Consider the following 72,089-nt stretch of genomic DNA (forward strand, 5'->3'; position numbering starts at 1 on the left):
CTCCCCTACCCGGCAGTTGCAAGCAACCCCCTACCCCGACAACGGCATGTCGACCATGGCAGCCCCACCGGTGACATTGGGCGAAGATGTCACCGCAACTCTTATGCAGGCATGCAAGATATTGATGACCGAGTTTCCTCGGCTTGTCGCTCGTGTGGAGGCTGGAAGGGCGTTCACAGCCCAGTTTTGCGCCATCCCTCGAGAAGCCGCTGAAGCACCGGACGAGCGAGGCGTCGAGATTTGACGACAGCGACATCATCGGGAAGAAGGTCGTTTCCAAAGGCGGCCACATTCGAAGAGACTTGCGAAAAGGAGAACAATCATCTGCATCTCCACAGCGGTGACGATGAAACAATAGCAACACCATCGGTGGTGATCATTCATTCGGAGTGCATCGCCGTTGATGAGATGGACATGGCGAGTGGAGGACATCGTAATGATGTGGCCGTTACGTGGTATAGGAAGGTCGTTTGACTCTCTTCTCGATGAAATCGTCGACCCGGTGGAGCCAGTTTGCCGAGATGTCGGCGTCAATGATGGACACAATCCACGAAGATCAAGAACAAGTTAAGGGTGTGTCTCCCGAGTGATCTTGTTGTCATGCACGGTTGAGAAGATCGTCCGAATCCGTTGCGTGGCCCATGGCCGTGGCCCTGACGATACCCGACCAAGCCGGACACAATCCGCAACAAGAACAACCATGTAAGGATGTGCGGTTGATCTGTCATCGCCATCGTCCCGCATCGAAGGAAGATCGCTGATGAAGACGACCGAACACGAGAGAGATGATCAAGGCCAATCAAAAATTGGACGGAGCTGACTCGGAAAGCTTTTATTCGAAGAAGGAAATGGGTTGGCTTTGAGTCGTCTTATCATCTGACGGGAGTTGATGAGGATCTTCCTCAGTTGCTCTATGGACGGGTAAGTGTAGACGTTTTTATGTTATTGTTTAAAAGGGTTTCTTATAGTGTTTAACTATTTCCTAATAGTGTTTAATACCTTTTATGTTATCATTTAAGTTTTCTACTTATCGTTTAATTATATATAATATCATGTGACAGTTGATAATATCATTTTAAATATTTACAATATGGTCTTATTATATACTGTTATCGTTTAACCTCGGCAACTTTATCGTGTGGAAGAATGACCTTTGTCGGCACCACCTGTGACAGTTATACTGCTGCCCTGAGGGGAAGGAGATGGTCCATGATGATGTGATGAGGCGGCTTTTACGTATGCATCATACAAAGTCGTTGAGCAAAGAGCGTATCCTTACAAGAGCGCGCCTCCATCCCCGGACACGCTTGCTTGTTTATGTCAAAGCGAGACGGACGCGCATGACACAATTATGGCTATGATCGGGGATGCATGCGCAACCTGCATGAAGTTCAAATTGTCATCCTCCGATAATCGCGAATGGCCACTTCCATGTGCGTAGTCACGGACAGATAAACAAGAATCTGAGGCATTATTCTTCATGTCAGGAGTGCGATAAGAGGGCAGCGTTGGACATGGTAAGTTCTTTAATTATGTCCAGATTAATATACATTTGGTATTTAAATCGGTATTCTAATCTCGACTTGCATATCTCGGCAGTAGGAATCTGTCGACCTTTGTGTAGCCGATATGGAGTTAGGCGAGTCGGCGGCAGCGAAAAGTACCGGCTCGTGCGACGACGAAAACCCCAGCGCCAAAAACAAGGAAGCGTCGATTGCGCCGTCGTCATCCCGGTTTATCGAGCAATTCTTTCGTGGGGTGAGAGTTCACGGCTACCGCAGGACGAGACGTTCCTTACCTCGAGATTATGGTATGTTACGCGATACTTAAGGAGGAGGGCTACCGGCGTCCATGACAAAGGGGTCATCACAGCGGGTTAAATTTTTGTTTTTGAATAACATGTCTGTATATCAGTATCGATTTTGTTTTCAAATGTAAATCGGACAAATTCAATTCATTGTTTTTCGTGTTCGAAGAACATGACTTGTATATCTTAATGTAAAAATTTTTGTTTGTTTGTGAATTGTAAAGCGGTTAAATTCCATTCGGTTTTATTTCATTGTTTAATTTACGTTGTAATTGTGTACATTTCACTTTCATTGTTTAAATATACTATATATCGTTTAAACATCGGGTTTTTAAATATTTCAAAATACTGTGTACTCCGTTTAAAAATAACACTTGTCTACTGTTTAAATACGCACTCATTGTTTAAACATCGATTGAAAATATTTCAAATTACAGATGTATCCGCTTTTAAAATAACAATGTCTACGTGTAAATACATTCAATTCGTTGTAAGAGTAAGAGTTTAAATGTGGAAAGGTTCCCATCAATACACAATGTTTTCACTGTCGACATCGGTTTATTAACTAATGCCCTATCGTCGAGTTTTCGATTACAGAAGATCGTCGATTGTGGCCGGGATCATGGCGGCAGCATGTACTATGTAACTTCGCGGACATCAAACGCTGCGACTCGATCCTCTTTCGTCTGAGGCCGCCGGTGCCGCCTTCTAGTCACGCGGTCGCTAGCGAAGCTCCGCGATTTCGATCCGAAGGCACAGTCATCGTCGGGTATGGGGAATATGAAAGCTTCCTTATGCGCCCGGTTTAGTAATTGTCGACGGTGAGTACCCTGCTAATAAATCGATGTACGTTGGTGCTGCATGCGCATTATTGCTTTGCGTAAGCGTGTTTGCGAAAGGGATACCATAAACTTGCCACCGTCCGACATGAACAAGGTTACGATGGCGAGATCCATGAGTTCTTTGCATTGGTCGATCGCCCTGTGACGATTATCGGCACGATCGACCAACACGAAGATTTCGGTCGTCCTCAACAATGATCTCTAACTTCCGAATGTATGTGCGGGCATAAGTAGCTCTCCCATTTGGTACGCTTGCTCACGCCCGGTTACCTCATGCGCGTCGAGCTTGAGACACAGCAACAAGGTTAAAAACAGAGCGGTGATGGTTAAATAATTCGTCGACATGTTTAAACATTATTGTAATTATTTAAAGCGAAATGATTAATATTTAAAAAGTCGGACAGGAGTGTAATTAAAACGAAAAGATTGAGAATGTTTAAAAGGGTAATACTAAATGTTAAGTGTAAGCCAACATTGTGGAGACCTTATGGAGTCGACCATTTTAGTCACTAGGTAAATGAGCGAACTTCTTTGATCAAGCGTTGAGCGACTCGATGACGTTCGAATCGATCTCACCCCAGCGATCACTCCTCGAGAGCGAATAATGTCGACCAATGTGCCGTATCCGATTTATTAATCAACGATGATGAGCTTGGTGATATGGCTGCGGTTCATTCACGGTATCATCGAAATCTTTGGCCGTGGATGCTACGCGATGCGAGAGCATATAGACTAGCACTCCTCCTCAATGCATGCCTCCCAAGTCGACATTGGCTTTCATAAAATTGGCCTCCAAATGTCGAAGGCGATGCGCATGTGCGAAGAAGGGAAGACTCTACGCGAGTTGCGCTCACAAGGTCCCTTGGACTCGTCAAGACACGAAGGTAATTATCTCATGATAATCTCCTACACATCGTATAAGGCATCGCCCTAACAGATATGAACCAAGTCCAATTGGCATCGGTCTCGTTGTGCGACTATACCGAAAGGCGGCGTGGAAAAACCATTGTTACCATCTTTCCCTGTGGCGCAGTGAGTGTACCCCGATATTTTTCCAAAGGAGGTGGGTACCATCGACAGAAGCTTGAGCATGCCCCTGCAAGCCCTCTTGAATCCCACAATACACACGCTGAAAAGAAAAGAATGCACGTTTAAAAGCGATCACCGTCTCTCTCCACGATCGCAGCGGCTGCGGATTTGTCTCGACCACCTTATCCACATACCAGCAAAGCAAGCAGTCATAGGCGGAGATGTCACTATGCCTACGAAAGCACCAGCCCGGCATGCTCTTTTCCCAACCAAAGCCCTGCTTGTATGGTATGTGAGACACCATGTTCCCGTAACACGTGTCCTTCGTATAGATGCTCACAAGGGGCGGTCCCTCGAGCTCGAATCACTCGTGCGCTAACCCATGGGCGCTTTGGATGTGGCCTTGAACCTATGCCACCCCGCAAGTGTGCGGGTTGATTGTCTTGATTAAAAGTATTTTTAGTTATACTCTTTTGATGCATGGCTAATGACGACCTAACTGCCAGCGCATTCCGCATCCACCCGATGTTTTTCGTTCTTTATGAATTTGAAGTCAAAATTCCTTTTGATTGCATGATTTTTGAAAGTACATCCCTGAAATGTTACACCGTCAAGCATTGTCAATATCCAACGACAACGCGCGGAATGATCGGCGAGGAAGGAAGACATCCCAGCACTCGCGAGTCACCATGGGGATGAATGGGGCACTCGCGAATCCGAATTCCTGCCAACACTTGATCGAAATGAAAAGATCAATATGTTAGCGGAGAGTATAATGTTTAGCGATAATGACAATAGTTAAAGCGTTAAAATTAAATACTTAAGCAATTAACTAATAACGTAAAAGGACTAGTATAATATGTTAACGTCGTTGGACATGATTTAAATAATAATGACCCGACGATACAGCTCGAATAATTAAAAGAAAAAGGAACTTCGAGCAGGTAAACCTCGTTTTTCATTAGGATTTGGCAATGGGCACATTTTACTCTCGACAGACAAAGATCAACTCTGACACGTTTGAAGATGGAATGGACTTTAGACATCCACTGAAGTCGACATCTGCTCGATTGGGCAAACGTTTTTATATCCATCGGTGTGATGAACTTAACGACAAAGAGAAACTTGAGACCCCATCAGCTCACATATCTCAGCTAACACCAACTCCCAAGAAGTCTGAGCCGTGAACATTAGCACTCTTCCTCCCACCCGTTGAATCTAGCAATACCACAAAAACTCTCATAATATACTTACGGAAAACCAAATCAGTACAAAACCAAATGAAATGAAGAACAAAAAGAAGGCGAAGAAGAAGAAGTAGAAGATGTAAAGAACAAAGCAGCGATCGAGAAGGCAAACAAAAAGTGCACGAGTTGTTTTGCATAGAGGTTGACTAGGCGTGATGTGATTGGTGTATTTTTCCCTCCATCGCAAGGGCAAAAAGGGAAATATATGTCACCGTCGCGAGGAAGACATATTGTCATCGTTCGAATGAAAGTTCTCAACTCAACATGAGTCTCGCTTTAAACGTCAAGCTTTTTATGTTTTAAAGCGGATACATATAATGTTTAAAAAGCGGTTAATTGTTTAACTAAAGTCTATATCATTTAAATAATATGTTATCGTTTAAATCGAATACTTTCACCGACATCGCGTTGAAGATGGGTACCTCTGAGTCACCTGCTTTAAACATCTTTACGATATTTTCTTAAACACGGGTGTCATTCGTTTAAAGAGTAACTTGAGTAGTGTTTAACTTTTCTATTGTTTACACCGTTGTCATTGTTTAAAGAGTAACTTTTTCTTAAACACCGTGTCATTGCTTTAAACATATTTCACGTATTTTCTATTGTTTTACAATGGCGTTCTTTTGTTTCCCACATTGTTTGTTTTACTAGGTCTATGTTTAAATTTCGAAGTTCAGCGAAATCAAATAAGCTTGTTTCGTTTTATTTATAAAAGATTTACAACATTTACAGCGTCCCGCTCGGACTTTGGACACTCAATGACTCGACCCTCGATATACTTGAAACAAGTGTCCCTGTACATTCGAACGCTCACGGTTTGCATAACATGCGCATCAACTTGAACCTCGCTACGTACAACATTAAAAAGGTTAAACAACACACATTCATGAAAAGCGACTATTAATCAATGTGTCATGGTGGGACTTAGCGTAAGATCCCGATAGTTAAACATGAGCGTAATAGTTGTACACCGACGTAATGTTCTTAAAATGGTATGTAGAAAGTCTCAAGTGATAAATATCAACCCCGTCTTAAAGGATGTTTCCCGATCTCCCTCCTAGAGAATCCTCCGCAATCACGAAATCACGTGAAAAATTTCTTTTCTTACCCAAGCTCGAAATGCTCAGCTTAATTGCTTCGCCTGTCATCCACATATGAAGAATCCCTCTCGTTCGAGGCAATTGTGAGAGCATTTTCGACTAAGCGAGAAAAGATAGTTTAACTTGTTCCGTGATTGCGCTAAACGATTCTCAAGATAAGGAAGAAAGGTTCACTGAAACATCCTTTCCAGATAGAGTGGTTGTCCATGGGAAGAGGAGGACGAGGAGGAGGAGGAGGAGGATGATGAGGGACGGCGACGGATGGTTGTCCATGGGTGAGTGGTTCTTTCTCGATTGTTATGGTGTGAATTCCACAAGCGGTGCACTCTTCATATCCGAGAGAAAAAGTTAAAGCGCCACGTTGGCCGACATTGATCGATGAGAACGAGCGGGTGTTCGGGAAAATTATGTTACAGTGCATAAATTTTAATGCCGCCACTAATTCTTATGCACGGATACCATAACCTCTGCCACCGCCACGTGCACACCGACGAATTCAGGATCAAGCGGTAAAAAGATCACCGCTTTACTGCAGAGATTCTTTGAGAATTTACATGTTAGCTAGAATAGTTATACATGTAAAGACAACGTTAAACGGAGATGGGAAGTATTACACGGATATGATAATTATTAAACATATTAGTAAAATATTTAAACGTTAAACCAAGCGTAAGAAAGCCCTTCAAAAAGGTCGAACATGATGTGATTTTGGCGCTTTCCTTTCCCACCATTTTCGGGGCCAAAAATGGGATTTCACAACATGGACCCATTTGATGAGTGAGCAGTGAGTAAAAGGGAAGTTAAACACTAACTGAAGTCGGGGTGTGCAAAAAGTAGGAGGGTTTTTGGGAAGTTTTGAAAAATTACGAGGGTGAGTCAGTAATTTTCCCATAAAAATATTGAGTTAAGCCCACCTTGGTGTTGCCCCTCTAAGTTCATCCAGGTAGTGGTGAAACACGGTGTTTTGAGACCAGAGTGGATTTTCACCACTCCCAACTCAAATTCTCTCCGCACCTCCCTCGAAGCTCGGTAGTACCAATCGGACAATCAACCACGCCACCTCTCAGCTATGTTGGACCGTGGAGACCACTATTGCTGACCCGAGATCATAGACTCCACGATCACCAATATTTCAAAATCAACATTTCAATTTACACCACAAACATATGATACAACATCATAATTTGTCCACAACACCACAAAGACTCAATTTATAAGCAAAAATCATTGTGACATGTATGATAAAAACATTAAAAATATATCTTTATGAAAACATCCACTCATAATGTGCTTAGACTAGTAGGTCTAAGAGCTCGGTGTAATCACTCCTCCACAAGCTCTTTCGCCTTGGCCAAACTTTCACCGCCTATAAGGTTTTAAATGAAAAACAATAAAAATTTAAGCGTAATAGTATCTTATTCTTAGGACCACGCCTCTTAGCACACAAAAATTAAGTAAACATTATTAACATAATCATGAGTAGATTATAATGGCGCATCCTAGAAGTACAATACACAAAAATAAATGTTTACAACCCAAGCATATATAAATATATATACATATGTTTAGATATAACCATAGAATGTAAATTAACCAACAATATGATATACATATGTTTAGATATCACCCAACCATGGCTTTAAGAGGGACCACATGGAATCTGGGTAGATCTTAGTACCTTCTAACAGTGCAACTTATACGCCACATCACCAATTCAACTGTAATACTTGAAGGGGTCAAAATACTTCATGTTTTTGTTTTTGGTTCTCTATGAAAGCAACATTGAAGTTCGACGATACAGTGAAGTTTAACAAAGACCCAAGCACCTTCTTAAAAGCGTAACCACGAGTGCGTTTGGCATCTACATAACGTTTCATGGCACTCTGAGCCGGCAAGAGATTACCTTTTAATTGAGACAAAAATTTTTATCTAGATTGAGAAACCATGGGAGGATCATCCATATTCTAATGATACGATAGTAATGCCATAGTAATGACGGAATTTGCTCGGGCCATTGAGAGATGTCATAGTACTTGTTGGCTCGACTCGGATGACAAACCGATGACCCAACAAGTAACGGCATGAATTTGCTAACTGACTCCGTGACTACAAATAATTCTCTGATATAGACTGATTGTCTTTGCATTCTAAGAGACATTTTTTTGGAAAAATATGCAATAGGGTGGTTGCTTTGACTCAGCACAACCCCAATTGCAATCCCGGAAGCATTAGTCTACGTAACAAAATGGCGATAGAAAAATTTGGTAAGGCTAACACTTGGGTCGTAGTCATGGCTTGTTTTAATGTATCAAAGGCCTGTTGTGCGGCTTCCACCCATTTGAAAGGATCCTTCTTCAATAGATTTATTAATGGTCCCGTTATTGTAGCATAATTTTTGATAAATTTCCGATAGTAGCCAGTTAATTCTAGGAAACCCCGAACATGCTTCACAAATTGCAGAGATGACCATTCTAGGATTGCTGATACTTTAGAAGGGTCCATTTCAACACCTTTAGTGGGATACAATGTGGGCAAAAATAATCAATCTATCGTGGTCCAAAGCTAGCGCTTGGACCATTTTTGCATATAATTGATTTGTTTCAAGGTGGAGAGACAATCTCCAAATGTTTTAAGTAAAGAAGCCAGGATATGTTGTAAATAAGTATGTCGTCGAAAAAGACCAAAACAATTTTTCTGAGGGAAAAATTGAAAACCTTGTGCATCAGGGGTTGGAATGTTGCCAGTGCATTTGAGAGGCCAAATGGCATAACCAACTATTGGTAGTGTCCTTGATGTGTGTGAAATGCCGCTTTTGAATTTATCATACGGATGTAAAAGGATATGGTGATAACCCGAACCCAAATCCAATTTGGAAAAATAATTAGCTCCATAAAGCTCATCCAAAAGTTCATCCTCCGTAGGAATAGGATAGGCATCTTTTATTGTAATGGCATTGAGTGCTCGATAGTCGGTGCAAAATCGCCAGGTTACATATTTTTTTTACCAAAATAATTGGAGATGAGAATGGGCTTGTACAATGATCAATGAGGCCTTCACCTAACATGTCTTCCACCATTTGTTCAATTTCAGCCTTTTTGAGTCGTGTGGATACTGAGATATGGTCTTACTCTCACGTACTGTAAGTCCGGAATGAGTGGAATTTTATGGTTGTAGGATCTAGATGGAGGTAATCCCATAGGTTCGGAGAAAATTTTCTGATATTTGAGTAGCACTGCAGATAATTCTGGTGGAGTAGATGCAGCTAGTGCTTTTTGTAATTTCTGTAAAGGAAACACTCACTTGTTGTACCACTAGGTTGGATTGAGATTCATCATGAAGCACTTGAAGTGAATAACACTCCCTCCCCGACTTGAGTAGAATACTGGGTTAAAGCTAATTTTGTTGCACAATAATATCTACAGGATTTTTCAATTGATCGCCTTTTCGGTACCATAAACTAATTATTTTTGATTGAATTTGATTATTTTTCCTCATAATCAGTGACATGGGGGCCTAGTTTGGCTAACCAAGAAGCTCCTAAAAATGGGATCAACTCCCGCAATGCTCGACCACAAAAGCATGCACCAAGGTGTGTAATCATGTCACTGCATAGATAAATCGGGAATCTTGCCCTCTACTTGCAATGTCCGGCAATTTCCACCAAAACTACGCAAGGATGTAGCGAGGAAGGATATCTAGTTGCAAGAATTTCCACTATCTTTGGTTGGATGAAAGTATCATGTTGCCTCCATCAAAGGAATTTTAATTTGCATCCCTTTGAGATATCCATGCTGAACATCAAAAGGCAGTTTAATATTAGTCTCCTAACTCCCCATGTGCTTCATCGGGTAGATGTGGATCAATGAAAAATTCAACATCATATGTTTTGGTATCATTATCTTCCCATTGTAAGAGTAGAAGTCTTTTTGTTAGGGCATTTGATAGTGCAGGTGAATATTTTTCTCCCAATTGAAACCATGCGAACCCTTAGCCTTTCAAATTTGCATCTCTTAGATACTCATTCTTCAGAATGTTGTGGGTGGGGTAATAGAGGGACCCCTTGTGGGTTACTAGCGGACAACAATCCTTGTCCCATAGCAACAAATGCACAATACACGGAAGGCCTTTATCTTAGTATCAAGAATGTAAATATTCTTTGAATGGAAAGTCCTCTTCCCCGATTGCGGCTTTTCCTCAAAATAATTTGGCCAATGTGACTGACCTTATCAAGATCATTAGGGTACCATGGAATTAGCCTCGACACTGTATATCTAACCAGATAAGATAGTCCAAGAGAACATCCCTCGAGGGTATTTCCTGGACCCCTATTGCAGATCATGATAAAATGAGCATAAAACTCGAGCAAATGTGTTCTCCTAAGTTAAATGAAAGAGAGAAACCATGGGCAATCAAAAATGGATGGAGCCATAAGTATATTCCAAAAATTTTTGTTAGTTGCTACCATGGCGTAAGTCCGCCTAATTTCTATATTCTTTAAAAACTAAGGTACAACCTCCCCATCAAAAATGCCTTTGAAGCAATTTACGTAATCGATGGTTATTTGGCACACCATAATACTCAAAAATTGCTCGGTAGAAAAGATCCATACAATGCCTCCTTGTTGGCAAAAGCTGGGGAAATCAATCTTAATGTTTTTGATAGAATAGTTGTCCATGAGATTATGAACAATAGCTTGGGACTGAGTTGTCGATCAATAAAGGTGATGATGGAAGATTATCCCGCTCGTTTAATACATTGATTGGACTCAAGGAATTGTAGAAATCTGAGCTAAGGATTGTTGAATTAATGGCCGGTGGTAAAAAGATTGCTCAATAGTTTTGAATCTATGTTCATTATTGTCCATCAAGTTAAAAAGAATCTCCACTTTAGCCTAGCGTTCCTTCATTGCAGTATTATCAGCCATAGAGGAAGTACAAGCGAAAGCACCAAATGTTATGTATCAACGACTCAAGATTACAATGTCAACAAAAAATTCAAAAGACGGGACACTACTTCACTATTTGGATCAAAGAAATTGCTTCCCTGTTCATTAACACCCGAGTGAAATTGAACTTGGTATTCAATTAAACAATCTCTAGAAGACGAGACTTTTCCTTACAGAGGTCATTCAATTCACAAGTACCTTAGACCCATAGATCTAGATAACACTCATTCATAGGGAAGGAAAACAAAACAGCAAAACATAAGAATAGTCAGAGTTTTGAGATTAAAACACTCTCACTAGAGTAACCCTCAGTTACAAAAATTAAGAGAACTATAATGCTAGAAAACCAGATGAACAGAAAGATATAACAATCCCTGCTCTCAATTCCTTTGAAAGAAACCGAGGGCCTTTTGATAAGTGCTTGTGTATAAAGTAATACTAAGTATTCTTTTCTTACATTGAGCATCACTTTATCAGATTTTATCGCTTATTCATGTGCATTTGTGTTCTTTTGTGCATGTAGGGTTGTGGAGACAAAGTTAGATAAAAGAAAGCAAAAAGAAAAATCATGGGACGTGATTGTGATGAAGTTCTTGAATCGAACAAAGGTGATGACACAAGTTGTGCTCAAAGACATATGGGTGTGTGCCAACCTCCATTGTGCTTAAGAGAATACACAAAGTGAAGGGGCACAAAGGCAGTCACACTCATTTGTTTCGACTCATGCAACATTAGCAAGAGCTCCGTCAATGTGGTTTCATTAAAGACACGACGCGATCTACCGCATGGATGTGTGCACATTCATGTGGCATCAATGAAAAGAGTGGATTCGGGAGCATTTTGGCGAAGTATTGTAGCAGTACTGTAACAAATCATTGTAGTAGTTACTATTCATAGCTCGCAGAAAACTGATTCCTGGAAATCCACATGGCAGTGTGGATGCTCGATTCCAGCCACTATAAATACCGCATTTTGAGGAGTCTTGGAGGATATTTTTCCCATCTTTTGCCCATCTTTGGAGGCGCTCGCAGCTAAGGTTTGGGGAGGCTTTACCTAAGTTTTTGGAGCGGTTCTACGGCCTTCAACATCGCATTCCTTTGAAAGAAAGCTAGTGGGGGAGCTTTCGTCGGCATCAATTCGGCGAGGTGTGCCCTAGGCTTGATAAGGGAACCTTTGGAGAAGACGAGGCGGCTCCACATGACCATCGATACGGACTACAAGGGGGTTTTATCTATGGATAGCATACTTTTGCTTTCGATTATATTGTTGATTATGTATTGCTCCATGGAGAGCTAAACCCCTAGTGGGTGCTTTGACTTGTAAACCTTAGGATGATTTTGTTTCATTGACTCTTAGTTTGCCTCTTAATTGATGTTTTAATTGAGATTCAACCTTGAATGCTTTTTGTATTGATTTTCCCTTAGAGTGACACTAAGGTTGAGAATCTATCTTGGTAATCCTTTGGATGAGTGGCACACCATTAGGATTATACAAAGGTTGGAGAGGGTCGAGAGGATAAGTCGAGAGGTAACGGAATGTCCCATTTTTCTTCCGATGTGATTTATCCTACCTCCACATTCTAAGAGTTCTTTGCGGTCATGATAGAGTGAAGTGCTAGGGAGACAAACTCTACTAGGGCTTAGTTGTGCAAGCAATAAAGTGAAGTGTTGAAGTAATCTTTAGTTCTGGGGCTTAATTGTGATTAGAGGTCTTTCGCCTAGACCAAAGGGTTAGATCTATATTAGGGAATAGGGTTTATCACTTAGAGTCCCTAAAGCTTCATGCAATCCCGCATAGTGTGAGGCGTCGAGAGCATGCCTTTCACTCGGGCATAGTATAAGGGTTAGTCACGGTTGACCTTAGATTTGGGAACGTGTGTCTTTAGATTTCCACGACTCATTAAACTTTAATTAGGAAGCATAATTAGTAGTCTTGCACTTGAAACAATGGTCCTAGGGTGAGCAATGTCCAGATACCCCATTTTCTTATCGATTGCCTCTCCTGATCCCTATTGCGCTTTCCTTTCTCTCTTTACTTTTTATTTGCATTGATATTGTTCACTCACTCACAAATTGATTCACTCTTTAGCTAAATAGCATCACTATTTGCTTCATAACAACTATTCCCTGTGGATAAGACTACCCACTCACCTGGATACTTTATTACTTCGACAACCCGTGCACTTGCGCGGTACACACACGCAAGGGGGTGTCAACCTTCTAATTCCCAGTATCAAGCTGCCCTCTCTTTCCCTATTTCTTCCTTTTTAGGGATCTTGTCTGCATTGGTATGATGAACCCTCGAGCCTCGGATCTTATCATCCTCTCCCCATCGCTTCGCCCAACACATGTCGCTAACTTTTTCCCTCTCCTCTCGTAATCATGTGCTCTTTCTCCTTGTTGACCATATTGACTAGTAATGTAACAAGCACACTTCTCACTTGCCTGTGTAACTCATTGTGCCTTTGGAGTCTTGATTTTCAGCATTATTGGTTGTTAGAAAAAAAAATTCACAAAACTATGATCATTGTGTGCACCATAATATAAGCGATGAACATGCAACAGATTTTCCTAAGTCTATATCAATTTGGGCATGGTATTCCATTTTAACAAGTAACGCACATACAAAAGAACGACCGGACGAGGTAGAAATTGCACAACTTCCAAATTAGGATTATAATTAAAACAATAATCTTCCATTAGTTATCAAGTTTAGAAAACTGGCCTGGAGTATCAAGCTAGGAAAAGGACAAGATCAGAGATTAATGCACATTAGAAGCAAAGTATAATTATTACCTAATTAATTTTTTTAAAAAAAAACCAAAAGACCAGAATATTTCCAACAAATAGAGCATACATTTGACTTCTTTAAAGCATTGCAACACCTAAGAACAAATTGTCCTACAACTAAAACCCAAAACTCAATCTCAACTAACACTATCTAAAATCAAAGCATATGGTACCAAAGAAGTTAATAAAAAAAAAATGAAATTGAGCAACATTGAGAGTTTCTAGCGCCATATCAAAGTCAATATCATATCAAAATCACAATAAGAATTAAGATCAAAACCAAAAACAATTAGCATGCATACCTTGTGTGCTTCTACGGGGATATAGCTTATCCATAAAGGAACAACTAAAAATTAGGGTTTTGAAGATGCTTCATAAGAGTTTATGAGACTAATACATAAATTCAAGGAAGAATAGAGAGACCAATGACAAGAACTGGGATCCGCCGACCAACGATCGCAATAGTGATAGAGGGAATCTTTTGGCTATTATAATTAAACCTATATTTCATGATTCTACAATGTTTTTGAATTACAAGGAAGTTACTCAAATAAAAAAATTTAAATAAAATACTAATTTAATTTAAAAATAGTTAATGCGCGTATATGAACCAAATCATGGCTATAAGTTGGTGCCGAATTTTGAAAAAAAAATCACATGCGATTGCTCTACTTTGAAATAATGCTTCCCATTTAAAATTATTTTAATTTAAAAATAATAATTTTATAGCCAATAAAATGCTTCCCATTTTACAATTTTTTAAATACATGCAAGTTACTCAAATATAAAATTATAAATAAAATAAAAATTATTGAAAATAATAATAAACTAATTTATTTATAATTTATAAATAATAATATTTAATTTAATGAAAAAATAATTTATGTGCACATGAACCAAATCATAGTTATAAGTTGGTACCAAATTTTGAAAAAAAAAATTAAAAAAAAAAGCACATGTGATAGCTCTCGTTTTGAAATAATGCTTCCCATTTTAATAATATTAATTATATATTTTTAAAAAATAAATGGTTTTTAAAAGTTAATAAATTTTAGAAATTCAATAGTTAAAAAAAAATTATAAAAACCACAAATAAATCAATTTAATTTAATAACCATAAAAAGATAAAGGGGTCAAAATGCAAGACCTTTTTTTATTTTAAAATGTCTAATTAGTCACACAATCATCACATATGCTGATTAGGCTATAATTTGATGAATTTAAAATCATGCAGCTAATAAAAACAAAATTTGAGGTTAGCTAGAAAAATAGTCTTATTATATATATACCCTCGATGGTATAACCCAGCAATATTTTAGCTCAAATCATGGAAGAAAGGTTTAAAAATAGGCTTTTTTTTTTAATAATGCGTTTTTTTTATTTAATTATGAAAATATGTATATTTTAAATTATTTAAGAATATAGATAAAATGGTAAGATTAGTATCGGTGATAATATTGGGGATAGAAAACAGTATGAAACATACCGTTTTTAGTGTATGGGTGTAGAAAACAGTATGGTCCGTTTTCACTGTTTTTTTTAAAAAAAAATAAATAGAAAACGGGATGATTCATCCCTGTTTTTCATGCTAATGCACGGAAAACGAGATGGTTGATCCCGTTTTCAGTGCTTTTCACTGAAAAGCACTGAAAACGGGATCAAGCATCCCATTTTCACTGTTTTTTTTATTTTTTTTATTTTTTAAAATTCATCAATTTTAACTCTATTTGTTTGTAAATACATTTTTGTTTTAAATTTCTTAATTTTTTGAACTTTAACCCCACATTTCTTTTATAATTAATCCAATAATTTATAAAATAGTTTTTTAAACCAATTTTTTTCAGAAAAATTATTTAAAATTATTTTATTAATATTTTGATTATTATTAGAGTGATAATCATTGAATTAGGAATTATTGAAAATTATTTTTATTATTATTTTTATTATTGTTGTTATTATTACTATTATAATTGGGAGAATTATTTTCAAGTACTTTGTTGAAGAAGCGAATTATTTCAAATTATTTTTTGTTGATGATTTAATTATTATTGTTAGTGTGAATTATTGAGGTAGGAATTATTTAAAATTATTATTAAAGTGGTAATTATTTTTAAATTATTTTTATTAATATTTTGATTATTATTAGAGTGACAATTATTGAAGTAGGAATTATTGAGAATTATTTTTATTATTATTAGAAAATTATTTTTACTGTTGTTGTTGTTATTATTATTATTATTACTCATTATTATTCGGAGAATTATTCTCAATCATTTTTGTTGAATAAGTGAATTATTTCAAATTATTTTATTAATAATCTGATTATTATTGTTAGTGTGGGAATTATTTAGGTAGGAATTATTTAAAAACCATTATTAAAAGCTCGTAATTATTTTAAAATTATTTTTATTAATATTTTGATTATTATTAGAGTGATAATTATTGAAGTAGGGAATTATTGATAATTATTTTTATTATTAGTTGTAAATTATTTCTATTATAGGAGAATTATTTGCAATTATTTTGTTGATGATTCTCATTATAATTAAGGAAAAAATTATTTCAAATTATTTTGTTAATATTTTAATATTATTTGGGAATTATTATGGCAGGAACTATTTTAAATAATTGTTAGAGTAGAAATTATTTAAATTATTTTTATTATTATTATTATTATTATTTCTCCAACTATAAATATGACTCCTAATCCAATACCCTCATCAAGCCATTTTTCTTTTCATTGTCACCAAATCTCTTTTTTTTTCTCTTATTTTCTCTTTTCTTCTTCGATTTGAGTTTATTTTTCTAAATGGCATTATTACGAAATCAAAATGAACATATATCATCAATTTTATTGGAGAAAGTAAGTTTAATGCTTAGATTTTATGTGGTCGTATTTTATTTGTTGTTTATTATTTATTATTTATTTTAAATTAATTATTTAAAAGTTTTTTTACAGCCTGATCGAGTTCTAAGGTGTAGACATATTTCTATTGCTCGAACCACTCACTCAAATCATGGATATTTTTAAGAGAAGCCGGGTTTTCACTATGCACTCAAGTTCAACATTTTCAAATTGATTCCGGGTCTTATCATGCATTAGTGGAGAGATGTGCCGTAAACACACACATTCCACTTGACTTGTGGTGAAGCAACATTACATTAGAGGATGTGGCATTGTTACTTGGGTTACCTATTAATGGCAATGAAGTTATTGGACCAACATCCGGCATTGGGATTGATCTATGTGAGGAGTTGCTCTGTTATCCCGCCTCCCCGAACAAAGAAAAGGCCAAACAATAACCCTAACTTGGCTTGAAGAAACATTTGTATGTTATCATGCATGATGCAAGTGCACAACAGATTGAGTATTGTGCACGTGCATATATACTAAGGCTCATTGGATGTGTCTTGATGCCAGATATGTCCCAAAATAGGGTTCATTTGAAGTGGTTACCACTTTTTACGGATTTCACTCTAGTTGAAAGATATAGTTGGGGATCAGCATGCCTAGCTACCTTATATAGGTCCTTGTGCCGTGCATGTAACAAAGACATGAAGAACATTAGTGGATCAATGATATTACTCCAATCCTGCATGGTATAGAATTTCAAACATATCTCCACAAACTCAATCGAATGTGTTATTTCCCCTATCCCGCAGTAAGAATGATTTTTTTAATAATTATTCAATTTCAATGAACTACCTAGACTATCATCTAACTCATTATTCTTTCGTGTGGATCGAGCATTCAAGTGGATGATGATGCATCGAGTAACCACCATAATGTTAAGGTGTATAGACAGTTACTCGATCGAATGGAACCACAACAGGTAAATTACACACACATGTATATAAAGTTACAAATAATCATATATCACCAGACATTTACATTGAGAATAATTGCTTATCGCTTGAATATTCTTTTTCCTTTAAAATAGCTCATATGGAGGCCATATGATATGGACGATATAATTGGAAAAGTTCCATTTGAAATTTATGTAGACAGGTTATTATGGACTGTATATACATCATTGATATGTTTTGAAGTTGTTGAGTGGCACCAAACCGATCAAGTAACAAGACAATTTGGATATGCTCAAGGCATTCCACAAGCACCAGTAGACATTAGACTGACTCATGAATATGATCTCCGTGGTAGGGTAGACACAGATTGGGAAATAACACATGCTAGGTGGATTGGATACTGGAGGGATAGAGCATCACATTGTCTTCACCTTAATGTTCCAGCCGGGGGGAACGCAATGTCAAGACCATATTATGATTGGTATATGGCCAATACTATTATCTTTTTATCATCAGATCAAGATCTTTTAGACCCTTGTAGACCATATTATGCTAGGATCATTATATTTTGTAACATGCCAAATCTGCTTCTTCTTGTTAAATGATACACGAACCCTCCAATGACATCCGTCACCATATAGGTTGCATCTTCCTACATAACGAGTTGGATTAGACTCAATCACAATGTAATCCACTCGACTTCGCAAAGCGTAATTCTTAATCGCAATGACATCATCATCTTTTGGTGTTGAATTGCATGCCTACACAATTCCCTCCGTCTCACATCGCCTCCCACATCCGTGGGCGTTAAAGAAAGGATGGCCTGGAATCTGGGCCGACATTGTTTCAAATCTAATGCCCCTCATATGAGTCGGAGGCTCAAATGGTGGCATCGTAAAATTTATGCTTTGTCTGGGGATATCTTCCAAATTGCAATCTTCTAAATGAAGATTTTCAGGACTTGCCTCGCTATTCTCTGTGTAGTTGTCACTATCAAACGCATCCCCACTAGAGCTCCCATAGTCACCAACTTCATTTTCATGGGTATCATGGAAAAGAAGTAGTTCCAATATCTTGATGTATGCCACCCTGATTCCATTTGTGGTTGCATTGCTCGATGGGGGTATGTTGTGCATTCGATGGTTGTAAGGAAGTGAACCCAACATTGCATGTTGGATCATCCCATGCCATCTAACTCAGGATGTCCTTTTCAACAATATTGATGTGTCGCTCGTAGAACCACCCAGTGAAAAAGTAGACAGTGCCAAGCTCTACATACAACTCAAGAACTTGAATTTCGGTGAATCTTTGGTGACAATCGAACATCATCTGAACATCACGATCGTATGCAATTTAAATGATCGATAGCAAATCTTCCCATTGCCACAAGAAATAGGGAACCCAGATTTGATATGCGTAATCATTTCACCTGCTCGAGGCTTTTATGTTTTTCTTGAATGATTCTATTTAAAAATCCTAAAGAGATATCATTTTCAACGTAAAAACAAGATTGATTGTCGACTAAATATATGACACTATCTTCAATTGTTGTAATGGAACCATTGTAGTAGACAAGAATGAGTGATCTTTCTGCCATTTTTGAATAAGAATAATATAATATAGATTGAAGAAAATGAGTTGGATAGACTCTCAAGTTGATGTGGGTATTGGATTAGATGAACATATCTATAGTTGGAGAAATAATAATAATAATTTAAATAATAAATAAAAATAATTTCAATAATTTCCACTTTAACAATTATTTTGAATAATTCATGCCTTAGGGCCTGTTTGGATAGGCCAAAAATCCTACATAATCCGTACATTATGGCAGAAAAAAATATTTTCATGGATTTATGGCATAATAGTCGTTTGGGTGCTTAATTTACACCCCAAAAATATGGCATAATGTGGGGATTCTGCCAGAAAAAAATATTCCAGTGGAACTGGAATATTTTTTTCTTATGAAAGTCGTGACCCCTCTCATCCGCCCTCTCTCCTTCGCACGAGCTCCTTTCTTCTCAAAAACGAAGATCAAAAGCCTCAATTTGTCTGCGTTGACCCGGCGCACGCCTGAAGATTGAAGCCGTTCGCCCGGAGTAGAACACCCAAAAGCACCATCCCACCTCCGGCAGCGCGTGTCACCGGGTCGATGAGCGGCAACGCCCGACGCTGAAAGCCTGAAAACAAGGTTTGATCTGGGGCACCGACTCCCGGCGACGTCCCTCTCCTCCATCCTCATCCCAAACCCCTAACCCTCCATCAAAGATCTCATCATCAAACACCCGGATCCGGGTCTCCATAACCACCACCTCCGCCTCCAAACCACCAAGAACTCACATCCACATCCTCTCCATCCTCCTCCGACGAAACCGCGGCCCGGCGGCAACCCTAACTCATCATCCGACGCCCCAAGAAGAAACCCAAGATCCGGGTGCAGCTTCCTCCATCGCGGGCGCTAGCGCCAGCAACCCGATTTCCTCCTCTAAACTCTTCATCACAGAGGCCAAATCCGCACCTCGGGATCCCTATCGCGGTGTCGACATCATCATCAAAGCATATCAAGAAAGAGGTCATCACACGCACTGCTTTCACTTCCCGGGCGACTCCTGGAGTCCTCGACGCCTCTTGGAACTTGGTATGTCCTCCATCTATCTCAAACGTAGAAGAGTGATAAGAGTTTGGGTAGATTGGGAACGAGTAATATATATATAGTTTTAAAGGTCGGTTAAGTACTTTTATCTTCGAGAACCATACATTCGAAATAGGCGTGATTGTTCATATTTCATACTTCCCCGTCATGCTTTTTCCCTGCTTTATTCCTTATAGTATGTTTGTGGATCTTTTTCAAGAGTCAATTACCTAGTCAGTCTCAAACACATTTAATTAGTTCAACAGAACATTGAATTAAAAAGTGGGAAGCTGAGACCACTCTGTGTGGTTTGTAGGATAGTTTTTAACTAGTCATTGGGTTCATTTAAAATTCAAAACAAAAAAATTTCTATGATTTTTGTTGCAATGAAGCTATGAATATAAGAGATGATTAGTTAGGATAATCGGGGGTAGTCTCTGGACATGATTCTTAGTTATTTATTTTTTTGTGAAGGAGAACTTGCTTTCTACTTTTTAAATTTAGAAAAAAATCTTATGGTCTGTAAAGTTGGTAGTAATGTGGACCAGGGATTTTAATTGTGTAAATGCATTTTGTTATTTTTTGTATGGCCTAAATATTTTTGCTTACATCTAGAACTTCTCAAATCATTTGTGTGTCGTAGGGCAATTTTTACTCTATGCAGACTACCTAGTCTTCACATTTTGTATTCGCTTTTGCTATCTCTTCACCTTCCATTTTTTTAAAATCATTTATTGTGTAAAATGAGAGTATGATCAATGCTACTAAGATGATAATAAACTTGAGGATTTTTGCTTTCCATAACATTCATTATGTATTAGTGTGAGTGTGATCAATGTTATTAAGGTTAAAAACTTTTAGAATAATACTGATTGTGAGAGATATACTTAAAGGTATACATAAGAGTGATGATCTCAACAGGGTAGGGATGAGGTAGAGGATTTGTAGAGAATTTAAATCGATAGAAGTTATGATACACTCGTATCATTGGTGTACTAACGCTTTCTCTGCTTGCTTTGGTTCTTGAGCTTACCTTCATTAGAACTATTTTAATTAAGTTGCATGTGTGATATCTGATGATATATTGCCTTCATTAGAATGATTCAAAGTTATCTGATGATATATTGCCTATCTAGTCAGATAATATGTGTGATATCTGGTAATTAAAAGCCAATATACACACACACATATATCCTGTTACATATATGTTGCTTCCCTTAAATTTTTCTTTTTCTTTTTCGTTTTTTAAATAGCAGTTTTGTAATTTTCAAAATATATTTCATTTCTGCTAACATACATGGACCACCCAAATTCTTCCCAAAATGTAATACAAATTCAATTATATGTGTGACGGTTTCTACCAAAAATCTGAGTATGAACCATTATATTTTACAGTGCTTATGGCAAGTGAAGGTATGGCAAGTGAAGGTGTGGCAAGTGAAGGAAGACATGAAGCTAGGGCAAAGTGGAATGAAATGCACAAGGCTTACCTAGTAAAGTTATTGGGTGAGTATAATACTCCTGCGTACGGTTCACAAAATGGATGGACAAAAGAGGCATGAAACAAGATGGTACGTGACATGATAACCAAGTTTTCCAATCCAAGCATCACCACAAGCCAAGTCAAAGCATTAGAGCAAGACTTGAAAAAAACATACAAGCTTCTAAAAGGGTTTTCTGAATTAAGTGGGTTCGGATGGGATTATGAAAGACATATTGTGTCCGCTCCTGATGATGTCTGGGCACCACTACTAGAGGTATGTACATACATAATGACTTGTTTCATTAATTACAACCATCTGATTTGAAAAAAAATCAAACAGAGGAATAGAGATGCAAGGAAGTGGCATACTAGACCGCTTTCCATATTTTATGGCATTGCAGGAGGTTTTATGAGGGTAAGCATATATTTTTAATATTTTACATTTATAAACTTGTACTTCACTAACAACTTATATGTGTAAAAATGTAGGGAGGTATGTCAAGGCAAACGATCTCGTGGTATAGAAGATTATGAAGATATCTCCCAATCACCAGTGCACACCCCAACTCCAAGTGTCTTTACTCCAAACGATTCAAGGCAACAATCACCTACACACGAGGACTCGAGGATGATGATATCATGCAAGTGGAACCGCCTAGTTCTCAACCACGGAATCCTCACACTCAAAGTTCAAGCAATGAAATTCCACTGGGGACTAAGAGATCAAGATGGACACAGTAAGAAAAGGAGCGAAAAGGAAAAAAAGCCGCAAGAAACATCATTCAATATGGATAAATACATTGCATTTCGAGAGCGAGAGCAAAGAATATCTTGAAGTTCTCAAGGGCACTCAAGTAGTGGGAAAAAAACACAATAGAAGATTGCATGAAGGTGTTTAATGAAATGAGTGGCATTTTTCATCTGAAGAAGAAATGTTCAAAAGCTACCCAAATTTTTCATTAAAAGATAAGAGTTATCAGTGAACTCTTCTTATGTCTTCAAGAAGATCATAAAGTGCCATGGCTCAAAATGATGTTCTCTAAAATTGAGTAGAAGATGATTATGAACTTGTTATCCTGAACTTGAATGTTTTCATAAGCACAATTTTTTTCCCATGAACTTGTTTTTGATTATGAACTTGTAATCTTGAACTTGTGAAAGTTGTTATGGAGATCTTTTTCATTATGTGTAATATTGATTGTAGGGTTGTTTGGCGTGAATTTGTTAATAAGTATCCTTTTTGTCTTGTAATATACTCTATAATGCTATTTCATTATAGGCAATGGTTTTCGAACAAGACACAAGATTCATTCATCTAAAAGTGCTTTGCGATACAATAGATAATAAACAATTTTATGAAAACCACACCTATGATCAAGCTCGGCGGTAGCTACAATAATCATTCCACATTTGCATTGCTATTTCATCTCTTTTACGAGCACCTGCAGTTCGCTCAAAGTTCATGGTTTCAACATCCTCTCCGTATGACTCATCTCCATTAGGAACAATTGTTTCTTCGGCTTCATTATCGAAATCCTCAACAACATCTGTACCATTATGTATACGGATGAAGTTATGCAACATACAAGCAGCAACCACTATATCAGTTTGAGAGTCTATTGGGTGGAAAGTTGCTACTTTAAGGATTGGGAACCTCATCTTCAAAATGCCGATAATGCGTTCAACATGATTCCGTAATGACGCATGTCGCAAATTAAATAGTTCTTTATAATTGCTCGGTCTAGTTTGCGCTCGACCTTGCTCCTGCAAATGGTAACGGACACCTCTATATGGAGCAATAAAATTCGGGGTATTAGCATATCCTCGCGTCTACTAGATAATATTTACCCCGGTGGGACTTCAAAAACCTTGTTCAATCGAGCGTTGGAGAATCCTAGCGTCGGAAGCAGAACCTTCCCAACTAGCTCGTACATATACAAAACGAAGATCAAAATCACATGCAACCATAACATTCTGTGATAACGTTTGCTTCCTGTTTCTGTAAGGATCTTGCTTATCCAAAGAAATCGTGATTGGAATATGTGTTCCATCAATAGCACCAACACAATCCTAAAAAATAAACAAACATATAAACATTTATAAAGACGGAAAAAAGTTCACAATAAACTTCATAATATATAGATTTGCCTACCTTGAAATATGGGAAAAAAATTTTTCGGGTATTCGAATAACCCGGTGATGTCGATGTTGATGGAGGTTCTATATATTCACGAGCAAGTCGAGTAATGTGACTTTAAAGTACTTTACTAAAATATCGACTAACCGTTTCGCAGAATGTTGAAATCGCTCTTGCACATCACGGTTACTAGCATTATGAGCTAGAGTGTACATGAACATTGCTAGTTGCTTCTCGACTGTTGTCCGTTTTGAGTTGCAGAGGAGGGATTTTTCTCTTAGACGATCAACCAGTGCTTGAAATATATAAGGCTCCATACGAAATTCTCTTTTGCAACGTTCCTCATGACCTTGAAGAATTTCTTGTACATATGCATCACCTGTAAGAATGGATGTGTGATGTTCTACATTTCTGGAAGGTGCTGGACATTCTCTTGACCAATTGTTGAGCATGAGTAGATCATCTTCTTCATTTCTTTTCCTCCAAAGATGTAAGGAATCCATGGTGAAACAATGGTTACAACACTGAATTTTTTTTTTTAGTTATGTGCATAATGCAAAGGAATCATGTTGTGTATAAATAGGGAAAAATGATAACGGCTATAATTATAACGGCTATAATTATAACGACTATATTTACAACGGCTATTTTTCAAAGTTTAATTACCAACGGTTATAATCCAATGGTTATATTTATTATGTAATAATTATTTATTATGCAAAACAAACACTCATTATATAAGAAAAAAATATGTAATAATTTTTGTAATATTTGTTTATTTTGTTACCCAAACACCCATTCTGTAGGAATAAAATATGTCATAATTTCTGTAATAATCACTTGCACTTCCTGCATAATAAAATTATGCCATATTTTTTTATTTTGCATCCAAACAGGCCCTTAATAATTCCCAAATAATAATCAAATTTTTAATAAAATAATTACGAATAATTCTCCCTATAATAATAATAATAATTTATCAATAATAATAAAAATAATTTTCAATAATTCAAATTATTAATAAAATAATTAAGAATAATTCCTTCTTTAATAATAATGAAATCATCAACAAAATAATTTGAAATAATTCCTTCTTAAACAAAATAATTGAAAATAATTCTCCCAATTATAATAGTAATAATAACAACAATAATAAAAATAATAATAAAAAAATAATTTTTCTAATAATAATAAAAAAATAATTCTCAATAATTCCTACTTCAATAATTGTCACTCTAATAATAATCAAAATATTAATAAAAATAATTTTAAATAATTCCTACCTCAATAATTCCCTACACTAACAATAATAATGAAATTATCAACAAAAATAATTTGAAATAATTCCTTCTTCAACAAAAATACTTGAAAATAATTCTCCCAATTATAATAGTAATAATAACAACAATAATAAAAATAATAATAATAATATTTTTTAATAATTCCTACTTCAATGATTATCACTCTAATAATAATCGAAATATTAATAAAATAATTTTAAATAATTTTTCTGAAAAAAATTGGTTTAAAAAAACATTTTATAAATTATTGAATTAATTATAGAAGAAATGTGGGGTTAAAGTGCAAAAAATTAAGAAATTTAAAAACAAAAATGTATTTACAAACAAATAGAGTTAAAATTAATAAATTTATAGTGAAAACGGGATGCTTGATCCCTGTTTTTCAGTGCTTTTCAGTGCTACATGCACTGAAAACGGGATGAATCATCCTGTTTTTTTATTTATTTTTAAAAACAGTGAAAAACAGGTAAGATTCATACCATTTTTTCTACACCCATACATTAAAAAGCGGTATGTTTTCATACCATTTTCTACTCCCCAATATTAACACCGTACCAATCTTACCGTTTTACCTATATTCGTAATTAAATAAAAAAAACGCATTATTTTAAAATAAAAACCCATCTTACTTATGTTTTAAAAATAGTAGTATACACCTGCAAAAACCCCTATATTATATTATGTATTTTTTTTAATATTAAAAGCACACTTGTTTATTTTGTAAAATAAATATTTTGGAAAACACAAACAGTTATTTAGACACTGATGCAAAGATGAGATATGGGAAACAGGTATTGCTATCTTTTTCTCTCTCTTTGGTTTGTAAAAATTTAGATGTCTTCATTAATTTCTATTTGAATTCACAAAAATGATGTGCAATGTAGCCTCATCACATCCAAACTTATATCCTGTGAATAAAACTGGACATTAAAAAAATTGGCTTGCAAAAATTTTTACTTAAAAAAACTCATAAGAATTTTTATGGAATTTAATATAAATTCCTTACATAGTACATCCAAGGAGATGATATATAATGTAGCAATCATCCACCTCAGACATGCAAATAAAAGCCAGAAAATACATGTCTAAGATCCGAACTCAACAAGAGACTCATCGAATGCGAACTCGAAGCTGTCAATGAGAACAAGAACATCCACGCTCCACCGATGCTAGCTTGAAGCTCTGTTCCCACTGATCGGTAGGCTCTGCGGCGCCATGTGGTGTATGACGAGGATGTTTCTCTCTCTTGTCGCCTTTTACCTGCCGAAGTGCATGTTTAAGTGCGGGAATCAAAGCTTCCATGCACTCTGCAACAGCATTCGGATTACCCGGCATATTGATGATCTGCGACACAAGATCAAATTTTCAATAGAGGTTAAACAATGTAAAATTTAAGACTTACAAATCATTACCAAAGTTGATCCTCTGATCCCCGCTGCAGCTCGAGAAAGCATTGCAAATGGGGTAACCTGGTTTCTCAAAAAAATAATCAGTGACATTCATCATTACATGAGATTACATCAACTCAAAGAATCGCTACACAGTTTAGTTCGTGAAGGTTATAAAATGTGCAAACCAAATTACCAGAGACAACATACCTTGAGACTCTCCTGAAGCATAACGTAAACAAGGCCAGGTGTTTCTTTCTCTAATATAGCTTTTGTAGCTTCAGGTGTAACATCCCTTGGTGTAAATCCAGTACCACCTTTGAATTTATAAACCAATGGGTCATGATTACATTTTAAGATAGTTCTCCGGAGGAATACAATTCGGAAAACAAAAAGAAGCATTTGCTTTTCTATATCGAAAACACTAGTTTTTACCTAAAGTTAGTACTAGGTCAATTTTATCATGATCACACCATGTTTGAAGGACCTCCTTGATCATATTTATGTCATCAGGGACTACCCTTGTTGCAACAATGCATGCTCCTCCCATCTTATCCGAAAAAGAATTCACGACAGACACTGCTCTAGGACCACTGTGTGCATATAGAAGAGTAAGGCTGGGTGAAGTTTGCTAACATGAACAAAACAGAATCAATCAGCAGTCTATCCACATTAAAGCAAAATGAGAATAAGGATTCAAACTATGTCCATCGCATCTTAAAAAATATTGAAGAACAAGACTGTTTGGGTTAAAACTTGTTTAATCCACACTGAAACAAAAAACTAGTTGGAGACTCACATCCAGATGGTAGTGTCTTTAAGAATATAGTGATCGAAAAATTCAATCATATAAATGTGCAGAGTTACAGGTAGTTTCTATTGCCGCTTTTGCAAAGAGCAACAGCAACTCAACAATATTCAATTTAGCATCGGTTATGTGACCCCTAAGGAAAAACAATCCAAAGAGGTGTATCAGGATGCAGTTTTTTGTATTTCTTGTTCTTTACTTTTCAGTGGAATGTATCAATGCATATTTGAGACACAGAAACTTTTTTCCCATTGTACATGGATGCAACGAAGTGATGCACTGAAAGGACATTTTTCTATACGGGCCCAACAGGTAAGTGTATGTGGGTTAAGATGATAACGCACAATTGCTTCCTCTTTAGGAAATTGACTACGTACAATAATTCTTGGTCCAAAAAATTTGAAAACAAAAAGTAGTGATCTGAGAATGTAAAATCTACGTTATGAAAAGGAGGGGAAAAAGTATTCCAAAATGATGATGAGAAGACTTAAAAAATAAAGCATAAAATACATGATGCATTCCATCTCACAGATATTTTCAGTGAATGCAGATGACAGACACAGCTACATAAACACTATAATAATTTAAAAAAAAAAAAGTGAGATCATCAATAAATAGAAGCAAGCTTCATGCCATGGCAACAATTGATTGTAGGAAAGTTTTACCATGCTGTGCATGGTGCATATGCTATACTTCTAATATATTTCTTGGTAAGGAAATTACATCTCAGAGATATTGAAGTGGTGCTTCTAACCTTTCATTCTTGCTAAATTTTCTAACATAAGTAATGGCTGTGTATCTCAATAAACATCTCAAGGCTTTTGAAAACCACAAGAGAAGTGCAGCAAAACAACATTGAATAACACGCACATGGTTGGCAACAACTTTTGGCATGATGCGATAGCATTGCACTATATATGGACACTTGCATATCTTTCCTGCCGAATCAAATTGTCAAGGGCAATGAAATTCATGATGTCCCTCAGGTTGATCAACATATCAGCATACGATAATCATAAATGAAGATATTGCAAAGAGGAAATAGTTATAATTGAGTATAATGCAAGTAAAACAGCACAAAATTACCTCCTATCAGGACCTGCTCCTGATGACACAGTATCACTCACTGTAAGGATTGCCACTTTAACCTTTGTTTCTGGTGATGCACTGCTTGTTTGCTTGGATTCAGCATTGCTTTGGATACAAAGATCAGTGAACCCTTTACTAAGATGAAAGTTGCTTATATCAGAAATAAGTATGGCCTGCAAAGAAGTTCCAGCAGGAAGTATCTCCCCGGTTGCGGGAACCTCTAACAAAGCATTTGCAGACTTGATACTTAAGAGACGACTGCTCATTTGCACCCCAGTGCTCTCAGCAATGAATCTAAAAGAAAAGTTGATTTATGTACAATTATGGGAAAGGAAAGTATAGCATTGATTTTAATGAACATAACAGAAACAATCTGTATTGCTTACCCTGGCGTACCAGAACCATTATCCAACTCCCACCTTATTATGGCACGATGATATTCTGGACGAATAGAATCAGCACTAATAGGCTGGGCAATGCGAGTGTGTACTCTACAGAAATATGATGTTTTTGTTAACAGCAAGAGGGCATTTCCTCACAATATTTGAACAACATGAAACTACAAATAATTCAGTTACTAATTCTATGTTCACCTTTATTAACAAAAATCCACTAGAAGATAAATGCAGGTATGAAAAACATGAGTTCTATATGTCTTTTATGTTCACCTGGTTTATGATGGAATTAAAGCTGAAGGCTTTAACATTAACCATAAACCAATAACAGAAAATAGATAATTAGGGCTTTGGATGATGTGAAATCATCAAACCCAAAAGTTTAATTAACAATAAAAAAATTCAAAGAGAATTTTCACAATATTGCCCTAATGTTACACAAATATGTTATTATAAACAAAGAAATATCCATTACTCTAAGTAAACTTTACCATCAAATGCATAGTGAAGAAGAAAAAAGAAAAGAGGATAAACGTAGTGACATCTCAACTGTTAAGCTCTGAGAGGTCAGAATTCATTTTTCAACTAAGCGCATTAGATCCAGAACTAACTCAAGGTCAGAGTTCATTTTTCACCGATAAGCAAAGGAAAAAAAAAATGAAATGAAAACTCCTTTAGAATTTCTGATTAGCACGTAATGAGGCTTGTTAATGACTTAGTTGGGTGTCGGCCTGTGTCTAATTTTAACTATCCAGAAACCTATGAAAGCATTTTGTACTAGGCCACCATTTTATACAAGTAAATAGTCCAAAATAAGATTAATGTTTAAAAATATGCTGAAAGCCGATATTCTAAGTATTGCATACATAAAAAAATGTATCAAAACTTCCAACACACAAACATTGGGGCAACCTTTGCAGATGAGGATTTGACCAACCAGCAAGTTGACGGATTGCAGGCAGGACAAAAAGCTGAAAGCAAACCAAACAACTCACAGGGTTTCCAGGCAAACCAAATGCAATAACTGTTTTGTCACATTTTTCCCCGTTTGATTTTCTGGTAATCTCTGCGAGAGTCAATGGCTTTCCAGGTCGCATAAGGACCTAATACAAAACATACACTTATAAGGCGAATACCACAATTGAGTAATAAAATAGAAGTGCGCCAAACATGAATCAGTAACTTTTAGGAAGGACATATATGTCACTGAGGAGTTACAAAAGAAAATACACAGAGACCAGCTAATCTGCAAAGGGCATATCAGCTCATCTGAAAGGAAATTATGGAAACATCTGAAAGCATATATTTTATTTCTGGTTTAAGGAATCTAACATGAAAGTATAACATCTTAAATTATGGTATACTCATCTATTGAAATACCGTCCTGGAAAATTATGATTAATTGCATGGCATGAAAGTAAATTCAAGTTGGCACCTCAAATTTTGAGAAACTAGTTTCAGTTAAAAAGTAACCAAAAAGTAGACAAACAATTTACTTCAAGAAGAGGCATAGACAGCTTTTACAGCTGTGAAGTTATTCTGGTGAAATATAAGAATGCATGCAAGATTTGCCTAAATAAAGCAGTCTAACTTCAGCACATTCTTGCAAATACAACTTTCCTAACTATCAATGACCAACATACTAATGGATACCAGTAGTTTGATTTGTGCAGAACCAAAAGACATTGGATGACAATAAAATAAGCAAATTTCTTTGTGAATCTAGTGTAAGTGTAGTCGCATTAAATGCACCTTTTCAAAGAGGATGGTCCCTCGTTTCTCTAGACTAGGCTTAACCAGATCACGGTCACCCATAGAGACACCACCAGAAATTAGTAGAATATCAATACTAGAATTGAGAGCTCTGTCCATGCTGTCGTCAAGGCTTCGTTCATCATCACGAGCAATACCAAGATCGACCAGTTTGCATTGCTGCTGCATTACAGCTGCTAACAACATAGAACGATTTGAATCTCTGATCTACAAAAGAAAATATAACTATTATACATATCAGTGGACGCTTCAATTCAATACTACTATTTTTTATTTCAATAATAAAGTAACATATCACAGCCTGCTGGGCTAAAATGTTACACGAAAAACCGAAAAAAAATATTAACTTGTCCGTGGTTTAGGCGTTGAGTAGATGGCTCTACTAATTCATCTCCAGTAGAAAGCACAGCTAGAGTTGGTCTAGGGTAAACCTGCAGAAAAGCTAATTCTGGTTAGTCCGTTTTCTTATGGAAATTGAATTCCTAAAAGAAATGATTACCTTCACAGTCATGAATCCCATAGTAGCAAGCAGACCAATCTCAGGACTTCCAATTTGCTCACCTGACTTCAATACTAAGGCATCTTTTTCAATGTCACAACCCTGCCAAAATAGTAGAAGGCTGGTTTAAAACAGGTCCTTCCATCAACTGCAGTGCAATAACTATTTATGAACTACTTAAGTAGGAAAAACTTTGAATGCAACAAAAAGGGTAACATATTTAGGGGGAAAAAGGAAAAAGTACAGATATTGCTTTAGGTTAATCAAGATGATTTTAGGATATTGGTACTGATGGAGAATGGAACAGGAGGTCTCACCGGAGGGATTAGACAAAGGAACAAGAGAGAAATAGAGGCAAAGTTTCACAGGAAAGAGAGAATAACAAGGTGGTGCTTGGACAAACCTTCTACTTGGTCCAGGACCATAGTTGCCTTGAACCCTTCACTGAAGAGATATTATATATAAGCATCTTCTTAACTTGGAAAACCCCCTCTACACCCTCTACCACTACAGTAAAAACAAACACTCGTCCCTTGTTGCAAACAATGCTAAAGGGTAGGTTATCACAAGTAATCCACATCTAGAGATTGAGAGATGGTAAGTATAGATACTCGACGTTAGTAAATTAAAGTTATTAAACCATTACTGTCTACCCAAAAATATCATATTCTAGGCAAGATTAAGGAATAAAACATGTAGATGACAACATATGCAAGTTTTAAGCAAAGCCAATAACTTCAAATTAAAATAATATATAAAAAAACACTTAATATTAAGATTTAAAGGGCTGCATAAATATTAAAACAAGAAAATAATCACTTTCCTATGACTTTCTTGTCATATGAGAAATTCCAACATGTGCTTCACGTAACTCTTACATTACTACTAGGTTTTATCACAAGTCCTCTTGTAAATTGTTCATCTGTGTCCACGTGGATAAACACCTAAATTTACACATGATTCCATTATAATTTACATGAAAAGATACACTACCCTAACATTCTCTGTCACGAGATGTAGATAAGCAAAGTAGAAAGCTTTCATTCCAAGTACCTAAATAATGACAAGACAAGTTTCAACATCATACCACTGGGCGGATGTCACATCCCTTAGATACTCCAATCAATATCCGTACCCACTTTAATCCATCACTAGAACTCGTCACTTGTTCAGTATCCTCTATTTGCACAACAGCATCAGCACCATCAGGTACAGGTCCTGAAACATAATAGCATAGTAAGAACTCATGCAAGTTCAAATGGGAAATGTAGATGAGCTTCATATATCGCGTACGTTATTTAACAAATTGAACAACCATCAATACAGCATATCAAGGCATTATTTGCATCATTGATTTCTCTAACCTTAAAAGCAGATCCAAATGCAATTGTAGAAGGAGCAACCCACTATGGACACTAGTCAAATAAAGCTAGGATTTGTAGCACCTAATGTATAGAACATTAATTGGGGGGCTGTAGCCCTTTTTTAGTAGCATGGACCAAACAAAAAGAAGTAAATAGCCCCCTCTGGGAACAAGATCTCACATGGTACGGCTTAAGATTACTACTAACTTTGGGAATAAAACAACACAATACACAAATACTAAGGCTCATCAATAAGACCTCACATAGGGTGGATTACCCCTTGAATTCCTTTTAAAGAACTTTTGCCACTGACAATAAAAATTAATAGACAATTAAAGATTCATGTGCAAACCAACCCCTTCAAAAATTGAAAATAGCCATAGCCAAGTCCCACTTCTACCAAAGACAATAACAATATATTTAAGGTATGAAAGAAGCAATTCTCCAAGTCAAGCACTTGCAAAGATCTTTGTTTGTCTAACCAATAAAAAATGGGATAAATAGAGATCTTCTCCTTGAAGTGATATATATGGCTTATAAATATCGAAGCCTTAAAAGCATTGTCAACGCAAAATTTACACAATCCATTACCTATAACCCATACAAGAAATCAAATACTCTTTACACACAAAATCAAACATAAGTAGATATTCCCCGCCGTGGCCGTCTGTAGGATAATGTTAATATGCACATGACAGTACCTCCAATAATTATATGAAGCAAATGAAATAAAGCAAAGAAAGTATGTAAAAAGAAACGTATAATTTATCACCCTTACATTTCTGATTTCCAAAATGATGTAGGTGCAAACAAAGCGGCACTCAAGTATCAAATCTCAAACTATAAGTGATTGAGAAGTATCCAGTATAATACAATCCTAACCCATTAAAACTATGGTGGGGCTTAAAACAAAACTTCACAAACTATAAGTGAGGTAAGTGGAATCGAATCCATTTAAACTAAATTTATGGTAATAGTTTCATGTTTGCTTTAATTGAATTTATCTGACAGAATTTTACTTGTCTGAAGCATGCTTTTTAGATATTCATTTATTCATTCAAATTGGTTAGACCAAAGACGACTGCAAAATCTTTATTGAACTATGGTCTAGATTAATATAATGGCAATCAATTTTTTTTGCAAGTACAACTGTAGGATGCAGAAAAGGGCAGTGACAGAAACTCAAATTCTAACTTAAAATTTTGATGGGCACCTGTAAGGCAGTTGCCAATGAGGTTTAATAAGATGAGAAAAAGAACGTAAAAAACAAGATAGCATCTTAACCTATAAATTCTATGGTCCAATAGATCATCATTTTGCACAACTTTTCAAAAAACTGAGCCATAAAAAGGCCTATGGATGTGAAACATTGGGAAAAAACTATGACTTATTGTTAGATGCAAGTCAAACCAAGCAAATCAAAGAAACTAAGGATCATAAATTAATTGATATATCCCCAAACTTAAAAGCAATCTTCTTCATTACAAATACAGGCCTCCATGCTCTTATAAAGAGTACAGAAGGCGTAAGGTTATTAGCACAGCTCCAAAGGACATTATTAACCTTTTCACTAAACTAAAATAAACACTTAATAATTGGTAAACACAAAAAATAAACATGAATATTAAATAATACTACATTAACAGCCATGACATGGCATGCATCGTAAAGAAGACAAACAAGGGGCGACCTTATTGGACCCAATAAAAATTGCAATTAGTTGATTTTGGTAATTTCAAAAAACAGACCTAAAATAAGCTTGAACAAATTCATTGGACCAAAAAGATTTGGCCCATGACATCAACTTTTACACAATATACAAGCATTACCTTAGATATCATATCAGCTTCCTCACAGTGCTGACCTTGTGGAAAGGCCCATATTTGATTCAACCAAAGGCATCAATAACAAATTCCAATTTCAGAGACAATAGTTGCTCCAACACTAGCTTTATTTTTATCCACAAGTTTGTGATTTTTCACAACAACAAACTAGACTATTTTGGTTTTGTGGATGTAATTTTAGCCGGCATTAAGTTATCAATAAATTGATAGCCTTTTCTTGTCATTGTTTAGTCTTTTCATTTTTAGGGAGCTTGAAAATAACAATGTTCATGATGAATGGTTTGAACAATTATTATTGTTGCAACAAGAATTTGACAACTGATAACTACCTTAACTACATTAATAAATTGGCAATAATCAATCCACAATACCTAGCTCCTTACAAGCTACCCCTGACAACTTTTTGACAAATTAATGGAGTTGATAACTTTTTTCCTGGTATCATTCAATTAACAAAATCTCCATTGACAAGGCTAACATGAAAATGCAAAAATGATTTGCAATTCCTATTTATGGCTATTCAATGGCCCACTTTCTGACTGATGGAATAGGAGGAATTAATGCCTAGCTCCTTACAAGCTACCCTGACAACTTTTGACAAATTAATGGAGTTGATAACTTTTTCCTGGTATCATTCAATTAACAAAATCTCCATTGACAAGGCTAACATGAAAATGCAAAAATGATTTGCAATTCCTATTTATGGCTATTCAATGGCCCACTTTCTGACTGATGGAATAGGAGGAATTAATGCAAAAGAGCTTAACACAATTTTAAAGGCTCATGTACTTTAAATTATCATAGGAAACAAACACATAAATATCATCTAAATTTTTGAATTGGCAATAATTAAAAGCTAGGCATGCATAAAAAAACAAGAATCACCTCCAGTTGTCACATAAGCAACAGTCCCAGGAGTAACTGAAACACCAATTCCGCTCACTACCAGCTCTTGATTCAGCAATCACCGGATACTCACCAGGCCCGCCTGAGGCCACCACTGCATAGCCATCCTGCAGTCAAGATCAGCTTATAAGTTGATATATACTCAATAAAAGTTGAGGGCATTAGGTGTGATTCTCAAAAGAAAAGAAAAAAGTGCAAGAAGATTTGTAAAATCTATCAGTTTCATTAAGCTAAGGACAATAGAGATAGCAATTTTTTAACTACAACAACAATCAACATCATCTACATCCCTTCTTCAGATTTATTAACATTTAATGTTTAGATTAATTAGCATGTATTTGTAGAGCATATTTACCATAAAGGCCCAAACATGCACAAAAAAGAGTCTCTCTCAATATGGAGGAAAGGAAAATATAAACAGCCTCTGTGGATATCAGGGAAAACTAAAAATAATATTTGACCTTCCTTAAACCTTGAGTTGGTAGGAACTGTCTTAGTGTGCAATTTAGACAAGATTTTGCATGGTATTATATAAATAGCATAAAAAGAAAGAAGAAAAAAAGATTAACAAAATGATGGAAGAAAAGGGCATATGATTGCCAACTCATCCTTTTTCATCTTTTTTTCAGTTTTTTTCTTGTTGCTTTAAATCTCCTAAAACAAGTATCTCTATCAGATCACAAACAAAACAGCATCACACATATCAGTGTTAGCCTTAAATCATCCTTTATCCAATAGACAATGTTCATCTTATAAACTCTTTTCAATACAGTTTTGAACCTTTATCTTCATGGCTCTCTTTTCATTTTATGTTCTCATGTCCCTCGTGTAGACACGAGGACAAAGGAAAGGAAATCCTAATACATTCTGACCTAGGATAAATAAGTCAATAAGCTTTATGACTCAGATTTAGCTAGTAGGTTTCATATAAATGTCATCACTCTTATTTCATGGAAAACAAATGATATTGTGTTGTATGTCACATTTTTCAACTGAAGTGGGATATAGTACTATACCCCAACAACATGTGAGTTATAGTGGTAAAAAACATACAGTGGTTTGGGGTTCAACCCTTCAATACTTATAATAGAACTGCTCTTCATATTATTGCAAACCATATGCTCCATGAACACCAAAAAAAAAAAAAAAATCCCACACACACACATTGAATAGGATTGCCATCTTATTCATGAGAAACTCAACCAGGCACATGAAATTTGTTCCAATTCTCACCAGAAACCTGCTATCTTTACTAAAGCTTTCCTGACAATCATCATTTCCAAATTTTCAAAATACAAGAAAAAAAAATGAACAAATAAATCCATGAAGATTTGATTCATGCAACAATATCAATACAGAGATTAAAAGAAAAGAAACAGAAGACAGGTGGAGACCTTAATAGAAGAACGATAAGGAGGAAAAGGATCAGGGGCACGGATGTCCTCCGCCAAGATGAGCCCGAGGGCGCCATGAATCGGACGGTGACCAGTGACAAAGGCCGAGCAACGCCCAGAACTCTATGGAGAGCTTCCTTAGCGGAGATCATAGTCATAGTGGCAGAGACGTAGGCAAGCTCATCAGACCAAAGCTCTCAATTTTCTAGAAGAGATTGAACAGGATAATATTATGCAATCTTCTCAAATCAAATAATTAATTGAATCATACATGCTTGACTGAAATTCCAACAAGTAGAGTATAAATGTGGCATCTTTAATGCATTGCGATACCTAAAAGCAGATTGTTTGATAACTCAAACCTAAAACTTAGGGCTTGTTTGGATTAGCTTTTGGAAAACCTAGAAGTGCTTTTTTTATAAATGACAAAACAATATACAGAATTGAATCTTATAACATACCACACACGATTTAAAAAAAAAAGGATACTTTTGCATTTGCTTATAAATATGGAATTCCAATAAAACATATATATGCAAACAAATGCTCTGAAAACACAATCACAAGAAACATAAATGAAATATATTACTGGATTAGAGACAGAGACAAAGACAGAGAGAATGTCCTTACGTATTATAGAAACACATCCTAGACAAATTTCTAAACAATAGACAAACCTGAACATTATAAATAAAAACCAAAAGAACAACTGATCCCAAGCACGAAAGAACCAGGCAAATAGAGCACGCAAAAATGATTAAAAATTAGAAAATCCGAGGAGAAAGAAAAGAATGAATGAACTAAAAAAACAATTTTTTTCATACCTGGAATCGTGAAGGTCAGAAATCCAGTGGTTTAGGGTTTGGAATGAGAACAAGTGAGAAGAGATGATGGCATTGGCAGGATCCTGCAGAGAAGACAAAGAAACGATGAAATTAGACTCGAATTTCGCTCTTGATAAGCATGCCCGAAAAAAGAAAGCGGAGAGATTGAGACTATGAATACAAGGTTTGCGAAAATGGTGATGGAACACAAGGCACAACCGGAGGAGACGACGGTGAAAACAAAAGCAAAGGACTTCGTATAAAAAAGAGAAAGCAAACAGAAGATGCCAAAGAGGCTAATCCAAGTGCTCTTTCCACTGAAAATGAACGGTGAGATGCTGGCCCATCAGCAATTGTTGCCAGATTGAACGGACTAGATTCAACTAATTTGTATTATAATAAATTTTTGGGAAATTGGAATAAAAGACATGGAAAAGCTGTATACTTGAGCAAACATTTACTATTAAAATTATCCACATGTTATGAAACATTTAATTTTGAAATATTTAAATTAATTTATATCATTAAATATCCACATGTTATAAAATCATAATTAAATTAATTTATATCATTAAAATATTTAATTATCATAATTAATAAAAATATTTAAATATTTATTAATCATAATTAAATCATAATTAAAATAGATTTTGAAATTATTTTTAAGAAAGTAGAATTTTGTCCATTTTTAATTTTTTTATAAAATTGTTATTAAAATGTATTATTTAATTGAATATTTAACTATAAAAAAATATTATCCAATATAAAATTGTAATTAAAATGTATTATTTAATTAAATATTTAATTATAAAAATTTAATTGGATAATAGTTAAATAGATTAATTATTTTAATAATTATTATATAAATTTATAATAATTAAAGTGGATTTTTATTTAAAATATTTAATTATAATAATTTAAATGAATACTTTTTGTTTAAATTATTTTATAAAATTAAAAATTGTTATTTTTAAATATAATTAACTATGGTATGTAATATCATTTATTTACATTAAAGGGTAGAAAAGTACTTTTCTCTTGTTTCTCTTTCTTACTTTTTTTCATTCCCACTTGTTATTCCCTCCAACCAAACACTCAACTTCATTCCTATCCCCATACTTTCATTCCAATCCCTAATCCTCATCCACCACTCCCATTCTCATTCTATGTCTATTTCTACGAACCAAATGGAGAGTAGAAAGTGAATGCCCTATTACGTTTCTCTTAACTCCTCTTAACTTTTAGCTGTTTCTATATGCCAAAAGTTTTTAGCTTTCTAATTTAAACTCTATATACAGTGTCAAAAAGAATGATATAAATAATGTTAACAAGAAAGGGAATTTCCACTACTTTTTTTGTCTCAATGTTTGTCTTGTTATATATATATAGTTTTATAACATGTTATCAAGACGAAGCTTTTAAACTCAAGTTCTCGACTCAATCCAATTTCTCAACAAATCACGTAGTACACAAACATGTCATGTCAAATCTTGCAAAAACTTGATTTTGTCTGTCTTTGGATATTTCGTGAAAAATATTTGTCATGGTGCTTGATGTTGAAATACATCTCGAATGCTAATGGACTCGAGAAACCATCGGTGATAGTAATTAAGAATCCTTACAAAAACCGCGAAAAAGCAACGATTTTCCTCCCGACATCATTTTCATGAGGATTTAAAAATTGAATATTTAATTGTGAAAGATCCACTTGAATTGTGGAAAAATTCTGAGTCAAAAGTATAACCACCCTAAGATGGCTATTTTACCGAAAAGCTCGCATGTGATCTACGATGTATTTATGATTACAAGATTTCAAAAACACTAAGTGAATATAATTCAGCCATATTTCTCAATCGCTCAATTGAAATTATACTGAGAGAGAGTATTCTGATTCTCGATATGCTAGAGAAAAATTTCATCTTTCATGTCTCAATCATGCTCCCCGCGAATAGCAATATCGTAGTAGAAAGGATTCACAAAAATATTCTCGATTTGATTTCGTGTTTGCTTCGTGCTGAACAAAAACAACGAACTACTAATGAAAAATCGCGAATCTCATCCCATCGGCTCGGCCCATTCCCCTCAGTGAATGCGGACGACATGAAAATCCAAATGAGGACGCGGTCAAACCCATAGGGCATGGTCGCGGCTTAGCCAGGGCGTCATGGACGAGGCCGTGGTTGGAATAAATATCGAAAACACGGCGATCTACGAGATGGCTATTACCACTCAAGTGAACAAATTATGAAGAAAAACAGTTTATAAAGGCAAAAAGGATCAAGAATAAATCAAAAACGTATGTTGTCAATGTGGTGACAGGGCACTAGTCACATACTGCCGTGACACCAAGGCACCTTGTTGATATCTATCAAGCATCAATAAAAGAGAAAAATGTCGAGGTAAATTTCTTATAAGGAAAAATGATGACTTTAAAATATCCTCTTGTGGGTATGCCACATTTAGATGTTGCTAATTTTTCAAGATTATAAGTTTATAGTGGTAACTCAATCGTCACCATAATCCCATGCATTTTTTGTTTTAATTAATCTATGCATGTTGATCTTGTTCTTATCCATTATAATACTTATGTACTTTTTATTTATTTTGTGAACAATATATGGATACTACCAAATCTATGGTTGGATTAGACATCAAAGACGAGGATGTACGCCTTGTTGATAATGCAATAACGCACTCAAGATTTAAGAGTAAAAATATTTTTCCCATTTAATAATGGTAAAACCACGTCAATACAATCATCGGTAGTATAAATTTGATCAAGGCTTTCGAAGAGTAAATATATTGTTTCCTAGAGAAACAAAATATATTATAACCTGATGCATTATATTCCCCAAAAATCCCAATCGAAACTTATTAAGTTAGTAAAGATATACGCCCCAATGGATTTCACATAGAGACGCCAAATACGGAGAATACCGAATATTTATACATTATCACGAGTTACTCGTAATAAGCATGTATTGAGAAACCGCCCAGATTCTCATATGGCCTTTATTATACATATATTCGAACAATTGAGGAAATAGTATCGTAAAACCGTAAGTTTACTAACTCAAATGAATTTATTCTATGGCATGATTGGTTAGGCCATCCCGATCAATAATGATGCTAAAAGTACTTGAAAAACTCATATGGACATCCATTAAAGAACTCAAGATTCTTCAATCAAATGAATTTTTCATGTCCCGAAAGATGCTCCTCAAGGCAAATTTATTATCAAGCCATCCACAAATAAAATCGACTGAAATCTCCTATGTTCTTAGAGAATTCATGGTGATATACGTAGACCAATCCATCCTCAAAGTGGGTCATTTAAATATTTTATGGTTTTAATTGACACATCAATGAGATGGTCACATGTGTCGTTTATATCAACTCCCGAAACCTGGTGCTTTCAGATTGTGCGCTCAAATTATTCGGACACGAGCACATTTCCATCATGCAATTAAACACACGGCTTGATAAATGTCGGGAATTTTACATCTCAAGCATTTATGACTATCGCATGTCCATTGAATAAAAGTTGAACATCATGTTGCTCATGTTCATATATCAAAACGCATTGGCGTAATCATTTATTAAGCGTGTCCAGCTGATTACTGACCGTTATTAATCGAAAACAAAAGCTTCCAATCTATGCTGGGGACACGCAATTTTACATGCCGCATCACCGCACGCGATAAGGTCAATAAGTTATCAAAAGCTCCTCCCACCTCAATTGGTTTCTAGGCAAAGAACCAAATATATCCTCATTTTGAGAGGTTTTAGTGCGAGTATAGCATCCCAATTGCTCCACCACAAAGAACTAAGATTGACCTAAGAGGAGATTAGGAATATATATTGATACGAATCTCCTCTATTATTAAATATCTTCACCGAGTGACTAGAATGTTTCACAGCCTAGATTTGTTGGACTATCATTTTGATGAGACAGTTTTTCTAACATTAGGGAGAGAAAATGGAAAGATGAAAATGTTGAAAAAGAAATTACATGGAATGCTCAGAGTTTAAATCATTTTGACCATCGCACAAAACAATGTGAACTGGAAGTTCAATGAATAATTCATTTACAACGAGTTGCAAATCAACTACCTGATGCATTCTCTGATCCAAAAATAATAACAAAATCACATGTGTCTATGGAAAATGCCCCTATTAGAATTAATGCCCCAGAAGGACCTCCTATAACAAATGAATCTAAAGTACGTCTGAAGCGTCGAAAACTAGCTAGTTCAAAAGATAAAAATCCTCGAAAGAAAAAGGAAAAAAAAAGATCATAAAGAAATTGTGGATAAAATAAACATTAAAATAAATAATAGCAAACTTCCAGAAGGAGTTCAAGATCTTGAAATTGAAGAGAAAAATCAGAAAATTTCCATAAATTATGTCTCAAATGGAAAAAAAAAATGTGACAGAAATGAAACAACTGTTGGCAATATCTTTGCATATAATGTGGCAATTGATCTTTTGAAAGAAGATAAGGATTATAAGCCTAAATCTATTGAGGAATGCCGAAAAAAAAGAATGACTAACTAGAATGGAAATATGCAATACATGCAAAATTAAACTGAATCACAAAATGAGCAGTTTTTGAATCCATAACTAAAACATCTATAGATGTTAAACCAGTTGTTTACAAATGGGTATATATGCGAAAACAAAATGAGAAAAATAAAATTGTTAGATATAAAGCAAGGCTCGTTGCACAAGGGTTTTCACAAAGACCTGGTATTGACTATGAAGAAACGTACTCCCGTGTAATAGATACAATCACGTTTCATTATCTACTTAGTCTTGTAGTACATGAAAAATTACAAATGCAATTAATGGATGTTGTTATTGCATACTTATATGCATAACTAGATATATAATAATAATATATATATATATATATATATATGAAAGTCCAAGAAGGACTTAAGATGCTCTAAAGTATACAATTTGAATTCCCCGAGACATGTATTCAATTGGTTATAAAGATTTTTGTATGGTTTGAAACAACCTGGGCATGTGTGGTATCATCGCCTTAGTGAATATTTGTTAAAAAGAAGGGTATAAGAATGACCCTATTTACCCATGTGTGTTCATCAAGAAATCCACAAAAAGGGACACGTGATAATTGGGGTATATGTCGATGATTTAAATATAATTGAACTTCTGAAAAGCTTCCAAAATGCTATTAATTATTTAAAAGAAAGAATTTGAAAATGAAAGATCTTGGGAGAACAAAAATTTTTGTTTAGGACCGCAGTTCGAGTACACTTAGAGAGTGGTGTTTTTTATCCACCCATCGACATACAGCATAGGGTTTTGCAACGATTTAATATGGATAAAGCATATCCATTAACAAGCCTTATGGTTGTTCAATCCCTTGATATTCATAAAGACCCTTTTCAATCTTAAGATGACAACAAATAATTACTTGGTCCTGAAGTACCATATCTTAGTGAAATTGGTGCCTTTATGTATCTTGCTAACTGTACTCGGCCAGATATAGCTTTTGTTATAAATTTATTATCAAGATACAGTTCTGCACCAACACAAAGACATTGGAATGGTATTAAACAAATACTACGTTATCTTCAAGGAACAGTTGGTATGGGATTATTTTATACACATGAATCAAAAAGACAATTAGTTGGATATGCAGATGCGGGGTATTTATCTGACCCGTACAAAGCCCAATCACAAACTGGTCATGTGTTTACGCATGGGGGAACGACCATATCATGGTGTTCTATGAAACAAACTATAGCTTCTACTTCTTCAAATCATGCAGAAATACTTGCAATTCATGAAGCAAGTCGTGAATGTGTTTGGTTAAGATCAATGACACACCATATTCAAGAAAATTATGGTTTGTCCCAAAAGGGCATACCAACAATATTATATAAAGACAATGCCGCTTGTATAGCTCAATTGAAAGGAGGATACATCAAAGGCACAAAACAAAACATATATTACCAAAGTTATTTTTCACACATGATTTTTGAGAAAAATAGTGATGTCCATATTCAAAAAATATAATCCAGTGAAAATCCTGCAGATTTATTCATTAAGGCATTACCCACATCAACTTTTTTAAAAGTTTGTTCTCAAGATTGGGATGCGTCGCCTCAGGGATCTTCAATAATGTTCTCTTCATGGGGAATCATATACATCGCTAGACTTTTTTCCTTCGTCATGGTTTTATCCCACTCGGGTTTTCTCGACAAGGTTTTTAATGAGGCAAAGTAGATGAAGTCGTATATAAGGAAAAGTTGTACTCATTTTCTTTTTAGTAGGATCACCGGGTTTTTTCTAGTAAGATTTTAACGAGGCAATTCCTATATAATGGACATTCAAGAGGGAGTGTTATGAAACATTTAAAGTGAATGCCCATTATGTTTTCTCTTAACTCTCTTCGACTCTTGGTGTTTCATTTGCCAAAAGTTTTTCGCTTTTAATTTAAAACCATATATATATATGCCAAAAAGAATAATATAAATAATAAGAACAAAAAGAATTTCCAATCGCTTTTGCCCCTATGTTTGTCTCTCCATATATTATATAGTTTTATAACACCACGTTTGAATTTATGGGTTCTCATTTTTTTCTATGAAAAAAAAAATTTTAGATATTGTTGCTAATATGAGAGAAGATTAACTACCTCCAAATGTCTAATTGATGCATGATTTTCTCCGTGTAGATTTTTATTTAAAAATTAATATTTCTGATGAAAACTAGTAAAAGTATTTGATAAAAAAAAATGAAAAGATGTTATTCATTTATAGTTTTTTATTTTAGGGATTTTTACTTGCATACCCCTGTAAAAATCATGAATTTGATTAAATACCCCCATAAAAATGATATTTGTTTTGTATAACCCCTACAAATTAATTATATTTGCTTTCTATGTTCCTATGGTTAAGTTGACTCTTAATAGTGTTAAATCAATGGATGGAATAAGGATAAATTACCAAAATGGGTTTGCTTATATACCCCTTGAAATATTTTTTCTTCTTATTTTGTAGACATTACTCATTTCATTCAACAAATGACCATTATGAGTTTGTTAATATACCCATCAAATTTTTTTATTATATTTTATAGACTTAAATTATTTAAATTATAGATAACCAATATAATTTTTTATATACGCTTTAATTATAAAAATTATTAAAAATCATGAATTTTTTAGTAAATTCATATTTTTAAGGTTTTTACAAACATCTCTAAAACATTTTAGATTATTACATGCTCTTTACAAACATAACATAAAAATAGGTAAAAATTACAACGTGTAACAAGATATAACAAATAATTTCATACTATGGTTAAGGGTAATTGAGTACTTGATAATGTTAAGGGTAGTTACATGATGTTAAGGGTAATTGGGTAATTTCATACTAAAAAATAACAAATAATTTCATACTAAAAATTACGACCTTTGGATGATGTTATGGGTACTATGGAATTTTGTTGTTGGGTTAGCGGAAGTATGGTTAATTCCATAAACCCCTAACGGTGACTAACGGTAACTAACGGTAAGGATATATAAGTAAAAAAGTTAGTTTTATGAGGTTATGCAAGTAAATAATATTTTTATGGGGTATTTAAGCAATTTCATGGTTTTTATAGGGTATGCAAAGCAATTTTTTTCTTTATTTTTATTATGTGACCAAGCCACACCACACATACTATTTACACCAATCAAGGACGATCATAACAAAAATGGGCCACTAAGTAAAATTATATTTTTTTTAAGGGAAAATTACTGTTCACCCCTCGTAATTTTCAAAACTTCACAAAAACCCCCTCCTACTTTTGCGACACCCCTGACACTCTTCCGTTAGTGTTTAACTTCCCTTTACCCCCCACCGCTCACTTCAAATGGGTCCATGTTATGAAATCCCATTTTTGGCCCCGAAAATGGTGGGAAAGGAAAGCGCTAAATCACATCATGTTCAACCTTTCAAGGGCTTTCAGCTTGGTTTAACGCTTAAATATTTTTACTAATATGTTTAATAATTATCATATCCGTGTAATACTTCCCATCTCCGCTTAACGTTATCTTTACATGTATAACTATTCATATTAACGCAAAATTCTCAAAGTCTCTGCAGAAACGCGTGATCTTTTTCGCTTGATCCGAATCGCCGGGCAGCGGCACGTGGCGTGGCAAGTTAGGTATCCCCGCATAAGAATTAATGACGGCATTAAAAATTTATGCACTGTAACATAATTTTCCCGAACACCCGCTCGCTCTCATCACCAATGTCGGCCATCGTACGCTTAACTTTTTTTCTCTGACATGAAGAGTCACCGCTTGTGGAATTCACACCATAACAACTGTAAAAGAACCCTCCCCACGGACAACCACCCTCGCCGCCCCTCATCATCCTCCTCCTCCTCCTCGCCCTCCTCTTCCCATGGACAACCACTTATCTCGAAAGGATGTTTCGTGAACCTTCTTCCTTATCTTGAGAATCATAGCCGCAATCACGCAACAAGTTAAACTATTTTTTCTCGCTCGTCGAAATGCTCTCACAATCGCCTCGAATGCGCAGGATTCTTCAACGTGGACGACGGGCAAGCAATTAAGCTGAGCATTTTCGACTTGGGTAAGAAAAAGAAAATTTTTTTCACGTATTTCGTGATTAGCGAGGATTCTCTAGAGGAGGGAGATCGTGAAACATCCTTTAAGACGGGTTGATATTTATCACTGAGACTTTCTGTTACCATTTAAGAACATTACGCCGCTGTACAACTATTACGCTCGTGTTTAACTATCGTGATCTTCGCTTAAGTCCCGACCATGACACATTGATTAATAGTCGCTTTTCATGAATGTGTGTTGTTTAACCTTTTTAATGTTGTACGCTGCAGTGTTCAAGTTGATGCGCATGTTATGCAACCGCCGTGAGCATTCGAATGTACATGCACACTTGTTTCGATATACGAGGGTCGAGTCGTGAGTGTCCAAAAGTCCCGAGCGACGTTGTAAATGTTGTAAATCTTTTATAAATAAAACGAAAACAAGCTTTATTTGACTGTGAACTTCTGAAATTTAAACATAGACCTAGTAAAAACAAACAATGTGGGAAACAAAAAGAACGCCATTAGTAAACAATAGAAAAATACGTGAAATATGTTTAAACAAATGACTAACGGTAAAAAAGTTTAAGCATGTTACTCTTTTAAACAATGACAACGGTGTTTAAGAAAATACGTAAAGATGTTTAAACAAAGGACTCAGAGGTACCCATCTTCAACGCTGATGTCGTGAAAGCATTCAATTTAAACAATAACATATTATTTACATGATATAGACTTTAGTTAAACAGTTAACCATTATTTTAAACACTATATGTATCTGCTTAAACATAAAAAGCTTGACGCTATACGTAGACTCATGTTGAGTTGAGAACATTCATTCGAACGATGACAATATGTCTTCCTCACGACAAAGGATATATTTCCCTTTTGCCCTTTGGGATGGAGGGAAAAATACCGCCCAATCACATCACGCCTAGTCTAACCTCTATGCATACAACCTGCACTTTTTTGTTTGCCTTTCTCGATCGCCGCTTGTTCTTTACATCTTCTACTTCTTCTTCTTCGTCTTCTTTTTGTTCTTCACTCATTTGGTTTGTACGATTTGGTTTTTCGAATCGATATATTATGGAGAGTTTTTTGTGATATTGCTAGATTCAACGGGAGGGAAGGGTGCTAATGTTCAACGCTCGACTTCTTGGGAGTTGGTGTTAATGAGATATGTGAGCGATGGGGTCTCAAGTTTCTCTTGTCGTGGTTAAGTTCATCACACCGATGGATATAAAAACGGTTTGCCCAATAGAAAAACGATGTCGACTTCCAGATGATGTGTCACGCCCACTCCATCTTCAAATGTGTCAGTAGTTGATCTTGTCGTCGAGACGTAAAAATGTGCCATTGCCGAATCTCTAATGAAAAACGAGGTTTACTCGTCAGAAGTTCCTTTTCTTTTTAATTATTCCAGCTTGTCTCGGGGTCATTATTGTGTAAATATGTCCGCCATTGTTTAACATATCAGTACTAGTCGCTTACGTTATTAGTTAAATGCTTAAGTATTTAATTTAACGCTTAAATATTGTCATTATCACTTAAACATTATATTCTCCGCTAACATATTGATCTTTTTATTTCGATCGAAGTGTCGGGCAGTGAATTCGTATCTCGCGAGTGCTCCCATTCATCCCTCATGGCGACTCCCGACGCGTGGGATGTCTTCCTTCCTCGCCGATCATTCTCGGCGTCGCCGCTGGATATTGGACAACGCTTTTGACGGTGTCGAACATTTCGTGGATGTACTCAAAATCATGCAATCAAAAGGAATTTTGACTTCAATTTCATAAAGAACGAAAAACATCGGGTGATTGTGGAATGTGCTGCCGATGGTTGTCGTTGGCGCCTTCATGCATCAAAAGAGTATAACAAAAAAATACTTTCGTAATCAAGACAATCAACCCGGCACACACTTGCGGTGGTGGCATAGGTTCAAGGGCCACATCCGAAAAGCGCCCAAAAATGGGTTAGCGCACGAGTGATTCGTGAAGCTCAAGGACCGCCCCTCGTACAAGGCCATCGACATTCGTAAGCGACATGTTGCGGAACATGGTGTCCACATACCATACAAGCAGTGCTTGGTTGGGAAAAGAGCATGCCCGGTGGTCCCTCGACTGCAAGGACATCTCCGACCCACGTAATCGCTTGCTTTTGGTATGTGGATAAGGTGGTCGAGACAACCCTGCAGCATGCTGCGATCGTGGAAAGAGACGCTGATCGCTTTTAAACGCGCATTCTTTTCTTTCAACGCTGTATTATGGGATTCAAGAGGGCTTGCAGTCGTCAGCTTTTCTCGATGGTACCCACCTCCTTGGAAAATATCGGGGCTACACCATCAGCGCCACAGTGGAAAAGATGGAAACAATGGTTTTTTTCCATCGCCGCTCGGTATAGTCGACAACGAGACCGACGCCAATTGGACTTGGTTCATATCTAAGTTAGGCGATGCCTTATACGAGGACGGAGATTATCATGAGATAATTACCTTCGTGGTCGGACAGTCCAAGGGCCTTGTGAGCGCAATTGCAGAGTCTTCCCTTCTTCGCCACATGCATACCGCCTTCGACATTTGGAGGCCAATTTTTATGAAAAGCCAATGTCGACTTGGGAAGGCATCGAGGGAGGAGTGTCGGTCTATATGCTTCCGCATTGCGCGGGCATCCACGGCCAAAGATTTCGACGATACCGTGAATGAACTCGGCAGCCACATCACCCAAGCTCATCACCCGGGTTGATTAATAAATCGGATATGGCACATTGGCTCTAATTATCTGCTCGGAGGTGATCGCTGAGGGTGAGATGTATTCAAACGTCACGGAGTCGCTCAATGCTTGGATCAAGGAAGCTCGCCATTTCATCAGCGATCTAAAATGGTCGACTCCATAAGGTCTCGCGAATGTTGGTTTACACTTAACATTTAGTGTTACCCTTTAAACATTCTCAATCTTTGTTTAATTACACTTGTCTCGACTTTTAAATATTAATCCTTTCGCTTAAATATTTACAATAATGTTTAAACATGTTTACGAATTATTTAACCATCAATCGCCTTTTGTTTAACCTTATTTGCCGTGTTCAAGTTGATGCGCATGTTATGTAACCCGAGCGTGAGCAAGCTTAACAAAATGGGAGACCCTACTTACGCCCTGCGACATACATTCCAAGGTAGCGATCATCGTTGAGGACACCAAATCTTCGTGGTTGGTCGTCAGTGTCGATGATCGCTACGAAGCGATCGACCAAATGGCAAAGAATCTCGTGGATCTCGCCATCGAATCTTGTTCATGTCAAGGTGGCAAGTTTATGGTATCCCTTGCAAAACACGCTAGCGCAAAGAATAATGCGCATGCACACCAACGTACATCGATTTATTAGCGGGTACTTCACCGCCGACAATTACAAACTTGCGCATAAGGAAGCTATATTCTCATACCCGACGATGACAAAGCCTTCGACTGAAATCGCGAGCTTCGCTTGGCGACCACCGCGACGAGAAGGCACCGAGCTGCCTAGACGTAAAAGAGGATCGAGTCGCAAGCGCTTGATGTCCGCGAAAGTTACATCGCAGTCACCGCCATGGATCCCGGGTCACAATCGACTCATCTTGCAATGAAACCGTGGGTCGATCTAGGTATTGTTAATAAGTCGACGATGACGTGGAAACATTGTGTATTGATGGAGTTGTTTCCATATTTAAACTCTTACTCTTTTACAAATCTAATTGAATGTATTTAAACGTAGACATTGTTATTTTTAAACGACATACACCGTAATTTGAAATATTTCAACCGATGTTTAAACGATATATGGTATATTTAAACAATGAAACGGAAATGTACACAACTACAACGTAAATTAAACAATGAAATGAAATCGAATGAAATTTAACCTCGCCTTACAATTGAAAAACAAACAAACTTTTACATCGAGATATACAAGTTATTGATGGGCAACTTCCCATATTTATTTAAACAATGAATGCATTTAGTTAAATGTAGACAAGAGTTATTTTTAAACGTGCACAATCAGATTTTGAAAATATTTAAAACCGATGTTTAAACGACATATAGTATATTTAAACAATGAAAGTGAAATGTACACAATTAGAACGTGAAATTAAACAATGAAATGAAACTCGAATGGAATTTAACCTGCTTTTACAATTCAAAACAAAACAAAAATTTACATTAACATATACAAGTCATGCTCTTCGAACACGAAAAACAATGAATTGAATTTTGTCCGTATTTACATTCAAAAATAAAATCGACATTCGACATACATGACATGTTCTTGAAAAACAAAAATTTAACCCGCCAGTGACGACCCCTTTGTCACGGACGCACGGCCGCCTCCCTCCTTAAGTATGCGGGTAACATACCGTAATTCGAGGTAAGGAACGCCCTCGCTCATGCGGTAGTCGTAACTCTCACCCCAAAGTAATTGTCGATAAAACGCATGACGACGCCAGCAATCGACGCTTCCTTGTTTTTGGCGTGGGGTTTCGATGTCGGCACGAGTGGGTACTTTTGTTGCCGCCGACTGCCGAACTCCATATCGGCACAATTGTCGAATAGATTCACTGTCGAGATATGCAAGTCGAGATTAGAATAGCGATTTAAATACCAAATGTATATTAATATGACATACTGAAGAACTTACTATGTCCAACGCTGTCCTTATCGTACTCGTACTATGAAGAATAATGCATGTATTCTTGTTTATCATCGTCCGTGACGACTATATGGAAGTGGCTATCCATGATTATCTGGGAGGACGACAATTTGAACTTCATGCGCTAGCGACAAAGATCCCGATCATAGCCATAATTGTGTCATGTGCGTCCTCGCTTGACATAAACAACGAAGCGGTCTCGGTGATGGAGGCGCTTGTAAGGATATGGCTTTTCTGCTCACCGACTTTGTATTATGCATACGAAAAGCCAGCCCATCACATCATCAGGACCATCTCCTTCCCCTCAAGCAAGGTATAATTTGTCAAGGCTGTAGTGACACATGTCTATTCTTCCACACGATGTGGCCGAGGTTAAACGATAACATGTATATAATAAGACTATATTATAAATATTTAAATGATATTATCAATTGTTACATGATATTATATATAATTAAATGTTACTAGACAAATTAAATGATAACATAAAAGTATTAAACACTATTAGGTAATTGTTAAACACTATAATAAAACCTTTAAACAATATCATAAAAACTTTACACTTACCCGTCTATAGAGCGACTGAGGAAGATCCTCATCAACTCCCTCGTCAGATTTGTTAAGACGACCTCAGCCAACCCATTTCTTCTTCTTCTGAATAAAAAGCTTTCCGAGCCGCCGGGTCCAATGTTTGATCGCCTTGATCATCTCTCTCGTCGCTCGGTCGGGGTCTCTCACAGCATCTTCCTTCGATGCGGGACGATGGCGACAACATCAACCGCGTACATCCTTACATGGTTGTTCTTGCTGGGATTGTGTCCGGCTCGATGCGGGATCGACGGCGACAAAGATCAACCGCATATATCCCATACGGTTCTTGTTGTGGTGGAATTGTGTCCCGCTGGTCATGATAATCCGGTCGCCACGCCACGCCACACAGCAACGGATCTCGACTGATCTTCTCAACCGCGGGCTACGACAACAAGATCATTGGGACACACCCTTAACTTGTTCTTGATCTTCATTGATTGTGTCCATCTTTGATGCCGAATCTCGCAGCCGTTCCACCGGTCGAGGATTTCATCGAGAAGAGAGTCAACGGCCTTCTCAACGCCGGCAACGGCCACATCATCTACGATGTCCTTCTCAACAACGAAAGATCGACCGATGGTGTTGTTCTATTGTTTCATCGTCACCGGCCCGGTGGAGACAGGCGTAGATTGTTCTCCTCTTTTCGCAAGTCTCTTCGAATGTGGCCGCCTTTGAAACGACCTTCCCGATGATGTCCTCGTCAAATCTCCGCCGCCTGTTCCCGGTGCTTCAGTTCTTTTCGAGGGATGGCGCATCGGGTTAGAACGCCCTTCCAGCGCCCGACACGAGCGATACGCCGAGGAAACCTCGGTCATCAATATCTCGGCATGCCTACGATAAGAGTTGCGGTGACATCTTCGCCTAATGTCACCGGTAGGGCCGCCACGGCTCGGAGGGGCCGCCATGGTCGTGGGCCGCCACACTCGACCGCTGCTGTCGTGGGTAGGGGTTGTTGCAATCGCCGGGTAGGGGAGGGCTCTCCTGGCCGAGGAACGTGCGCTGCGCTGCAGGTCGGAAGTAGGAGAACGGCGCCCGGCACAAGCACGTACAGAGGTCAGCCTCTCATCCTCGCCTTCGAAAGCAAGTGGTTCGGAGCAATGGCATCCATCCGTGGGCTTGGCCCTCAACAAATATTTCTTCTTCAAAGATTCGCCAGAAACATACGGAAACTCAACATATGTAAACCAAACAATTTCAAGTGAAATCATTCATTTTAAACTATAAAAACTATATTTAAAATGTAGTGTTTATAGTATTTAAACGTTATAGAATATAATTAAACGGAGAACAAAAATATTTAAACCAAGATGAATAAGAGTTAAACGGTAAATACTAAAGTTAAACGCTAAATAAAATGTTTAAACGTTAAAGACTTATGTTAAACATTGTCCATGATTTATTACCCTCTTTTCCATCGAGCGATGACTAAAGCTTTCGGTTTCTTCACCGTCGCTTGCTTCCGGTAAGTACTTTCACCGTAGCACAACATCCTGGGATCTTGCCGAAACGGACTTTCTTTCCCCGCTCCAGTCAGCTCGTAGAAACCGCACGTTAAGCGCGACCGAGCAATCCCTTAATGTACCCTCGTGTTGGTCTTCTTCCCAGCGCATCTATCTTGCACTCGAGCGGTTGCTCAGGAATATCCTCCATAAGCCACTTGTAGCGCCGCTCGTGCCTATGCGTGATCGCCCCATGCGGCTGGTAGATCATCGACGTAATCAACGATCCAGCTCGAACCGAGCACTGATGTATTTGGGAAGAGGATCGTCCCCACGAGGTGCCACCATCAGGAGTTTGACGAAATTATCTTCTTTCTCCCCTCTCGTCGAAACAAGTTGCAGACAGAGTGCTCTTGATGGAGTCTCTGCTGTCTCTCGTAGGTCTTTGATAGATACCGCCCTCTCGAACGCTGACCCGGTTTTCTTCTTCTGAAGACCATCGCGTCGCCATCGCAACGCGCACTGCCAGCACGAGGGCCACATCTTGAGGTCTCGAAACTCAGCAGGCTTTTCCCGATCCTCGAATTTATTGGTGCGACCATCGCATCTTTGCAAAAGAGAATCAAGAAGGGCTCTCTTGGTATATAGCTTTCTAGCTCAGCTGAACGCCGCAAACGGTGTCCGTCTTGAATAATCTCCCAGTGTCGAGGGGTCATGTTATTTTTCAATTCAGCTAAAGTCTCCACTACCGGTGTCAAATAGCATCGGCCATTAACTAGGTTGACCGCCATAATCACAAGCTACTCGCGATAATAACACATTCAACATCCAATACGACAAAAGTTTGCTGAAATATAAGGTTTTAAATCTAGAACTCACGATTATTAAACAGTAGATATAAATGTTAAACAGAGACCCATTTTTGTTAAATGCTGAGACTAGAATACTTTAAACAGACAACAAATGTTAAACTGTAACATCTCATTTCTTAAACGTCAACCTCATTTGTAAAATCAGAAACCATATCAAACGAACGGGAAATGTACATTATAAATATTACATAAATCATAACAATCGAGCTAATTCGAGTAGTGTATACATACTGAAAACGCAAAAACACCCCAGACGTAGAAATCTCCCGCAGACTAACAAAAACCCCGACCGAGAAATCCCTCTCGCAGACTCTCAATATCTTCCAACAAAAAGCAGAGCACAAAAACAAAAACCGAAAAATCTTCTTTCAGATGTAATCGACTAACATAAAAACCATACTCAATACCTTAGATTTCAAACTCGATGAAAATGCCAACTAGTTGCGTGGAGGACTTCTCCTTCGAGATACCGGTGGAAAGGGAAAAAGTGATGAAATGCCGATCAAGAGGCTTCGCGCGGTAGAGACAACCGAGAGCAGCCTGAAAATGGAAAAGTCGAAGACGTGAGTTGAGAAAAAGCAATTAAACGGCTCCAATAAATTCGCCTCTCGTGGTTACCCTACTGAAAAACCGCACCACTTCCTCCTCAACGCCGAGATGGGCCGCAGCCGCTGACTCATGCAAGGGCATTTTCGCCCAAAAATTTCAGAAACTCACTCCGCTTCACATCCGCTCAGGGGGTTTGGTGGCTTTGAAAAACATAGAGTTTAAAAGGAGGGAGATTTTGGGTATTGCAAAACTAATGGGGTGTTTTGGCAATTTTACAAAACTTAAAGGGTGGCAATTTTCATTTAATATTTTAAGTCAATTTAAGTACAAAGCCCATAAACTAGGTCATCATTTTATATAGATACCAAGTTTTCACTTCAACAAGAAATCGTTGGTTAAGTTATCCTAATTGATGTTATAGTTTTGCTAAATTTCTAATCATAAAAATAAAAATATATAGATATCATCAATTTATTATTTTAATTATATTGAAATTACTATTTTAATTGGAAGTACTTTATAACTTGAATGAATAATATTTGATTATAGAGAAATAATCAAATTTAAGAAAATAAGAACCAAAAGGTGATAATGAGCCACAGGTCGTGATTGTGACCCCTGAACCGGACTACCCAAAAACCCTGTTAGATGACCCGTGGACGACTGTAGCCATAATTGGCCCACATTGTAGCAATCCCATACTACGGATCAATGCTTTTAATTATAACCTGTGGGCTCATGGCCCAACCTCCGGCACCACTGGGTTTTGGCCTGAACCCGCGATTTATCAAGACTTGGGTTTAAGAGGTATAGAGCCCATCCACTTAAAGCTATGGTGATTTTGATGATGGATAGGAATATTTATATATAAATATATAGATAAGCAATGAATGTAAGATAATAATAAATTGTTCTTTTAAAAATATTAAAATTCAAAAATTCCATCAATAATTACTAAGCGTGCTTAAATTGGATAACAAAAATAAAGTTAAGAAATCCCTGAAACTAGTGGATCACTAACAACATGATAAGTTAGGTCCAGCTTTTTTAATAAAGATGAGATTGTAGACAAAATCATGATATTAAAAATTAATTTTATTATATAATAAATTATATAATAATAATAAAAATGTATAAACCATAATTATGAATTACAATTAATAAAATAATGATCATGAAAAATAAGAACGTGCGCAGAATTCAGACGACAATAAGAAACGGAGATGGGAAGTCTGTAGTGCTGGTGACTTTTCTTCAATCGATAACATGATCAAAGCACAACAACAACCCCAACATCGAGCAAGAGTTAGAACCTCAAGCAGATGAATAGGTAATTAGGTGATTACTTTAGTCTAAGGTAAGAAAACTACATTGCTTTGATTCCTCTTACAACCAAGAGGATACCTAGGCAAGTTCATTTTGATTAATCATCACATTAGTGCAAGCGTACCTTATAGTTTTTATTTTTAAATTATGTAAATGTTACAATCTTATCTATTTGTTTTTATTTATAAAATGCACTTCTAATTATTGAGCAGTGCAACCATCTATCCGGAAAACACATTAGGTTCAAATTTAAATGTATATGATATATTTTTATAATATATGTGATATATATATAATTACAATCTTTTATGTATATATAAAACAAAGTCGTAGATTGAGATCTTCTTGGGTTTACCATCCGCCCATCTCTCCCCTTTCTCCCACTTTTTTTTTAATAATAAACGATACTTTGACGAGGATGAGCACTTCCCCCACTAGCTTGCAGCCATGGTTAATGTCGAAGGAGATGTGTCGCCGGGGCAACCCAAGAGGAGGATGTTTAGGAAGTTCAGCTTTCGTGGTGTTAATCTTGATCAACTCCTTGATATGCCCACTGAAGTCTAACGAGATCGTCAAGCTCTTCCATGCTCGCGCTCATAGAAAGTTTCAACGAGGTCTGAAGCGAAAATTGATGGCTCTCATCAAGAAGTCTGCGCAAAGGCGAAAAAGGATACTCCAACACAAGGGGTATAGAAGATAAAAGAGCTAAATCTCATGAATGTAAAGAAAGTAACTCCAAGTGAAACTCTTCACATGAATAGTTCTCTTAAATGTAAGTTTTACCTTTTTTTATCTGTTATTATTTTTAAAATTATATATTATAATTTAGGCGGCAAGGGCCCATAAAAGCGACGGGTTTTCAACCGCCCGTGGGTTATCAAGGTGGTCCGTGTTACGATAATTAGGATCCATGTTAAGAAAATTAGGATCCATATATAGTTGGTAAGAAATAAAATCATATCACATCCATGTATAGTTGGTAAGAAACCAAATCATATCACATAATTATAGGATATGTATCAACGTTGATGGTAAGGCAATAAAAATTGTAACACTATCTTATATATAAATATGACAAGGATGCAACCTCGTAAGGAGTGCAAGTTACGAAAACCCTAATTAATTAATTCCTTTTTATTGTATCGGGAGTAGTTCTCTTCAACAAAACATCCAATGAATTTTTAGTGCTTACTGTAGCGGCGTTATCTCTTGGTCTCACCAACTTCGTCAATGTGAAACTCATAAGGGAGAATTACCTGCTATGGAAGGCGCAATAGATGCCTATCCTTCGAGGCTATCAACTTCTTCTTTTCATGGTTGGATTGGAGGTCGCGCCACCAACAACCATCAATGTAACTGAGATGATTGATAGCATGATAGTTAAGAAGGTCATCCCCAACCCGGAGTACAATATCTGGCTTCTCAAGGATCAGCAAGTACTCAGCGCACTTCTCGTGTCGCTAGAACCGGCGGTGCTGTCATAAGTTATTGGCTTGACATCCGTAGCTGAAGTGTGGGCTACCCTCAAACGCATGTTCACATCATAATCCAAGGCCAGGATCATGCAAATCCGGATGCAACTCTCCACGACATGCAAGAATGATTTGAGCGCGATAGAGTACTTTAACCGCATGAAATTGCTTGCGGATCAGATGATATCTACCGGCCATCCAATGAGCGATGATGATCTGATCAGCTACATCATGGTGGGTCTCAAAGCTGATTACAACCCACTGGTTTCCTCTGTCACAACCAGGCTGACTCGATCGGTCTATCCGAGTTCTACGCCTATTTTCTCTCATATGAGACTCACTTGGAACAATAGAATCAAGCCCTCCAAATTGGTTCTGATTGTCAGATATCGGGCTCATGAGCCTATCAAGGCGGCGGCCATGGTGGTGGTTTCAAGGGAGGCCATTTTGGTGGTGGCCAAGGTGGCAGTCGCGATGGTGGCAGTCGTGGACCACTATAGAAGAGCCGCGAACACCGAGACTACTCCAAGGGCCAGAACAAGAAGGGTGGTGGTAGCTCATGGCCTACATGTCAGGTGTGGTAAGATGGGATACAGTGCATTGAAGTGTCGTCATTATTTCAATCACTCCTACCAGGCAGAGAATGATCGTGTGGCTAATTACATCAACACCATCCCCTACACCGACACAGGCGCCACTGACCACATCACTGGCGAGCTCGATAAGCTGATGATCAGTGACAAATATCATGGTCGTGATCAGGTGCACACTGTAAATGATGCAGGTATGTTTATTAGTCATATTGGTTATTCCTTGATTAATACTCCGGATCAAGCTTTATCCTTGAAACATATTCTTCATGTTCCTAATGCCAAGAAAAATCTTGTTTCCGTACACCATTGAACCTCTGATAACAATGTCTTTCTTGAATATCATCCTGACTATTTTCTTATTAAGGATTGGGTAACAAAGAGAATGCTTCTTCGGGGGGAATGTAGTGGTGGCCTCTATCCCTCCTATTGAGTTCACTATCTACATCTTCCAAGCATGCCTATTCACTGCCTACTCCCACTCAAGAAAGATGGCATAATCGCCTCGCCATCCGCTGCTTTCTATAGTCTCACCGTGTTCTTAGTCTAAATAATCTTCCATGTTCCAATATTTCCAATAATGTGTCGGTCTGTGATTCATGTCAATAGGCTAAAAGTCATCAGTTACCTTACATTACTTCGCATGAACTTCGCTGCCTCTATTAGCACTTCGTCTCATTCCGATGTATGGGGGTCCCTCGCGACTTACTCTCTGTGGGGGTTTTTAAATATTATGTGAGTTTTCTCGATGATTTTAGCAAGTTTGTTTGGGTATTTCCTCTTAAAAGTAAGACTGATGTTTTTCGCACATTTGTTCATTTTCAAACTCTTGTTGAAAAACAACTTGATAGGAAGATTCTTTGCATGCAAACCGACAGTTAGGGCGAGGTGAGTATCTCAAATTACATTCATTTTAACTCAGTTGGCATTGTTCATCGTATTTCTTGTCCTCACACACCTCAATAAAACGGTGCAGCCGAACCAAAGCATCGGCACATTATCGAAACTGGTTTAGCTCTTCTTGCCCCTTTCTCGAGTGTTCCCTCAAGTTTGGATGAAGCCTTTAGCACTCGCCAGATACCTCATCAATCGGCTACCAAATAAAAGTTATACACAATTCCACTCCACTAGAAAAATTGTTCAACATCAAACCCGATTATTCCTCCCTTAAAGGTTTTGGGTGTGCATGTTGGCCTCTCTCGAGCCTATAATGTTCGCAGCAGATTTCGCCCATTCTCGCCCGATGTGTATTTCTTGGCTATAGTACTCAATATAAGGGCTATAAGTGTCTTGATCTAACATCAGTCGAATATACATCTCCGACGATGTTATTTTCACGAGGGTATTTTCCCTTTGCACCTCTCTCTGCGTATATATGGTCCTCACATCTTGTTAGAAAAGCAGTCCAAGCATTCTCCGGGGTGATTGATCATGGCCATGCGACTCAATGAACCTACTAATGCTCCTGTTGTTGTGTAGCCTAGTGTTTTTGTGCTGCTACCATGAGGTTGTCTTTTTGCACATTGTGAGATGCAGACTTTGCATGACACTATAGGTAGCGGTGCCTCGATAGTGCTAAATGAAATGACTAGGCTGGGCTTAACCCCGTCCCCGCTCCCTCGCATGGGACTGCCTTATGGGATGAAAAAGCTGCAGTGCTTGCCGAGTGGGGCTAGCAGCGCCGAGCGTCCTCGGCATCTGCTGCCTCAGGCCGCCGCTCGGCCTACTACGGGCGCACTACATGACGGGACATGTCTTCGTGACAGATCCAGTGCCTTGTACATTTATAGATAGCATCTGCTCATTATGGTTATAGTGCCACTCATGGAACCGTAGTCTCTTGATATGGCATGGCGAGAATTCGAATTGGAAACATTCTATGGACCAGGAATTTGAAGCACTTCAATAGAATGGTACATGGAGTCTTGTTCATCCCACTCGAGGTCAAAACATTATAAACTGCAAGTGGATTTTTAGGATTAAGTACAAGGCGGATGGCAGCATCGACAGATACAAAGCTCGTCTAGTGGCAAAAGGATTTCGACGGCATTATGGTATTAATTGTGAGGATACCTTCAGCCTAGTGGTTAAACCGGCAATAATTCTCTTGGTTCTCTCCATAGCTGTATCACGTGGTGGGACTTGTGGCAATTGGATATTTAGAACATGTTTTACATGGTGTTCGGAAGAGAAGTTTTTATGCATTAGCCTCCCGACATAACTCACGGCAACCCTCATCTTGTGTGTAAGCTCGTATAAGGCTCTGTGATGTTTCAAAATGTGCACCACGAGCTTGGTATGCTAGGATCGAGCTAAAAAGCTACAGTGAACTTGTTCATGTCGTCTCTCGGTCGTACACTTCCTTATTTATTTATAACAATGGTGTGACTCACGGCTATGTTCTCATTTATGTTGATGACTTTATTGTCATGAGCTCTTCCCTCATTGAGTGTTCGGACTCTTATGTAAATTTGCAAAGTGAGTTTTGCCTTAAAAGGATCTTGGTGCAGAGTTGCTACTCTTCTCGAATTGAGGTGAAGAAACTATATGATGGCATTAATCTCTCGCAAAATATGTTACATGCATCTTCTATGTTGGGGGAGATGAAGATAAAAGAGCTAAAAGCTCATGAATGTTTTAAAGAAAGTATATCTCCAAGTGAAACTCTTTCATGAATAGTTCTCTTAAATGTAAGTTTTAAATATATATAGTTATTATTTTTAAAAATTATATATTATAATTTTAAAAACTGTCCGGCCGGTCCAGAACGATGGTTTCGACCCGGCCGGGTTATCAATAGGTGGTCCAGATACGATAATTAGGATCCATGTTAAGATAATAAGGATCCATGTATAGTTGGTAAGAAACCAAATCATATCGAGTAATTATAGGATATGTATCAACGCGTTGATTGTAAGCCATAAAAATTGTAACATTATCTTATATATAAATATGCAGAAGGATGCAACCTCAAAGGTGTAAGTTATAAAACCCTAATTCATTAATTCCTTTTAGTCCGACAGGGTCCGATATGGAATGTGAATCATGAACCCACCGATCCGCCGAGTCAATGCAGCCAGCAGTCGGTAATCAGAGAGATGGGCCCGCCTTTGTCGCCGAGGTTTGATCGACTCGACCAAGCCCAGCATTCGATCCTTGCCATCTCGTAGGTGATAGGCCAATCCAAAGTATATTTCTTTTATCCTTTTGATAAGTGTCTAAATGTATGTATTTTAGTATATGTATTTGATACACTTAGCATGTATTTTTGTAAGAATTGATACCCATTTTATGCTTAACCGTGTATTATTCTCATTGTAGGGTATGAGGAGCCATGGAGAACATGAAGATACAATTTGCGAAAAAGAGAAGGAAACGTATGTCACAGATCAGTAGCGTATTTACCACATGATTAATGTAGAAACATGAGTACTCGCAGTGATGGTCCTGTGGTAAATCACTATAGTGACTCATCAGATCACCCGGAGAATTTTTGAGCTGTAAAATATTCCTGAGTCATACGCCCTCAATACAGCCCGGGATTGATACTCGTGAGCAATGGAAGCAAAGGAATTGGCCTAAAGTCATATGGCCTCAATAAGGGCCTCATGGACCCCGGGATTGACTCTGGATGGCTCAAAATTGGAGAGTTTTTGCCCCATTTGACTCTATACGACCTATATGGCCCATATACATGAGAGTTATAAAAGCACATTCTAGGGCATGAAAGGGGGATTCTTTGGTAGCCATTACTTGGGTAGAAGATGAGGAGAACGAAGACATCAACAAGAAGAACATCCTCGAGGCTAGAGAGGTGATGAAGAGATTGGATCTTGAGGGGAGAGAGTCATCACCAAGTGAGGAGAGTCAAGGGTCATTCAAGATTCATTTGGCTAGAGGAAAGCGTCACCGCGTGCCTTGCTCTCCCTCTCCATCATTTGGAGTAGGAATGTCATTTATGAATTTATTTCTTTGCTTTCCTTGACATTTGAGGGGTTCATCATGTATTTTGGATGCTTTGTCTTTAATTGAAATGCTTGGGATGATTTATGATTTAGTTCATTGTTCTTCACGCCTAGAACTACTAAATGGAGAGATCCGTAGTTCTTTATTGAGTTGTACATGTAGATGTGACCGACTCACGTGTCTTAGATCCCTATTGAACTAAAAGGGGTGCTTGTAGGCTGACATGTCAAGAAATTGGATATCGGTAGCCCTCTGAATCTTAAGGATAGACTTAGGGTAAGTGTATCCTTATTTCGGGATCTCCTTGTACTTAATGCAATCGTAGGGATGTTGGTTAGAGAGATTCCTATGAACATTCGTGATGAGATTAGGGTCCAATTGCCGAGGGGTTTGGTCTAATCTTGAGATCCCTTTGTCTAAATCACCCTTGCTAGGCTTTTATCGCTGATCCATATATCACGATGACCTCAAGAGGATCTCATCCATAGCCCTCAGTATCTCATTGTTGCTCTGTAATCACTGCCTTGCTTTTGTGATTCTTATACTTGTGTTTGTTTACCTTCTTGCATGTATTAGAGTAGTTCATCATGTTTAAGTGGTGAGGTTGGATAATAAGTGATGGAGAAGTAAATAGGAGCTCCTTAGCCCCTGCTGGAATACCATCCTTGCACTCTCGCACTGAGGTATTACTTGGTGATCCCATACACTTGCAGGAAGCAATTACCTTTACTATTGTGACAAACATGATTTGTGATAAACGCCTAAATGTATGTATTTTATATGTATTAATCTTGTATCATTTGTGAATATGTTAATCTAATTGATGCCCGCTTTTATGTCTAAATTGGTTGATTTTTCGTGTTGCAGGTCTTAAATGAGTCGAACGATGCTCAAAATGTAGTACCGGCATGTTTTCTCGGCATTTGTCAGAGTTTTCACGGGCTCCATGCACTTGACATGGATGCCCACATGGACTCGACGGGATATAAATGAAACCGATTTTCTAGGGCAAAGGGAGGAGTTTTTGGCGCTATGGGGACCCACAAGGAATACTCTAAAACTTAGAGTTTATTGATTTAGCCATTATTTCTTTTAATTCGTACATTTGTTTCTTTTTATTTTGCACTTTGTTCCTTTTTATTTTATTCGGAAATTATTTTCCCGCTTTTTAAATAGTTTCTTTTTTGTTTAACAATTTCTAGTTATTCATTATCTCACTACAATCATGTTTTCAAATAAGACAGCTAAAGGGTGATGCTTCCCGTCTCAGCATACTCCAATACCTAATTCCCTACTTGATTCTCTAGTGGCACTTGAACCGTATGGGATGATTAGAACGTCATTACTCTTGATAGTTGTAGATGGTCCGAGCATTACGAGTGTGGCTAGAACTGCACTTTGGAAGAACTTGATGTGCAGGACCTATTCGCGCATTATCTGAAGACCAACAATGTGTTGCCAATAGTTGAGCTTTACTCCACTTGTCTTCCTCCATCCCTATCACTGAGGAGGAAAGGAGCAGAGTCTCGAGTAACTCCGTGTACTAGTTCACGAGATGAAGAGGAAATAGATCTCATGGGAAGTGACTCGTGGTCATCAGTATGAGATTCACGCTTATAGAAGAGTGCTTGGATAGTGGTAGCTCCACCTGGATGAGGAGTATAGATGATCTCAAGATTTTGATTTCGGGAAGTTTGGGGGATTAAAATCATCAATTGAGGAACCCCGATCTAGAACTCGCAGCCACCCGAGCACCGAGTACGATTGGCAGAGGGATCGAAACTTCCAATCATCATTGCCTCAGACTTGACCCCTAAGCAAAAAGCCGACCTTCTGAGTGTGTTAAAAAAGCACAAAAAAGCAATTGCGTGGAAGATTTCGAGATATTAAGGGATTAGTCCTTCCTTTTGTACACAAAAATTCCATGGAAGATAACTCGAGGCCGCAGACTATACCCCAGAGGCGGCTCAACCCTAATATGAAAGAAGTAGCACGCAGCTGACAGGTGATCAAACTCTTGATGCCGGCATCATTTTGGCCCTATCTCGATAAAAGGAGTGGGTGAGCCCGGTGTAGGTGGTGCCAAAAGGGGATGACAAGGTCACTAATGAAAATGAATTAGTCCCCACTAGAACGGTCACGAAAGTTGGAGGGTGTGCACAGACTACGTAAAAACTCAATGATGCTACTAGAAAAGATCATTTCCTCTACCTTTCATCGACCAAATGCTTGAACGCACCAGCATGGCACTCTATATTATCAAGCTTTTCAGATGGTCTCCTCGGGATACTTTCAAATCCCTAACCTGCCCGTAAGACCGAGAGAAGACAACTTTCACATGCCCCTATGGTACTTTTGCTTTTCACCGTCAGATGCCTTTCGGGTCTATGTAACGCGCCCGCCTACCTTCCAAATGATGCATGATAGCCATATTTGATGATCTTGTGGAAGATATTATGGAGGTTTTCATGGATGATTTCTCGCTTTTTGGTGATTCTTTTTGGCCTCACCAAAAATCTAGAGCGGGTTTTAGCTGGGATGTGAGGAAACCAACTTGGTTCTCAGCTGGAAAAGTGTCATTTTATGGTCAAGGAAGGCATTGTGCTTGGTCATAGGATATCACAACAAGGAATTGCGGTGGATAAGGGCCAAGGTTTCCACCATCGAGCAGCTACCTCCCCCAACGTCGGTGAAAGCCATTAGGAGCTTTTTGGGACATGCAGGTTTTTACAGAAGATTCGTCAAGGATTTTTCATTGATTGCACGACTCACTCTACAAAACTTCGAGAAGGACTCCAGCATTCGAGTTTGGTGATGAGTGCATGACTCGCTTTTCACCCTTAAAAAAGCTTGTTGAAGCCTCGATTATTGTGTCCCCGATTGGAATTTACCTTTTGAACTCATGTGTGATGCTAGCGACTTTGCTAGGGAGGCGCTTCTGGGCAACGCTGTGAGTCGTTTCCACTCCTATTTACTATGCAAGCAAGACATTGAATGATGCTCTGGAGAATTATATGACCACCGAGAAAGAAATGCTTGATGTGGTTTTTGCATTTGACAAGTTCCGTTGATATTTAGTGTTATCAAAGGTGATCGTGTTCACTGCACCATTCTCGCTTCTAAAATATCTTTTTGAGCAAACAGATGCAAAAACCTCGCTTTGATCCCGTGGGTACTCTTGCTTTAGGAGTTTGACTTGGAGATTAAGGATAAGCGGGGGCTAAAAAATTTGGTCACGACCACCTATCGCGCCTTTGTGATCCCATTGGAGAGCACCAAGGATAGAAAGGAGATAAATGATGGTTTTTCCGATGAGCAGCTTGTTTAGCATTCAAATAATGAGAGAAGAAGAAATTCCATGGTTCACTGATTTTGCAAACTATCTTGTCAGCAGTGGACACGTCCCCGATCGGGTCGACTTATCAACAACGGAAGAAGTTCTACTCGATATAAAATATTACTTCGGGAAGATCCCTATTTTGTTTAGAACTTGCGCCGACCTGTGTGGTAAGGAGATGATGTATCTCATTCGGAAGGGTATTCTATCTTGAGCATTGCCATGCCGGTCCGTGCTGCATTACAAGTGCCAACCGAATCGACCAGAAAAATTCTAGATGTAGGTTTCTATTGGTCGTCCCATCTTTCAGACGCACAAAAGTTTGTTCAATGTTGCAATAGGTGCCGCCGACCTGGAAACATTTCAAGGAGAGATGAGATGCCACAAACCGGGACCCAAGCTTGTGAGGTATTCGATGTGTGGGGATTGATTTCATGGGACCCTTCCCTAGTTCCCGTGGTAATCGGGCTTTATTCTCGTAGTCAGAGATTATGTTTCTAAATGGGTTGAAGCACAGGCATCCCCCACAAGTGATGCACGAGTGGTAGTAAAATTTTTTTAAAAACTATTCTCCAGATTTGGTACACCGAGAACGATCATCAGCGATAGAGGTACCCACTTTTGTAACTCTCAGTTTACAAACACCCTGAAGCGATATGGAGTATTCCATGTGGTTGGAACTCCGCACTCATCCTCAAACTAGTGGGCAAGTTGAAGTCTCTAACCGCGAATTGAAACGGATTTTTGAGAAGTCCGTGAAGTCAAGACAGTGAAGGATTGGGCAGATTATCTCGGATGATGCCCTTTGGGCATATCGGACAGCAGATAAGACACCTCTTGAGCGACTCCCTTTATAGGCTATTCTACGGAAAGCTTGCCATTTACCCGCCGAATTGGAACATAAAAGCATACCGAGCTATTAAGCAACCGATTTTTTGATCCTCGACTAATCGGTCATAAGCGGAAGTTCCAACCAAGTGAGTTGGATGAATGGTGGACTATGGCATATGAAAAATTCCTTTGCTTTTACAAGAAAAAGGATCAAGGAGTATCATGACCGACACATTAAACATGGGAAACACTTCAAGGAAGTGGACCGATGTTCTTCTCTTCAATTCGAGGTTACGACTCTTCCCTGGAAGTTAAAAATCGAGATGGCACGGACCCTTCACAGTTTCACAAATCTTTCCCCATGGCGCCATCGAGATAACTCATCCGGAGAAAGGTCCATTTAAGGTTAACGGTCACCGATTGAAGCCATACCTATCTTGGAGCACTTCTCTTGGGATTGGAGGTAAGTCCCCACCATTTGATCCACCTTGAGGTAAGAAAAAAAGGTACGTCAAGCTAATGACGTTAAAACAAGCACTTTCTTGGGAGGCAACCCAAGTTTTTAAATTGGCTCGCTCTTTAAATTTTCAGATTTCTTTTTAGTTGCTTTAGTTTCTATATTGTGGTTGAATGCTTATGTTTGTGTGTTTTTTCGGATTTTTCTTTTGTTGATGTTTCTGTGCTCAACTCATGCTTAGGCTTGCTTGTGTAGCTTTGGACCTGAATTAGTATTGTTTAGTTGTGTTTCATTGTTATTTCCCGGCATCCATGAGGTTGTAATCTGTATTTTATTGAGTTTCTGCGTAGAGGAACCATGCCAATTTTTTCATTTTTTCCAGTCCATACGGGCCGTGATACGTCTGTATGGACACTGTGGCATGATCCGGGGCCTTGTGGCCATCCTTACGCAGCTAAGGGACCTCTCGCGGGACCCCGTGCGCCGGGGCTGTGGGCCTCACGGGCGCCATGCGCCTCAAGATAAGTGCCCGTGAGGCTCTCGGCCTCACTGGTCGCTGGGCCGAGAGGCTCACGGGCGCCATGGCGCCAGCATGGGCGCCCGTGAGCCTTTCAGTTGCAGTTTTTCTAGCCCATGCGGCACCATGCGCTCAGATGGGACCCGTGATGTGGCTGGTTGCCCATTAAAGGGCTTTGTCCCCCTTTCTCTCTCCACTCTCCTCCTTCTTCTCCTCTTGTTTTTCCTCTCATCTCTCCCTCACTCTACCTCATTTCTTCACCATAGTTTTTCTTCTCTAATCACCTCTCCTCCATCTTGCAAACTCATTCTTGGGTTTTAATCGGAGTTTTATCAACCGTTTCGCCAGATCTCATCACCCCAAGCCTCCAAGCCCTAATTCTAGGTTTTGCTACAAACTTGGTTTTATTGTGTTCTCACTTTATCTTTGAAGCTTGAATGACATATTTGGTTGTTGTGATGTGGTGTATGCTTGTTTCTTTGAGTTTTTCCTTCATTTTGTAAATTTTGGGAAGCTAGATGTCTAGGAGAAACTCTTGCAAAATTTTTTCGCGGATTACTGTAGCCATGGCTGAAATTTTCATTCTTCACATAGAAATTGTTGTGCTTTCAATTTTTCATTAATTCCATGATGATATAGTTATCTCCTATGAATGTATTCATAAAAATATTGGTTTGATCACTTGTTTTTGTGGTATAGGTATGCCGATCAAGCGAGTTCTAACAAAGCGGCCACTGACGACGCGGCATCAAGTGGAGTGTCATCCTTGCCTTACCACAACATAGGGCACGCTTATAATCTCTTACATCCAAACCCTTTGGTATCATCCGTACAATTGACCACTGCTGACCTCAAGTTCTAGGTTTGGCCGAGACCGTGACGGAGTTAATCAATCAGCTGCACCTGTTGACGAGCACCACCCCGCTTTGGAGACTTCTCACGGATTGTTACCTCTCCTCCTTTCCACTTTGCTAGCGTTGTTGCCCAATGACGGCGTGCTTTTCACCGAACACTCTTCATCAACCAAATGGGGCGCTCTTTTCCCTTCCCTTTCATGCTTTATTTAATTATTATGAATTCTACACCATATTCTCGCCGATTAGTGTACATTGAGGGCAATGTACAATTCTAGGTGTGGGGATGGATGGGCTATTTTGCATGCTTACTTCACGGTGATAGCTATGATTTATTGTTAAGAACCTCCCGGCTTGAATGAATGATAGTAATGAGTTGTAGTGTTATTTGTGCTATAAGGAAGTCTTGTTTTCTTTCTAGTGTTTTCTTCACGCCTTTGACACGCTCTTCTACCTTGTTTGCCCCTGACCTAACCCACTACTTTGATTTAAAGTGTTAGAGTGGTAAATTCATCCCTTAATTGTCTTTTAAGAGCTTTTGGTTCTTTTGTTCATTTTGTTTTATCCCTAAGTGAAGTTTTGCATGAAAGTGCTCAGGAGACATGTATATAATTGTTATCTATTTGAAAAATGATGAGTCTATGTCGATGATTCCTCCTGCTAATTTAGCATGAATGCGCTCTATGTAGATTGTAATCAAGTAAGTTGGGTGGCTCTTGTGCCCTAATTAGCATGTGCATCCTTCCTGAAAGATTATAAGATATTTTTGTGCGTCCTACGTTAGGGCGGACTCGGGATAAATAAATAAATAAATAAATAAAGAAGTATTTGTTCTCCCTCGACTCAATCATGCATTCACTTAGTTACTAAAGTGTTGAATGTGGACCAAGGACTCTTGACCTACTATTGAGGGTGTCTTTAACATTTTTTTAAACACCGTAGTCATTGAATGTGGTGTGAATAGGGAGAGCGAGGGATGAAGCATACACACACTCACGAGGAAAGCACTCTAGAGGAATCATGACTATCTCTCATCGACTTAGTTATTGTACAACTCATTTCCTTGAATTCATTTCATCTGTGCCTGTGGGGTTCTTCACTATTTGAGCTTGAGGTCGACGCTTAGTCAGCTTATCATTCTCGCCTCTTATTCTTTCATGTGTGTTCTTTGGGGACAAGCAAACGCTTAGGTGTGGGGATGTTTGATAAACGCTAAATGTATGTATTTTATATGTATTAATCTTGTATCATTTGTGAATATGTTAAACTGACTTGATGCCCGCTTTTATGTCTAAATTGGTTATTTTCGGTGTTGCAGTGTCTTAAATGAGTCGAACGATGCTCAAAAATGTAAATCGATGAATTCGACACCAAAACGGCATTTTTGGGGTCCCAAAGATCAGTAGCGGTATTGTAGCGTGTCATTGTTCTTGTCACTGCATTTGGTCATGGAGTTTCACGGCGCTCCATGCGACCCAGCATGGGTGCCTCGTGAGGTTTGGTCGGAAATTCTCAATACTCGCATCAGTAGCAAAAATATCAGTAAAGCAAAAACACTCGTGGTCGAGTCACCGTAGCACCGCATGTTTTCTCGGGCATTTGGTCGTGAGCTTCACGGGCTCCATGCGCCTCGCATGGACTCGATCGGGATATAAATGAAACCGATTTTTCTAGGGCAAAGGGAGGAGTTTTTGGGAGAGTTCTTGGAGCCACTCACCGCCTTAGGAGGCAAGATCACACTTTTTGGAGATGGGAAATCAAAGGGAGAAGCTCGGGTTTTGGCTAGATCTTCATCCATCTCTCTTCTTTTGGGAGTTTGTAGACGACGAGGGAAGTCGCCTCATCACGGGTCCCGTGGAAGCATTTCCACCTAGCTTGGCTTTGTCTTTCTACTTCTATTGTTTGAGGGAGTTTTCTTATGCCATTTGTAGTTGTTTTCATGGACTTGTTGCTTGTATTTGTTTGCATGGATTTTAGTAGATCCCTAAGGTCACCGGATACCGTGAACCTTAGGGGTGAACTCTGTGTATTTGGATGATTTAATTTTTGTCTATTGCAATTGTTGTGTATTTGTGATTCATTCTGGTGCATTTGATGTGTTGCTTACATGAGAACTCAGAAACCAACCGCTAGGTTGTACTTGGTAGCGTGACCATCGCCCTTGTACTAGACACACCAAGTTTGAAGGGATTCATGTACGAATCACGCCGTGACCATCGGGTATTCTCAGACTCTCCACCATTAGGGCTAGACCAAGTTGTGTTCCGCCCCTAATTAGGATTTCCCACTTGTTAATGCAATCGTATGAGGATTTGATCAAGAAATTCCGTGTCAATACTTATACTCGGATTAGGGTTAATTGCCGTGACCATCGGATTGATCTAATTTAGGAAATCTCTAGGTCCAAACCTTCAATTGCATGACATTCTTAGCATCTTTTGCACTTTTAGTAGCCCCTAGGGAATCCGTGATCCGCTGACTCATTTCTTTTCCCGATTTTTATACCCCTACCTTATCATAGACTCCATTTGTAGTTCTTTATTTCAAGTATAGATTAGAGAAACCCTTCGAATCATTCTGCTAGACAATACGCAAAGAGGAAGTAAGAGTAGATTCTGGGCCCTGTGGGAATACGTACCTCTCTCGTGCTCGCACGAGGGGTATTATTTGACCTCACTCCATGCACTTGCATGGATCGCTCACCAATTTGTTTTTTTCCTAAACCACCCAAATCTTTATAATTATATGTAAAACAAATTTGTCTCAACCTCAATGGTGCAAAGAGAGATAATCATCCCCATCAATCATGATATTAATGTTTTTTATTATTAATCTCAATACCATTTTTATTTGCCAGACTTTTCTTTGTGTGAGTGAGTGTGTACGATGTAACAAAATATATGCATTAGATAGTTTAGATGTAGATGAATCACATTAATAATTATGTATGCGTATGTTATATTTGATTTAAAGGATCTAATTAGAGTAGTTTACAATTTAACTTAGATCTTAATTATCAAAAATTAAATATGTGGGTTAAAATAATAATGTGTAGAATGTCTAGGGCAAAAATTGTGAAGTCTATGATAGGCGCATTTGTAATTAAGCTCATAAATTTTCTTATAAATAAAGTGTGATCCTAACAACTCAGATTCAAAATTACAGTTTTCTCTTATTAGAGTTTTTATCTTGCCTGTTTGCATTTATGGATTCAAATGCAAGTATGCTCCCACTCATCTTTTTGTTATCAAACAATTTTCAACTAGAAGATCTAGGCTTTTTAATTATAGGGATTATTCTCTTTAAGTTTAATTAATTTGTAGCAAAGTGGATTTTTACTTTTGGAATTGTTTTTGAACCTATTATGATTAGGACTTTATTCATTATTTTGAATTTTCATTAATGAAAACCCTAAGTCTAAACTCTAATCATTCAAATTGAGGGAACATGATAAAACGGTTTCATTTTTTTATTTGTGTATTTAATGATCTAATATTAAAAAGAAAAACACTAAGGGAAACTTTAATGGGAGTATAATTAGTGTTTATAATAATATTGACTCACTCCGTATTGTTATCATAATGATATTCATTATATATGTTCTTTAAAAATATTGTGATAATGGACTTATATATGATAATATAATATTCAATGGGCTATATCTTCCTCATCATAGAAAGAATTATATATATTTATATATAAACTACTAATATATCAATAAACTTGAGGTATCAATAATCACAAGCTAAATAACATAGGAGCCTATGATCTATTTATTACAAGGTACTTGTCCTCAAGAAAGAAGTGTAATTGGACCCTTTTAAGAGATAGAGAAATATCCGGACTGAGCTGGGTTTCTGATAAGTGCTTGTGTATAAGTAATACGAAGTATATTTTTCTTACATTGAGCATCACTTTTATCAGATTTTATAATTCAGCCATGTGTATTTGTGTTCTTTGTGCATTTAGGGTTGTGGAAACAAGTTTGAAGAAATGAAGCAAAAAGTAGATCGTGGAGGCGATTGTTGATGAAATTCTTGGACCGAACAAAGATTAAGGCATAAGTTGTGCTCATAGACATGTGGGTGTGTGCCAACCTCCAAAATGCTCAAGTGAATACATTGAAATTGAGAGGCACAAAAGGCGCTATACACTCATATGTTCCGACTTGTGCAATATTATCAAGAGCTTCGTCAATGTGTTTGAAAGCAAGACGTGACGTGATCTACAGCATAGATGTGTGCCCAATCATACGGCCTCGATGAAGAAAGTGAATTCGAGAGTATTTTGGTGAAGTATTGTAGCAGTTTACTGTAGCAAAACCAATGTAACAGTTACTATTCATAGCTCATAGGAAATGGAGACTTGGAAATCCACAAGGCCGTGTGGAAATTTCACACGCCCGTGTGGATGCCCGATTTCAGCCCTATAAATACCACTTTGAGAGTTTTATTTGGGGATCTTCTTCCTATCTTTTGTCCATCTTCTGAGGCGAGCACGGTTAATGTTTGGAGAGGCTCTTGCTGGGTTTTAAGAGCGGTTCTATGGCATTCGACATCGATTCCCTTTGGAGGAGAGCTATTAGGGAAGCTTTTGTTGGCATC

General features: G+C 37.6%; 2 protein-coding genes, 1 long non-coding RNA gene and 1 other non-coding gene across 4 annotated transcripts; 1 reads left to right on the forward strand and 3 right to left on the reverse strand.

Moving 5' to 3' along the window:
- Positions 1–23,055: 23,055 nt before the first annotated feature.
- LOC120255240 lies at positions 23,056–24,135 on the reverse strand. The gene is made up of 2 exons (XM_039263108.1): positions 23,966–24,135; positions 23,056–23,467 (listed from the first exon to the last, which is right to left on the reverse strand). The coding sequence occupies exons 1-2, from the start codon at positions 24,133–24,135 to the stop codon at positions 23,056–23,058; spliced, it is 582 nt and encodes a 193-aa protein (XP_039119042.1).
- Positions 24,136–26,129: 1,994 nt separating this feature from the next.
- Positions 26,130–36,739, reverse strand: LOC120255241 (molybdopterin biosynthesis protein CNX1-like). Its single transcript, XM_039263109.1, is given in 15 exon segments — positions 26,130–26,463; positions 26,532–26,588; positions 26,718–26,824; positions 26,943–27,100; positions 28,402–28,698; positions 28,791–28,895; positions 29,712–29,902; positions 30,552–30,779; positions 30,920–31,003; positions 31,072–31,173; positions 32,159–32,289; positions 35,165–35,216; positions 35,218–35,292; positions 36,580–36,662; positions 36,665–36,739. Coding segments are annotated over 15 exon segments (1,953 nt in total). The 5' UTR covers positions 36,738–36,739; the 3' UTR covers positions 26,130–26,253.
- A 6-nt stretch (positions 36,740–36,745) lies between these two features.
- On the reverse strand, positions 36,746–37,692 carry LOC120255242. The gene is made up of 3 exons (XR_005534936.1): positions 37,585–37,692; positions 37,404–37,486; positions 36,746–36,784 (listed from the first exon to the last, which is right to left on the reverse strand). It is a non-coding gene; the product is annotated as an uncharacterized LOC120255242 (long non-coding RNA).
- Positions 37,693–57,131: 19,439 nt separating this feature from the next.
- Positions 57,132–57,264, forward strand: LOC120255243. Its single transcript, XR_005534937.1, has one exon. It is a non-coding gene; the product is annotated as a small nucleolar RNA Z247 (small nucleolar RNA).
- The last annotated feature ends 14,825 nt before the right edge of the window (positions 57,265–72,089 follow it).

Source organism: Dioscorea cayenensis, unplaced genomic scaffold, assembly GCF_009730915.1.
Source record: "Dioscorea cayenensis subsp. rotundata cultivar TDr96_F1 unplaced genomic scaffold, TDr96_F1_v2_PseudoChromosome.rev07_lg8_w22 25.fasta BLBR01000907.1, whole genome shotgun sequence".
Lineage (NCBI taxonomy): Eukaryota > Viridiplantae > Streptophyta > Magnoliopsida > Dioscoreales > Dioscoreaceae > Dioscorea > Dioscorea cayenensis.

What these genes read in the sequence shown, in the direction of transcription:
- LOC120255240 (XM_039263108.1), bottom strand. Translation starts at nt 24,135, where the DNA reads ATGGAGCCTTATATATTTCAAGCACTGGTTGATCGTCTAAGAGAAAAA. An exon ending in TTTCAACATTCTGCGAAACG is followed by an intron (nt 23,468 to 23,965) that starts GTTAGTCGATAT and finishes TGCTCCATATAG; the next exon opens with AGGTGTCCGTTACCATTTGC.